The sequence below is a fragment of the Nicotiana attenuata genome, chromosome 11 (genome assembly GCF_001879085.1).
Source record: "Nicotiana attenuata strain UT chromosome 11, NIATTr2, whole genome shotgun sequence".
Taxonomy (NCBI): Eukaryota; Viridiplantae; Streptophyta; class Magnoliopsida; order Solanales; family Solanaceae; genus Nicotiana; species Nicotiana attenuata.
The window spans coordinates 9,514,297-9,578,874 of NC_031999.1; the positions used below are offsets into that span (position 1 = coordinate 9,514,297).

A 64,578-nucleotide genomic window follows, 5' to 3' on the forward strand; every position below is an offset into this window, starting at 1 on the left:
TCGGGGCGATCCCGACCTCATATCGGGTAAAAGCTATTGCGACCCTCTCTTCCTACTTATTGTAGCATGGAGTTGGCAGCGATCACCAGGCTCATTAGGTAATAAACATCACTATTCAGAATATAAAGCACAAAGCACAATTTCTTTTCCCCCTTTTGGCATCATCGAAAAGTTGCATAAACAATGTGTGATACCCAAATTTTAAAAATTACTCATGGCCACTGAGGCAACTGCAAATGCATGCATGGATTAATCATCAGTAATCAACTACCCATATTCAAACTATCAAGGAAAGATAAACAGTCAGCAAGAGCAAAAGCAGCAAACTTCATTGATAGAGAATATGATTTTGCCACAATCCACAAAAAGAAACAAAAACAGTTCAAACATGAGCAAAAAAGAAAAAAAATCCCTGATCTGGGTCACTAAAAGGTCTAGGCAAGGTTCAGGCTTAGAAAATCAAGGCTTGTAAGAACTAGGGTTTTGGGTTTTGGCTTGGAGAAGGTGCAGCATGTCTTGAAGAATTCCATAATTCTTCTCATTTTCCTTTGTGAGCTCAGTTCTGAGAGCATCTCTCTCAGATTCTACCTCTACCAAACGAGCCCTTAGCCTTGCTATCTCAGCATCATTTGCCCTACTCTCCTGCAATAGAGCTCTGACCTTGCTATTGACAGGTGTCTTTTTGGATGAACCAGGTTCATTGGGAGTGGAAGTAATCTCATAGTCACAAGCGAGCAAAGTATTGATTCCAAAGTGGTCTTTGCTTGTGGTCATCTCCCACTTCTTTAGAGGCACCTTACAATGAGCAAGAACGGTAGTGAGAATGAAACCATAAGGAGTGGCATGGGCCTTGGAGCCATTGATAACCCGATCAAGAAGCTTGATCATAAACCCAGGCCAGTTGATCTGCCGCCCACTATCCACACATTCCATCAAAACCAAGTCCATGTAGTTGGCAATGTGCCTTCTTTCCTGCCTAGGCAGCACACACTTGTTGACGAATTCAAATAGCACCTTGTGGGATGGCTTCATTTCACTTTTATACACAACCTTAGCCTCATCACTTCTTTGCTATCACAGAATATTCTAGTAATGGCTAGGGCAGTAGGAAGGGAGTCCAAACTTGGCCACTTTTGTCTTGTGTAATCATCATAACCTTCAGAAGGTATACCAAGGATTTCACCCAGCTCTTTTGCATCAAAAGACAATTGAACCCCTTTCACTAGGCTAGTGACTCTTCCATCCTTGACCTCTACATTTTCCATGAATTCAATTATCTCATTTCCGGCCAGCCTGCCATCTAACTGAAGGACCATGTCATTCCACCCCTGAACCTCTAGCCTTTCAAGCAGTAGAACCATCCCTTCTTCCTCCAAGTCCTTCAAGAGTCTACCCTTTAAGATGGTTCGTTTGCCAAACTTGGCCAGCTTGTCATGTTCATTATCTGATTCATCCTCTTCTTCACCACTCCAGTCTTCTTCTTCAGTAATTTTAACTTGTTTGGCTTTCACAGCAGACCTTGTCCGTTTAGCCAAAGTAGATGGTTCAGCAGACTTCGATACAGATGAAGACTTCTTTGAGGAAGTCTTGGCTTTCTTGGGCTTAGGGGTCTGAACCTCCATCTCCACAGTCATATGTTTACCTTGATGGACCCGGTCCATCTCATCCACATCAACAGCCTCAATAGGCTCTGCCACCCTGCTTTCCCTTTGTCCATTCTCTTCTTCTTACTTTCTTCCATAGCTTTCTATAACTCCTCCTCACTTTGCTTCAACTTACTCCTCGTGGCCCTTCCTTTTGGTAAAGGATTATCAGTAGTTGCAAGAGAAGCAGCCTTCCTTTTCTTGTTGGTTCTTGCAGTGCCAGGAGTCTTTGGTGTTGGAGTTCTCCTTTTCTTGGGTTTATAGCTGGCACCAACCTTCTTCAGAAGATCTGCTAGGGTCTCTTCAATAGATGAACCAGGTTCATCTATATGCTTGCTAAGATTTACTAGTCCTTCAGCAGCCTCCCCTGAACTACTTCCCCCTGTTCACTTGCTACTCTCTACCACCTTTTCTGACTCAGCCCCACAGATAGCCATTTTAACCGTTTTAGAGGTGGATGAAGAATCAACTACTTCTTTCCCTTTTTCCCTCTTATCACTACGCACACCCTCACTCTCTGTTTCTTTTTCTCTTTTATTTTTACCTCCTCTCCTTCTTGACCCGTTCATCTCCACATCCACAACATACCCAACCAAAACAAATCGATTTTCCAAATTTTCAGCTAGATCAGAAATTACCTCAGTAGAAGGATTTTGCACAGATATTGCCTGCTCAGAATCAGAAGACCCAGTTCCTTCCCCCTCACTCGCAGACTTGAAAGAATCATCAAATTTTTGGGAATCTTGGGCTTGACTAGCCTTTAACTGTGCGTTTAATCTCCTTGAAAGCGCACCTGTAGCTACAGTTTTGCGAGCAAGCATCATTACTCGCCTTCTCCTAGGTTGAGGGGTAGTGCTGGGCTAAGGAGTAAGTGGAGGAGGTGTGTCTGGGTTATTTTGAGGGTTTGTCATTCTCTCTAAATAAAAAAATGAAAGGTTTGAATTTTGGAAGAGAAGAGAAGAGAAGACAGAAAATTGTGACGGTTTTTGAAAATTATAGGAGAATGGCAGTGGTGCTGATGATGGATTTAAAGGGAGAGGGTAATTAATACACAACGGCAGCTTTTAGTAGTCAAATAGAAGTCTAATCACCCTGAAATTGCAGGTTGAATAGGCGGTTAAGCTTCCCTAGAATCTAGGCATTTTAATACGATGAGGAGTCTAGTTGAAACGGAACAGGTTCAAACTTAAAAGGATAAGCTTTTGAAGTTTTGGAACATAGGTAGGACTCTGCTCATGAATTAAATATTAATATTTCTAATTGTGCAGAGTGTAGAAAACATACCTCGTTATTCAGATGAACCAGTACTGATGAACCAGGTTCTTCACTGAGAATCCTCTTGATCATGCCTCAATTTGCCAAAATAGAGAAAAAAATTGTTAGAGATCAGTGATTCATATTAACACATGGCACAGGAGTATACTATTTACAGTATGAAACTGAGCAAAGATTAATCTAGGTATTTACACAAGTTCCAGATTTCCTAACCAATTTTTTTTCTCATTGTGCATTCTGAATTGGTTCCATTAGGTGATCTTAATCATCCCTAATTCTAACATGTTCCTTTCAAAGCTTTCTCTATTCAGTGCTTTTGTAAAGATGTCGGCAATCTGCTTATCAGTAGCACAAAATTCTATAGTGATCAATCTTTTCTCATAGTTGTCCCTTAAAAATGGTGTCTAACATCTATGTGCTTAGTTCTCTTATGATGAACCGAGTTCTTTGTCATACTAATAGCACTAGTGTTATCACAAAAAAAGGGATGCAACCAACATCAATACCAAAATCCATTAACTGCTGTTTGATCCATAGCAATTGAGCACAACAAGAAGCAGCAGCAACATACTCAGCTTCAACAGTAGATAAGGCCACTGAATTTTACTTTTTAGTAGCCCATGACACAAGACATGAACCAAGAAAGTGTTCCATACCTGGGGTGCTCTTCCTGTCAACAAGGAAACCTGCATAGTCAGCGTCAGCATATCCCACTAGGTTAAAGTTACTACCTTTTGGATACCAAAGGCAAAGGTCAGTAGTGCCTTTCAAGTATCTCAATATTCTCTTGACAGAGGTCAAGTGGGATTCCTTTGGATTTGCTTGAAATCGAGCACAAAGCCCTACACTGAAAACAATGTCAAGTTTGCTAGCAGTAAGATACAAAAGTGAACCAATTATACCCCTATACAACTTCTGATCAACAGATGAACTAGGTTCATCTATGTCCAATTTTGTGGTTGTTGCAATAGGAGTATCTATTTCCTTTGATTTGTCCATTTTAAACTTCTTGAGCAACTCTTTTACATATTTCTGTTGATGGATCATGGTTCCATTTGAGTTTTATTTAATTTGTAAGCCTAAAAAGAAATTAAGCTCACCCATCATACTCATTTTAAATTCACTCCCCATTAGTCTAGCAAATTCCTTACTTCGTTTTTTAGTGGTTGCTCCAAAAATTATGTCATCAACATATATTTGTACTACTAGAAGATCTTTACCTTTTTCCCTCAAGAATAGAGTGTTATCAATTTTACCTCTCTTGTAGCCATGTTCAAGCAGAAATTTTAATAGTCGTTCATACCATGCTCTAGGAGCCTGCTTGAGTCCATAGAGTGCCTTGTCAAGTCTGTATACATGATCAAGACACTCCTGCTTTCAAACCCTGGAGGTTGCTTGACAAACACTTCTTCCTTTAGGTAGCCATTGAGAAAGGTCTCTTGACGTCCATCTGGTGAAGAGTAAATTCCTTGTGTGCAGTAAAGGCTATGAGGAGTCTTATTGCTTCCAACCTTGCAACTGGAGCAAAGGACTCATCATAGTCTATGCCCTCTCTTGGCTATAACCTTGAACCACCAACCTTGCCTTGTTCCTTGTAACAGTTCCATCTTCATCAAGTTTGTTTCTGAAGACCCATTTAGTGCCAATTACTGATCTGTCCTTGGATCTTGGAACCAGATGTCAAACTTGACTCCTTTCAAACTGATTGAGTTCATCTTGCGTTGCATTTACCAGTCTGCATCCTACAAAGCCTCAGCAACATTTTTAGGTTCAATAAGAGATAGGAAAGCATCAAAAGCACAAAGATTCTTTAATGAAGATCTAGTTTTAATTCCAGAAGTTGGATCTACAATTATGTTCTCAATGGGATGAGAACTTTGATACGTGTAACGTTTCACAACCAACTGGTTTCTGCTTGATGTTTCTCCCATGTTTTGTTGTTGAGGAACAGGCTCATGGACAGGTTCCATTGAGTAATTAGATTCAGTTCCTCTTAGTTCAGTTCCCCCTGTCAGGTTGCCCTGGATGGAAGAACCTGTTACATCACCTGTTCCATCACCTGTTCTTTCTTCTGGTGCAGCTTCAGCTTGGGCTGAGATTTCATTTAAACTTTTTACCAGCCCAATAGTTTCATCTTCATGTTCCTGTCTCTCAAAAAGAACGTTAGTCTCATCAAAACCCACATGTGCACTTTCTTCTACACACATAGTTCTTTTGTTATACACTTTATAAGCTTTGCTATGTGAAGAATATCCCAAGAATACTCCCTCATCACTTCTGGGATCAAACTTACCTAGGGAGTCCTTTCTATTGTTGTGCACAAAGCACTTGCATCCAAATGCCCTAAGATGGGATATATTTGGTTTTCTCCCTTTAAGTAACTCATAGGGAGTCTTCTCTACAAAAGGTCTAGTCATGCACCTATTAATGATGTAACATGCAGTGTTTACAGCTTCCGCCTAGAAGCTATGGGGCAGTTTACTAGAAAGAAGCATAGTCCTAGTCATTTCTTCAAGTGTCCTATTCTTTCTTTCAACTACTCCATTTTGTTGTGGAGTCCTGGGGAAAAAAATTATGATCAATGCCATGCTCATCACAAAATTCAGCAAACTTAGCATTTTCAAATTCAGTTCCATGATCAGACCTAATTGATGCAAGTTGATTACCTAGTTGTTTCTGAGTTTTTCTAACAAAAGAAGTAAATATGTCAAATGCTTCATCTTTAGATGTTAAAAACAATGTCCAAGTAAATCTAGAGTAATCATCAACAAGCACCATCACATATTTTTTACCACCTCTGCTTAATGTTCTCATTGGACCACAGAGATCCATATAGACCAGTTCCATCGATCTGGTCGTGCTTACCATTTTCTTGCATTAAAGGAGGACCTTACCTGCTTCCTCCTTGTACAAGCCTCACAAACTTTGTCTTCCTTAGAGTTGATTTAGGCAGCCCTATCACCAGGTCCTTGGAGACTAATTTATTGAGTTGATTTAGACTTGCATGTCCAAGTCTCTTGTGCCAAATGAGGGGATCATTGTCCAACACACTTAAGCAAGTGAGTTCATTTTCTGAAAGAGTGGACAGATCTTCAATATGTGTATATATATATATATATATATATATATATATATATATGTTGTTTACTCTTTTTCCCTGCAAAATAATCTTGTCGGTGGTAAGATCTATCACAAAACATTTGGTAGAGGTGAATGCTACCAAGTTACCTCTGTCACACAGTTGTGATACACTGATTAGGCTATATTTTAAGCTATCTATCAAGTAGACATTCTCAATGGAGTGTGAGTCTGTCTTACCTACCTTTCCAACCCCAATGCTCTCACCTTTCTTACCATTTCCAAAGGAGACATTACCTCCTTTGAGGTCCTCAAGTGAAGGGAACTAGTTCTTGCTTCTACTCATGTGCTTTGAGCAGCCACTATCCATGTACCATATTTGGCTGCTCCCCTTCACTTGGACCTGCAAAAGGAAATCAGGGGTTAGTATTAGGAACCCAAACTAGTTTGGATCCCTTTCTATAGGCAAAAGGGTGTATTAAATTCTTTTTAGCCCATCCTGACAGCCTATTTTTTCCTTGAACAAATGTTTTGTTCTTTTGACTAGCCTTTTCTTTTGCAGTACATTCACTTTTGTAGTGACCAGTCTTACCACAGTGTGTGCAGATTTTATTCTCAGGAAGTGTGATGTACTTGCTTTTGGGATCCCACTTAGGTGCAGGGGTACCGTAGCCAAGTCCTCTCTTATTGCTACTATGGTGTTCTTGTAGCCATGAAAGTGCATCAGAAGACTTATTCCATTTACAAGTTCTGTCTAGCTCATGCTTAACCTTGCTTAGATCTTCTTTTAGGACTCTTATCTGCTCATCTCTTTTGTACAACTCATCTTTCATTTTTCCTAGGTTTTCTTCTAAGGTGAGATGTGAGTGATCAGCTTTCTTCTTACCTGTTCCTAATTTCAGTTTTAAATTTTCAGATCTAAGCTCTAGCACAGTGGTGTCAAGTTCAAGAACCTGGTTCTTCAACTCAGCATTTTTACTATCACTTTCACTAGTCCTGAGTTCCAGATTTTTGCACTTAGCTTTCAAGATTACACATTCCTTAGACAGATGTTCCTTTTCATTGTTTATGACCTCAGATTCATCAATAAAATCTAGAAGTAACTCAGATAGACTTTCTTTAGACAAAAACTTAATCTTGTCTTTGAGATAAATCACACTTACCTCTGATGCCTCATCAAATTCTCCAATGGCCATAAGTGCTTGTTCATCTCCATCTTCATCTTCTGAATCTTCATCTGAGCTTTCTCCCCAGGTAGCAACCATAGCCTTTGTTGATCCTTTGTTCTTCTTGGGATGAACCTGTTCCTTCTTCCTATTTCTTCGTTCAGCCCTTTTCCTTCTTCCATTCAATTTCCTACTGAGGATAGTTTTTGATGATGTGATTAGTCTTACCACATTTGTAGCAGCCTTTGTTGGTCTATTTTTCAGGAACCCTTGGTTTGTTGTAGGTTGCACCTCTTGAAGAACCCTTTCCTCTTATTAGATACTTCTTGAAATCCCTTGTGATCATAGCCATTTCATCCTCCTCTAGATCAGCACCTTCAGTGATTCTGAAAGCCAGGCTCCTTTCTTTCTTGGGAGCATCCATCTTCATGGTTTGCCTTCTAAGTTCATAGGCAGTGAGATTTCCAATTAGATCATCCAACTTGATAGTGGCAATATTCTTTGATTCCTGAATAGCAGTGATTTTGCTTTCCCAAGTGACTGGCAAGACCCTTGTCAAAATTTTCTCAACTTTGTCTTCTTCAAGGATAATCCTTCCAAGAGACTTAAGTTCATTTGTTAGTGTTGTGAATATTGTATACATCTCTTGGATGGTTTCTCCTTCCTTCATGGTGAAATTCTCATACTGAGAATACAGCAGTGTTCCTCTTGATCTCTTCACTTGAGGAGTTCCTTCGTGAGCCACTTGCAAAGTGTCCCAGATTTCCTTGGCAGTGGTACAGCTTTGAACTCTACTGTATTCGTCTGGACCAAGTCCACACACAAGCTATTTCTTGGACTTAGCATTCTTTTCCCACTTCCTCAAGTCCTCAACATTGTAGTTAGCTCTTGTTTTTGGCACATCTACTCCTTCAGCATTCTTCTTCAAGGTAGCTAGGGGACCGTCAGTGACAATATCCCATAGCTCATAATCCTCTCCAATGATGTGATCTCTCATCCTGTTTTTCCACCAGGAGTAGTACTGGCCATTAAAGAGTGGAGGCCTTACAGTGGATTGTCCTTCCCAGTTCCCAGGTGGTGCACTCATCTTAATCTGTTCCTAAGGTGTTAGCCTCTTCAAGGATAACATGCTCTGATACCAATTGATGTTTTATACTTCAATACCACACAAGAGGGGGGTAATTTGTGCGGTGACCAATTTTTCGCTTAAACTGATTATTGAATGACCTGGTTCTTTTAAGTGTTCTTTAACCTACTATTGCAGAAATAGTAAATGCAAAAAGTAAAGAACACAAGTATTTTACGTGAAAAACACCTGGCTCAAAAGGTGAAAAAACCATGACCTACTTTCCAGTAGGATTTTCCCAAACTCTCCACTAAAATCACTAAGCCAAAAAATGCATTTACAAAAACTCTTTTGTAAACTTAGGACTAACTCTAATCCCGTTGTAGCACTCACCCTCTAATTGTTGCGATAACTTCAAGTTAACTCTAACTTAAAAACTTTGAGTACCTAATACAATTGCTTCTAGATAAAGCTGAAAGGTACATTATGAAACCACCTACTACAATTGAACTAGAATAAAAGACAGACACTTGGAACTGGTTCAAGTAGCTTCAGGTTTGCACACTTGAATCACACACGAACTGCTTGCAAAATTGCCTTGCTATTTTGCTCTCGATTCACGTTTAACTTCTGCTTATGTGCATTACCTGTAAAAAAGAACAACACTGATATTTATAGAGTTAGTAAATAGAGATTGACTAAAGTTCGGATGCTACTCTTTCTTAGTGGAAGAGTTCTAGTTGATCTCAACCTCTAACTCCTTCCCTTTCTTAAACCGTGTTCTCTTTGATTAAGGAGTTCTTCTCCTTATCCAATATGCAACCTTTTAAATCACGATTAGGAGATATTCGCTACTGTCAAGTTAGGTTTATCTCCTTCACGTGCATCTCACATGCTTAAAGTCTATCCGTATCTGTGCTCCACTGGGATGGACCTGGTTCATGTCTGAGTTCCTTTGTCAGTCTTCAAAACTAAACTTTACTTGGGCCAACAAAATTGCAATTTTGTTCATGTTTGGAAAAAAAAGTATAGAAAGCTAAAATGGTAAGTATATATACTTACTAAGTTCCGGCAACTTTTTTCGTGTTAGCCTGTGTGCTTTTGCCTTCAACTATCCTCGCCAAGCCAAAATTTGATATTTTGGCATTCATCTCTTCATCTGATAGGATATTTCTTGTCTTTAGATCTCTGTGAATGATACGTAACCTTGAGTCATGGTGTAATAAAGAAGCCCCCGAGCAATACCCTAGATAAAATCGACTCGTGTCTTCCAATCCAATAACTGGCGAAGAGTATGATCTTGCAAGGTTTGTGTAGCATAATTTCAGAACGATGATCTTGTAATAATTTTTCAGAATGGAGGTTGTAAGACTCACCAAATATGAAGGTGTCTAAACTTTTGTTAGGCATATATTCATATAATAAAATCTTTTCGTTTGCCCCGATGCAGTAGCCCAAAGGCCTCACTAAATTTCTGTGTTGAAGCTTGTGTTTGGCTTAAAATGTTAACGAACAGTGTTTAAGAAAATCAATCAAATGTATGGAAAAGGGGTAAATCGTAATCGGAAATAATCGACTCTAGAGTATGTTTTGCCCCTTCTTTGCTTGGTGATTAGGAGGGTTCAAGAGCAAAATAATATGAAGATATTAGAGTGATGAAAGACACAAATTCCTCAGTCAGAGAGTGATTCGAATAAAGAGAGAGATTTAGATAGAGAGAGAGAAAGATTTTTCTTTTTTCCCCCAAAAGTCTCCCTTTTACACAACCGGAAACCCTCCTTATATAGCGTAGGAGTTTCCCTTTTACCGTATCTCAAATATAAAGAAAAATTACAAGATAAAGGTAAAGCACACGCTGCAGAGGGGCCGACATAGTTGTATGGTCGTCCCTCCAATTATCCTCAAGTCGCCCCTCGGGTCCGACTTTTGCCCATACGACAGGTCGTGGCCGTTTGAGGATGGGGTCGGCCAGATTCGACCATATACAGTTAGTCCCTCCGCTCGTCGAGGTCGCAGTGAGGTGTGTCCTTGATGGGCGGAATTAATTTCCTCGCTCTTTGGATAGTTTGACCCCGCCAGGGGATCGTGACGTGACATATAAGAGGCAGTCATCATGACTGTCAGGCCGTCAAGGCGTGGCGCCTCCCTGATGTGACGTCAACAACTGCAGATGTCATCATTACGCATATTCTCGAGGTAGGAACTCGGCAATTCCGGCGCTTGGTTTCCTGCGCTGGTTCAAATTCTGACTCTTCGATTCTTGCGCTTCCCAATCCTTATAAATAGGGGAGGGGTTTAACTTAACCAGAACTTTTGACTACTTACACTCCCTTCCTAGTATATATTTCCTTATCCCGGTGCGTTTTTCTTGAGCGAGAATCCCCTTCCCTATATCGTGCATAGATCTTCCTCCATTATTACCACCATGCCTAAACCTTGCCGCGGCGACGAGATGATTCCGGCAGCTGCACCATTGAATCCGCCCTCGCCTTCTGATGATGGTGCGGCGGAGGGAGAAGAGGATATGAGTCCTCTGACCGCGGAGGTGCTGCTGCCTCAACGCACCTCATCACGGAATGATTTTAGTAAGGATTCCGCCACTCTGGTCCCTGAGATTTCCAAGTTGTTGCAGAACCACCTAGATGATCTCCGCATTAAGTATAATGTACCGGCATATGTAGAGATGATTCCGGCCGGGGAGGATCATGTGACCGTTCACAGACAGGGATTTTGCGCCTTTTACAAATACCCGTTCATGATTGGCTATAACCTTCCCCTCTTTCTGTTGGCGGAGGAGTTTTGCCGGTTTTATAATGTCTGCCTGGCTCAGCTTACACTGTACACGCTGAAGATGCTCCGGCTGTTAACTACGTATGCGGAGTTGGCGGGGTGTAGCGTTACGGTCCATCACCTCTTGCAGCTGTTCAGTGCCTGTTATATGAGGGGGACCATGGTACATTTACGGGGTCGTGGTACGAAGGGGTTGGTGGTTAAGACTGACGATCGGTCCAGCCGCGGGTTTTGGCGTAGGTACTTTTTCATCAGGACCGAGCACCTGGTCTCCAATCCCGTCGGGTTCCCGGAGAGGTGGAATCTAAAACGTAAATGTCTCAGTCCGTTACGTATTTTTGTTTTCCACCGCTGCTGTTCTAACCCTTTATGTTGCAGCTATGGCTCATCCACCCCGACCCGTTGCCAACTTTAGGGGATGGGTCGCTGGTTTGCTACCCCACACGGAGGGGACCCATACTTGGCTAGCTTTCATGGAGCGCTACGGCCCAAAAGTCTCTTCAGGTAAACTTCCGATTTCTGTCGTGCATAGTTCGTGATTTCGCCCACTCGTCCCCTCTTTACGTATACTTTTCCTTTTGCAACAGGTCGTGGGGCTTCAAGGAAAAAGGCGGCGCCCCCTGTTTTAACGCGAGCTAATGCTGCCTCAGACGACCGAGACATACTGGTCGAGCCCTCTCGAGGGGATCCTTCCTCTACCCCTTTGCAAGGGGATACCTCTGCGACCATGGTGGTCTGAGAGCCGACGCCATTGGCACCGGCCCCTCACCCAGTGGACAAACCTTCTGGTGGCGAGGAGTTGCCAGAGAGGAAACGGAGGAGGCTCGAGAAGGGCAAGGCAGTGGCGACTGAAGATAGGAGTGAGGTGCGTCGGCCTAGGCCAACTCCTAGACATGCGCTTATGGCCGACGCCATTCTTTCGGGGAGGTCGGCTCAACGGGGGGTTACCGCTCCAAGCGTTAGCCCTGTACGGGTCGTCGGGGGAAGGCCATCGACCAATGTTGAGGGGCCCAGTGGTGCGGCAGAAGGGTCGGACTCTGACATCGCTCAGGAAGATGTCGACGAGTTTGTGGGCGGCCTGACCCATGTAGAGACGACGATGGAAGGTTCTGACCATCGCATTACAATTCCGGCAACTTTCAATCTTCTGTCGAATAGTGAGCAGGCCGCCTCGGCCTTTACTTTGCTGTGTGCTGCCCCTGAAAGCAGGACGCTCAGTACGGTAGGCGACGTGGAGCTGTCCCGCAGGGTGTCGGGCATGGCTTTACAGGTACCTTGTATTCCCTTCCTTTCGTGTTATTGTCGGGCGGGTTTGGGGTGTATTTGCTCACTTTTTCTCTTTTACAGACCCTTGTACTGGAGGTGGAGAGGGGACGTCGTGAGCGGAAGCGGACTGCCCTCTTTAAGAAGATGTTAAAGAAATATAGGAAGTACCGCTCTAAACATCGAGCGGAGGCTGGTAGGGGGCAGTCCCAGTCGGAGCGCAGGGGAGCCGAACTGGAGGATGCGGACAGCGAGCTGACGAGGGTTGTAGGCAACAGCGAGTTCGAGGAGCTCCTCAAATCCAAAGATGACGAGCTCGAATTGAGCCGGGGGGTGGCGGCGGAGAACGCCGAACTACAACGGAGAGTGGCGGAGCTGACTGTTGAGCTCGATGCCAAGGCGGCAGAGATTCACAAGCTTTCACGACCTTCTGCTTCCCGTCCTTCGCCTGTACAGATTGCGCGTCGTAATGCACATGAAATGTGGATCTTTGCAGAAGCCAAGGTCGATGTGTACAGAGAGCTTCATGCTGCGGGCCGGGCTACCGAGGAAGAAGTCCAGAGATGAAGGGACGAGGCTCGTGCCGCTCGTGAAGTGTGCGGTTACGATTCCGACTCTCCCGATGGGGGCGGGATTGACGATATCAACCATCTTGAATCCGGTTCGTGGTATAGTGATGTCTACCATTCGGGGGATGATGGGCAATCTTGACCGTATGTATATGTACGTTTTTTGTTTGCACATTATATTACGACCAGCCCGTGGGGGTGAATGGAAATGTGATTTTTGTTGTAATATAATTTTTTTCCTTTATTGTCTGTTTGTTTGTCATATTGTTTAGTTTTGGTAGAGCCTTTCGTTTGTCGAGTCTTCGTGCCGTGGTTCGACTGGGGTCGACCTGATATCGCTGGCCTTAGCCGTTAGGATGCTACTGACTTTTGTCGAAGTAATGTCCGTCGAAGTTCGAACGAGGTCGAAGCTCGAGCGGGGTCGAACTACACTATTTTGATGGCAAAGGCACTTAGCCTGAGTCCCAGTTCGAGCGAGGTCGAACTGCACTATTTTAATGCCGAAGGCACTTAGCCTGAGTCCCAGTTCGAGCGAGGTCGAACTGCACTATTTTAATGGCGAAGGCACTTAGCCTAAGTCCCAGTTCGAGCGAGGTCGAACTGCACTATTTTAATGGCGAAGGCACTTAGCCTGAGTCCCAGTTCGAGCGAGGTCGAACTGCACTATTTTAATGGCGAAGGCACTTAGCCTGAGTCCCAGTTCGAGCGAGGTCGAACTGCACTATTTTAATGGCGAAGGCACTTAGCTTGAGTCCCAGTTCGAGCGAGTTTGAACTGCACTATTTTGATGGCGAAGGCACTTAGCCTGAGTCCCAGTTCGAGCGAGGTCGAACTGCACTATTTTAATGGCGAAGGCATTTAGCCATTGGGATGTTGCTTCGACTGTCGTCGAAGTAGTACCCGTCGTGGTTCGAACGAGGTCGAACTGGTGTCGACTATTTTCTTGTTTGTGTAATGGAGATCTTGTTCATACAATGGAGATCTTTATTCATTCAATGGAGAATTCTATTCATACAGTGGAGAATTTTATTCATACAGTGGAGAATTCTATTCATACAATAGAGAACAACGGAGATACTAGGGTAGTCCCTTCACCATGTTGGCCTACGGGCCATGTTTGTGGGCCGACGTGGTGAACTCGTGCTTCTTGTTCCACCGGGCATCCCCTTCGTCGCCTCATTAAAAACCCCCCGGGAAAACCCAATTGGGACAAAACTCGGGCAAGGGAAAATGAGTACGACTCGGGAGATGCCTTTTAGAAGTGGAAGTGTTTGAGATGGGCGATGTTCCAATTGTTTTGGAGTAGTTTTCCCTCCATCGTTTCTAGTTGGAATGCTTCTTTGCCCGCTGCCGCTGTGATTTTGTACGGTCCGTCCTAGTTGGTTCCTTACTTCCCTTCGTTCGGATCTTTCGATGCCAGTGTCTTGGCTTTGAGGATATAGTCGCCGACTCTAAGCGGTCTCACATTGGCTTTCTTGTTGTAATATCTTTCCGCTTGTTGTTTTTGGGCGGCCATTCTAATGTGGGCCATGTCTCTTCACTCCTCGGCCTCGTCCAGGTCTTGTAACCTGCTGGCGTCGTTGTTTGCTCCACTGGTGTGTGAGTATCTCAAAGTATTCTCTGTGATTTCGACGGGTATAACGGCATCGGTTCCGTAAACCAGTGAATACGGTGTTTCTCCCGTGCTGGATCTGGGTGTAGTCCGGTATGCCCATAATACCTCGGGTAGTAACTCGGGCCATAGCCCTTTGGCCTCTTCGAGCTTCTTTTTCAGTATGTTCAGTATTATTTTGTTGGAGGACTCGGCTTGACCATTAGCAGCGGGATGATATGGGGTGGAGAGTATCCGCTTGATGTGCCATTTCTCGAAGAATTCGGTTGTCTTTTTGCCGATGAACTGGGGCCCGTTATCGCAACTGATTTCTTTGAGGATGCCGAAACGGCATATGATGTTTTTCCATATGAATGCGATTACCTCCTGCTCGCGTATTTGCGCTTACGCACCTGCTTCGACCCATTTAGAAAAATAATCAGTTAAAAATAACAGAAAGCGTACCTTTCCTCGTCCAGCTGGTAGAGGGCCGATTATGTCCATTCCCCATTTTATGAACGGCCATGGCAAAGTGACTGGGTGGAGGAGTTCTCCTGCCTGGTGTATCATAGGGGCGAACTTCTGGCATTGTTCGCATCTTCGGACGCAGTCCGCTGCCTCTTTCTTCATGGTGGGCCAGTAGTAACCGGCGCGTATGAGGTACCGGACAAGAGCGTGGTTCCCCGTATGGGCGCCACAATGGCCTTCATGCACTTCTTCAAAAATTTGCCTTGTTTGGTGTGGCCCGGGACATTTAGCAAGGGGACCACCGAACGTTCTCTTGTAGAGCTCGTGGTTTCACAGAAGGTGTCGGTTTAATTCCTAGTGGAATACTCGCCAAAAGGTTCTTTAACCACTCGGCCTCATTTCCAGCTAATTCCAATGCCACAAACTCAGATTCCATGGTAGATCTAGCTATTATAGTTTGTTTAGCTGATTTCCATGCCACGGCACCCCCACCAAGGGTGAACACATAACCACTAGTGGATTTTGTCTCATCCGAATCAGAGATCCAGTTAGCATCACTGTATNCGAGCGAGGTCGAACTGCACTATTTTAATGGCGAAGGCACTTGGCCTGAGTCCCAGTTCAAGCGAGGTCGAACTGCACTAATTTAATGGCGAAGGCACTTGGCCTGAGTCCCAGTTCGAGCGAGGTCGAACTGCACTATTTTAATGGCGAAGGCACTTAGCCATTGGGATGTTGCTTAGACTATCGTCGAAGTAGTACCCGTCGTGGTTCGAACGAGGTCAGACTGGTGTCGGCTGTTTTCCTGTTTGCGTAATGGAGATCTTGTTCATACAATGGAGATCTTTATTCATTCAATGGAGAATTCTATTCATACAGTGGAGAATTCTATTCATTCAATGGAGAACAACGGAGATACTAGGGTAGTCCCTTCACCATGTTGGCCTACGTGGTGAACTCGTGCTTCTTGTTCCACCGGGCGTCCCCTTCGTCGCCTTGTTAAAAACCTTCCCGAGAAAACCCAATTGGGACAAAACTCGGGTACGGGAAAAAGAGTACGACTCGGGAGACACCTTTCAGAAGTGGAAGTGCTTGAGATGGGCGATGTTCCAATTGTTTTGGAGTAACTTTCCCTCCATCGTTTCTAGTTGGAATGCTCCTTTGCTAGCTGCCGTCGTAATTTTGTATGGCCCGTCCCAGTTGGTCCCTAACTTTCCTTTGTTCGGATCTTTCGATGCCAGTGTTTTGGCTTTGAGAACATAGTCGCCGACTTTGAGCGGTCTGACCTTGGCTTTCCTGTTGTAATATCTTTCCGCTTGTTGTTTTTGGGCGGCCATTCTTATGTGGGCCATGTCTCTTCGTTCCTCGACCTCCTCCAGGTCTTGTAACCTGTTGGCATCGTTGTCTGCTCCACTGGTGTGTGAGTATCTCAGACTGGGTTCTCCGATCTCGACGGGTATGAAGGCATCAGTTCCATAGACCAATGAATAAGGTGTCTCCCCCGTGCTGGATTTGGGCGTAGTTCGGTATGCCCATAATACCTCGGGTAATAACTCGGGCTATAGCCCTTGGCCTCTTCGAGCTTCTTTTTTAGTATGTTTAGTATTGTTTTCTTGGAGGACTCGGCTTGACCATTAGCAGCGGGATGATATGGGGTGGAGAGTATCCGCTTGATGTGCCATTTCTCGAAGAATTCGGTTGTCTTTTTGCCGATGAACTGGGGCCCGTTAGCGCAACTGATTTCTTTGAGGATGCCGAAACGGCATATGATGTTTTTCCATATGAATGCGATTACCTCCTGCTCGCGTATTTGCGCTTACGCACCTGCTTCGACCCATTTAGAAAAATAATCAGTTAAAAATAACAGAAAGCGTACCTTTCCTCGTCCAGCTGGTAGAGGGCCGATTATGTCCATTCCCCATTTTATGAACGGCCATGGCAAAGTGACTGGGTGGAGGAGTTCTCCTGCCTGGTGTATCATAGGGGCGAACTTCTGGCATTGTTCCATCTTCGGACGTAATCCGCTGCCTCTTTCTTCATGGTGGGCCAGTAGTAACCGGCGCGTATGAGGCACCGGACAAGAGCGCGGTTCCCCGTATGGGCGCCACAATGGCCTTCATGCACTTCTTCAAAAATTTGCCTTGTTTGGTGTGGCCCGGGACATTTAGCAAGGGGACCACCGAACGTTCTCTTGTAGAGCTCGTGGTTTATGAGGCTGTAGCGGGCTGCTTGTACCCGAAGTTTCTTGGCTTCCTTTTTGTCGTGCGGGAGTGTCCCGTCCTGCAGGTAGGATACAAACTGTTTGCGCCAGTCCCAAGTTAAGCTTAATGAGAGTACCTCGACATGGTCGACGGCTGAATGGAGCAGAGTGACCACGTTCTCTTTGTTGATATTTTTGGTAGCTGCGGCTAGTTTTGCTAGGCTATCCTCCTCGATGTTCTGTCCCCAGGGGATCTGCTCGAAGCGACATTCGTCGAACTCCGTCATCAGCTTATGGATTTCTGACTGGTATTTTTGTAGCCTTTGTTCCTTAATTTGGTAGGTTTCGGTGACCTGGTTTACCACGAGTTGGGAGTCACAATGGAGGATAAGCCGACGGGCTCCGTATTTGATGGCCAGCTTCATACCTGCAATTACAGCCTCATACTCGGCTTCGTTGTTAGTCATTTCAGGGCATGGTATGTACTGGCGAATTACTTCTTCCATGGGGACTTCGAGGACGAGACCGAGTCCTGATCCCGAGGCGTTTGCGGTGCCATTGGTGTAGAGGATCCAGAGGTCGGTGTTTGCAGAGGCGCGGAGGGCCTCTTGTTCCACCTCTGGCAAGATTCCCGTGCTGAAGTCGGCGACGAAGTCGGCAAGTACCTGTGACTTGATGGCGGTTCTCAGGTGATAGGTTATGTCATGCTCGCTGAGCTCTATGGCCCATTTGGCGAGCCTTCCTGAGAGTTCAGGTTTGTGTAGGATGGCCTTAGGGGGAAGGTTGTTATCACCTTTATGGGGTGGCACTGAAAGTAGGGCCTAAGCTTTCGTGAAGCTACGACTAATGCCAAAGCCAACTTCTCGAGGTGCGGATACTCGTTTCGGCATCTATCAGAGTTTTGCTGATATAGTAAATCGGGGATTGCGTACCTTTGCTTTCGCGAACTAGGACGGCGCTGACGGCGACTTCTGACACCACCAGATAAACGATCAGGCATTCGCCGGGATCTGCTTTGACGAGCAAGGGTGGTGAAGATAGATATTCCTTCAGTTTCCTTAATGCTTCAATGTATTCTTCGTCCTATTGCAACCCTCGATCTTTCCTTAGTACATTAAAGAATTTGTGGCACCTGTCCGAGGATCGCAAGATGAATCTTGACAGAGCGGCTATTCGCCCGGTTAGTTTCTACACCTGCTTCTTGCTATTCAGGATTTCTGGTATCATTTCTATGGCCTTGATCTGGTATGGATTGACTTCGATACCTCGCTGGGATACGAGAAAACCCAGGAACTTTTCGGAAGACACGCCGAAAGCACACTTTTCTGGGTTTAGCTTCATCCCGTATTGTCTTAGTATCTCAAAGGCTTGTTTTAAATGGTCGATGTGATCCTCCTTTTTAGCCGACTTTATAGCATGTCGTCGATGTAGACCTCCATTGTCTTGCCGAGCTGTTCCTTGAACATCTTGGTGACCAGCCTTTGGTATGTTGCGCCGGCATTTTTGAGCCCGAAGGGCATCACCTTGTAGCAGTAAGTCCCTTGGTGGGTGATAAAAGTCGTTTTTTCCTGGTCCTCATCGGCCATCAGGATTTGGTTGTAACCAGAGTAGGCATCCAAGAAGCTTAGCAGCTCGTGTCCGGCTGTTGCGTCTATCAGCTGATCGATGTGAGCTAATGGGAAGGAATCCTTTGGGCATGCCTTGTTCAAGTCAGTGAAATCCACGCACATTCTCCACTTTTCGCTTTTCTTTTTCACCATGACCACGTTGGCAACCCACTGGGGGTACTTCAATTCTCTGATGGACCCGTTGGCTAGTAGCTTATCTACTTTTTCGCTGACTGCCGCATTGATTGCGGGGTTGAACTTTCTCCTTACCTGCCGCACGGGCGGATAGAATGGGTCGACGTTGAGTTTGTGAGTGGCGATGTCTTTTGATATCCCTGGCATGTCAGAATGGGAGAAGGCGAACAGACCTGCATGGTTAGTTAAGAATTCATGGTACTTACCTGGGTCGGAGAGGTTATGCCCGATGTAGGCTTTTTTCAAACTGTCGGTACTGTCCAACATGACAGGGTCGAGGTCCTCAACTGTTGCTTTGCAGGCTTCCACGATATCGGGGTCCCTGATGCCTTCCATTGTCGGGGTGAATTTGGTCCCCGACATGGCTGATTGTTATGCTTCCACACTTGCCCCTTTTAGTTGCTTGGTGTGAGTGCAATCTTGGGCGATTTGGTAACATTCTTGGGCGGCGCGTGGCTCGCCTCGGATACTGAATATTCCCCATGGGGTGGGAAACTTGATTACCTGATAGAGGCTCGATGGGACGGCTCGCATGGCGTGTATCCATGGACGTCCTATGATGACGTTGTAAGTTGTTTCCTGGTTCATGATGTGGAAGGTGGTGTCCAGCGTGACTCCTCCCGCCAGGACCGGTAGTGATATCTCTCCGAAGGTGCATTCTACTGCATTGTTAAAACCTGTTAGTGTTATGCAACGCGGTATTACTTTATCCTCAAGCCTCATTTGCGTGAGGACTCTCGGATGGATACTACACGCGCCGCTTCCGTCGTCTACCATAATTCTCTTTACATCAGTATCAAGAATGCGTAAGGTTATGACTAAAGCATCATAGTGAGGAAAAGACAAACCGTCGGCATCAGACTTATCGAAGGTGATACTATCTTCGAAGCCATCATACCGTTCGTGAGCGATTGTGCGCTTTAGTTTGTGCGTGGTGGTGAACTTGACGTGGTTGATTGTCGAATTATCACCGCCGCCGACAATCATCTGTATGGTTCGTGTCGGGGACGGTAGTTTTGGCGGCCTTCGAGATTGGTCGCGTCCCCTGGCGAAGTTGGCTCTCCCTTTGTCGCCGAGCAGCTCCTTCAGGTATCCCTGGTTCAGCATCCTGACTACTTCTTGTCGTAGGCCTATGCAGTCTTCGGTCTTGTGTCCCCGTTCCTGGTGGAACTCGCACAGGACGTTTGATTTTCTCGCACTAGGATCTGATTTCATTTTTGGCGGCCAGTGTACCTTCGGGCCTAGCTTCTCCAGTGCGTATACTATCTCTGAAGGTGAGACACAAAAGTTATGAGCGGATAATAACGGAGGCATACCTCTTTCATTCCGGAGCGTAGCAGTATGTCGTTGCAAGGCGTCCTGGTGTCTCGGAGGAGGCGGGTTAGGGGCTCTAACGTAGGGCTGATGCCTTTCTCTGTTAAACTATGGGAGTGGGTCCCGTCGCCCGTCGTTGCGTCGATCTCTCCTGATTTCAGTCTGTACTGACATCAGCCGCTGGGTCGGACTGTTAAGGTCGTCCTCGTCTGCCCTTACCTCTACACAGCAGGCGTTGTGGATCTCCTCCCATGTTGTGGGGGGATACTTCATGAGTCGGCTGAGTAGTTTCTTGGTTGCTTTCGACCCGTCCCTGCTCAAACCGTTTTGGAAGGCGGCAACTGCCATTTCCTCCGATACGTTAGGCAGGCTCATTCTTACTCTGTTGAATCGTGCCAGGAAGTCCCTGAGCCCTTCGCCTGTCGTTTGCCTGATCGCAAATATGTCGTTAACCCTTGCTTCGGCCTTCTTTGCTCCTGCATGGGCGATAGCGAAATTGTCCGCCATCTCCTCGAACGTTGATATCGACTTAGCCGGCAGTTGCGAATACCATGTTAGTGCCCCTCCGGTCAGGGTTTCTCCGAACTTTTTCAGCAGCACGGACAGCACCTGCTCCTTTGACAAGTCATTTCCTTTCACAGCGGTTACGTAGTGGATCAGATGATCTTCTGGGTCTGTGGTCCCATCATATATTCTCAAATATAGGGGCATCTTGAAGGTTTTTGGGATCGGATGAGGGGCGGCTTCCTCGCTGTACGGTTGCTCGACAAAACGTCCTACGTCACGTTTCGGCAGTAATTTTGGTGCACCGGATATTTTGTCTACCCTTTCCTGGTGCTCTTTTATTTGGTCACGGAGTGCCTTATTCTCATTCTCCATTTCTTCCATTTTTCTTAGGACGGTTGCGAGCGCATCGTCGCTTGTGATGATGTCTGTATGAGCGCTGCTCGTCCGCATAGCACCTTGTTTGCTGGCGTTTGTGGTAGTTGCTGCTGCTAGCGAATCGCTGGGGTTTCCCAGAGACGGTTTCTCGAGCAAGCCGCTCAGGGTGTTTGTCAGCCACTCCTCTAGTAATTCTTTGACTACTGGGGGTGTTTCCTTCACTACGGATGTCGAAGTCCCCTTCTCATGCAAGATCGTTAGATCTTCGAGTGAGGAGGGAAATATATTTTCCTCCGGAAGACTGCTCGGTGTTGCGTTTGAAACATCTTCTCTACTGGCCTCGTTGAGGGGACCCATCAGGTTGGTTGAGACATCGGCTATCATCTTTAGCTTAGATTCTCCGTCTGCCATTTCTGGTTCTACTGAGTTTGGGGGATAATGATTGTTGTTTTTGATACTCTAGATGTGAACTATGACTTTGATTATCGAATTCCCCACAGACGGCGCCAAATTTTTTGGCTTAAAATGTTAACGAACAGTGTTTAAGCAAATCAATCAAATGTATGGAAAATGGGTAAATCGTAATCGGAAATAATCAACTCTAGAGTATGTTTTGCCCCATCTTTGCTTGGTGATTAGAAAGGTTCAAGAGCAAAATAATATGAAGATATTAGAGAGATGAAAGACACAAATTCCTCAGTCAGAGAGTGATTCGGATAAAGAGAGAGATTTAGATAGAGAGAGAGAGAAAGATTTTTCTTTTTTCCCCCAAAAGTCCTCCTTTTACACAATCGGAAACCCTCCTTATATAGCGGAGGAGTTTCCCTTTTACCGTATCTCAAATATAAAGAAAAAATACAAGATAAAGGTAAAGCACACGCTGCAGAGGGGCCGACATAGTTGTATGGTCGTCCCTCCAATTATCCTCAAGTCACCCCTCGGGTCCGACTTTTGCCCATACGACGGGTCGTAGCCGTTTGAGGACGGGGTCGGCCAGATTCGACCCTATACAGCTTGGCAATTAACATTACTTCATTTTTAAATTCTTCAGCACCTTGACTAGAATGACTTGTAACCTTTTCACTGCCATTTCTTGTCCTTGAGGGAAAATACCCTGTACAATATTGCTTAGCATGCAGTGATTTTACAATGATAACACACGTGATTCCAAAATGGTACAGACAAACAAGTAAGAACCAACCTTATAAACAGGGCCAAATCCGCCTTGACCAAGCCTGTTTGCATCTGAGAATTTGTCTGTAGCGATTATTATGCTTTTCAAGCTGAAAAATGGAACATATATCCGTTTCTTATCATCTTCGGTTATCTCATATTTAGATGAACTTCCACTCGCGGGCAAGTATTCCACCCAATTCCCTAGAATTATTTCCTTAGCTTCTCATGACATAAAGTAAGTTTGAAATTAACAATAAATACATATCCATCATGTGGAATAATTGAGAAAGATGACTGAACTTGCTCCATTGTTACCTTTCCTTGTTGCCAACTTTTTTCTATGGTACATTAAATAGCCAATGGAACACATGGTTACAATTCCAGCAGTTAGACTGATGGAATAATGAGGGCTTTTAGATTCAGAGATGCTGTTTTTTTCTCACTCTATGCTCCTGAAGCTGCATGCATTCCAATGCCGGTGATTAAGATGAAGAATATATAAAAACCAAAGTGTTGCATGTAGTGAAAAGGGGTTGATCAAACAAGTGATCCACACCTGTGGTATAGTTTAATACGAACCATCCCATTTGTAGTATTGATTGCAGAGACACCTTCTCTTTCCTTGTCTGGTCATGTTGCAACTTGAATTTGAAGAATTTAACAATACGCAGCTAAGGAGGGAAATTGAGATTGAGAATTGAGAGAGAAAAACAGAGAAGAGAAATGCTCTATATATTGATATAACCGAATGAATAGAAAGAAGAAGAAGAAGCTAAAGTATTTAACTAACTAACTACTTAAGGACAGCTGTACATCACTAACTAATACCCTAACCACAGTTAAGTTAACTAACTATAGTTACAGTTAAGCTAACTAAGGTTAACCTATATTTTTACACCCCCCCCCCCCCTCTCCTCAAGCTAGGACTAGGAAAAATATTGAGTAGACCTAGCTTGGACATCAAATATGAATGCTGAAGTCGAACAAGTCCCTTTGTGAGTATATCAGCTTCCTGCTCAGCTGTAGGACAATAGATAGTGGAAACAAGACCATGTTGAATCTTCTCACGAATGAAATGACAATCAATATCAATGTGCTTTGTGGGTTCATGAAATACAGGATTGGCAGCAATAACAAGAGCTGATTTGCTATCACTGTAGATAGGCACAGGGGAATTATGGTCCACTCCTAGATGCTTGAGTAAACCAATAATCCATGTAATCTCTGCAACAGTGGATGCTAAAAGCTGCGATATTCAGCTTCAGCTGAGCTTCTAGAAATAGTGGACTGCTTCGTAGACTTCCAAGAAATCAAGGAAGAACCAAGCTTAATGAAATAACCTGTGACTGACTTTCGTGTGTTGGGGCATGCAGCCTAGTCTGCATCACAAAATGCTGAAAGCGATTCAGAGCACTTAGCAGCTAAGAAAACTCCCAACCCAGGACTATTTTTTATATATCTTACCAACTTGAGTGCAGCTTCCATATGAGAGACCTTAGGACTATGCATGAATTGGCTCAAACTTTGGACAACAAGAGAAATATCTGCCTTGTAACAGTCACATAAAGAAGCTTTCCCAAAAGCCTTTGATATGGTCCTGGATCAGTCAATAATGTGTCATTAGAAGCACCTGTATAAGCGTCAAATTCAGCAGTTGTAAGCTTCACATTTGGCTCCATAGGACAAGATACAGGTTTAGAGCCTGAGAGCCCCAACTTAGCTATGAGTTCTAGGGCATACTTGCGTTGATGCATTAATATACCATCACTGTTTCGTGCGAACTCTATTCCTAGGAAGTACTTAAGCTCTCCTAGGTCTTTGATCTTAAAAGAAGTTTGTAAATCATCCTTAGTCTGTTGGATCATGATAGGACTATCTCCAGTGATAAGAAGATCATCAACATAGACCATAACAACCACAATGTGATTTCCTGCCCTTTTGATGAATAGAGAATAATCTAAATGACTCTGTTGAAAACCAGCATCCACCAAGGCTGATGTGAGATTGAGATTTCATTGTCTAGATGCCTGCTTAAGTCTATAGAGGGACTTAAGTAGTTTGCAAACTCTGAGTTCGGCCTTTGGTCCATTGAAACCTTGAGGTACTTCCATATACACCTCCTCAGATAGATCTCCTTGCAAGAAAGCATTGTAAACATCTATTTGATGAATAGACCACTGCCTTGAAGCTGCAATAGACAACACACTTCTAACAGTAACCATTTTCATTACAGGTGAAAAGGTTTCTTGATAGTCTAAGCCTTCTCTTTGATGATACCTTTAGCCACCAATCGAGCTTTGAACCTTTCAACTTCTCCTGATGCCTTATATTTAAACTTATAAACTCACTTGCATCCTATTGCCTTCTGTCCTTGTGGCAAGGATACCAGTTCCCAAGTCTTATTATCCTCCAATGCCTTGATTTCTGCTTGCATGCCTCTACCCATCTCTTGTCCTTTACTGCCTCTGAATATGATGTAGGTTCCATCTCCACTGAAAAATTTGCCAAGTAGCTTTGATATTTTGAAGAAATAGCTTCATATCCAATCACCTCTGAAATGGGGTACTTGCAGCAACTTGCAGAGCTTTTCTTGTCATTTCTGACATAATCCTTAAGCCATATGGGAGGCTTAGATACTCTTGTGGATTTTCTAGTTTCCTCAACAGGAGGTAAAATAAAAGAATCACCAGGACTATCCAGACTGTTATGTTCAACAAGATGTGAAATGTCCTGCTCATTTGGGAGAATTGGAGTCAGAGTAGGAGAACATGGCACATTGGTTCCCTCAATATGAGTATCAGCAACAGAACTAACCACCACTGCATTTGGTTCTTCATCAAAATCTTGTCTTGGCACTGGAGTTATATCCAGGAATAATGATTCTGATGAGTCTTCTGCTGTATGAAAAGGAAATGTATCCTCATGGAACACTACATCTCTGCTTATAAAAAATACTCTATTCTCCAAATCCAAAATTCTGTAACCTTTCTGATGTGTAGCATATCCTAGGAAGACTGACCTCACAGCTGGAGGAGCAAATTTATCATGGCCTGTCAGATTAGTAGCAAAACATAGACATCCAACTACCTTTAAATGTGTCAATGAAGGTGGTTTACCCAGAAGTAACTCATATGGTGATTTATATCCCAGGACAGAGGAGGGAATTCTGTTGATTATATATACAACAGCATCAATACAATGTTCCCAATATCTAACAGGTAAGTGGCCTTGAAATCTGATTGCTCGAGCAGTCTCAAGTATATGCCTATGTCTCCTTTCCACAACTCCATTATGTTGGGGAGTATATGGACAGGAGCTTTGATGGACAATCCCATGCATTTGAAACAAGCCACTACATGCACTATTAAAAAACTCACTCCCGTTGTCTGACCTAAACACCTTAATTTGCTTCCCAGACAGTGTTTTGATCATACTAATAAAGTTCTTGAGTAAGAAAATAACATCAGATTTAAGTCTCATAAGAAACACCCAAGTCCATCTGGTAAAATCATCAACCAATGTAAGAAAGTATTTCATTCCATTGTGAGTATCAATCTTATAAGGTACCCACACATCCATATGGATCAAATCAAAACTATGCAAACTTCTACTAGTACTAGTTGGAAAAGGTACTCTAGTTTGTCTAGCTAGAGGACAAATTTCACATTTAGACAGTGAGTCATTATCTATTCTACCACTCTAATGTTGTATACTAGGAATCCTTCTGAGAACTTGAACTGGAACATGTCCTGTTCTTTTGTGCCATATCTCCATGCCTTCTTTACTAGTTGCTGCAAAAGCTCTATTTATTGTCTTCCCTAATGCTGCTGATAATATGTACAGACCTTCTTTTTTTCTACCAATCTCCTTCACCCTCCCAGATAAGAGGTCCTGGAATACACAACATTTAGGAAAGAAAGTAACACTGCATTTGAGATCTTCTGTCACTTAGAGACTGACATGAGATTGAACTTAAAAGCTGGTACACATAACACATCTTTCAGTACATCACCTCCAGTAAGTTGACACTCTCCCATATGTGAGATTGATGTTGAATCTCCAGTAGGTAATTGCACTTGCCCTGAATTTTCTGCTAAAGTTTCATTTTTCAGTAAACTCTTATCACCAGTCATGTGGTTAGTAGCACCAGTATCTACTATCCATTTGCAAAGTTCTAAGTTCTCACATAAGGCTACATTACCACAAAAACATTTACCTTCCATGTTTGCACTAGCTCCTGCAGTAGAACCTTTGCTCAGCAACTGCAATAACTGATTATACTGTTCTTTGGTGAAAAATTGAGCTGGTTCAACATTGTTGCTTGGCCGATATATGTTTATAGTTGGTGAAGCTGTCATTCCTTGCTGTCCAGTTGCATCTATCATGACTGCATTTGCTTTCTTCTTCTGCTTGAAATCAGATGGATATCCAATAATCTTGTAACAGTTCTCCTTCAAACGTCCTGTCTTGTTACAAAATTCACACTTCATCAATTTATAACATTCATTTCTAGTATGGCCTTTCAAATGACAAAAATCACATTCTAAATTATAGTTTCTCCTTGGTCTAGGTGTAGATTGGGCAGTAAACAAAGCAGTAGGATCATTATGCCTAGTTTGCCCTTAGGTACCACCAGTAAATGATTTCCTGCTTTCTTCCTGAACTACCATAGCATAAGCCTTATCTATAGATGGCAAACTTGGCATTAATAGAATCTGACTCCTTGCTTGCTCAAAATTATCATTCAATCCCATCAAAAATTGTAGCAGTCGTTGATACTCCAATTGTTCAATATACTCAGTGGATGATATAGGAGGTGGCAGTATTGAGTCATATTCTGCCCAAAGATCTTTTAGCTTGGTGAAATAAATCGATACTGACGAAATCCGCTGTGTTAGGGTAAATATTTCCTTATGCAAGTAATACAATCTCGATGCATTTACTTTGTCAAAACACTCCTTGAAAGCAGCCCATACTTTCTGTGCATTCGAAGAAAATAGCACTCCTGTTACCAAATCTCTGCTCACATTGCTCATGAGCCATGAAGTCACAATTGCATTGCAACGATCCCACTTACTTCCCGGATTTGGACCAAATCCTCCTTCGATGTTGATCCATCAGCCAAACACAATTTGTTCTTTCCTAACAATGCTACCTTCATTGCACGGCTCCAAAGAGAGTAATTTTCCATACCTGTCAAAATGAGTCCCACAGACATTGATCCCGGACCATCAGACGCATGCAAGTAAAGAGGATGATTGTGATCTAACACAATCGAGCTAGGTATCACTCTGATGCTCGCATTATTTTCATTGTTCTCATTATCAGTCGAATTCTCAGGAATCGCCATTGATAGACTGAAAATTAGGGTTCAAAGTTTCTGAGCTTGAGTAGATTCTCTCGAACTATCTTCAATTCCGCGAAGAAATTCCCTAGAATCACTCGATTAATGCTCTGATACCATGAAGAATTTAACAATACGCAGCTAAAGAGGGAAATTGAGATTGAGAATTGAGAGAGAAAAATAGAGAAGAGCAATGCTCTGTATATTGATATAACCGAATGAATGGAAAGAAGAAGAAGCTACAGTATTTAACTAACTAACTACTTAAGGACAGCTGTACATCACTAACTAACACCATAACCACAGTTAAGTTAACTAACTACAGTTACAGTTAAGCTAACTAAGGTTAACCTATATTCTTTACAGAATTTGGCCAATCCTCACAGTCCATAGAAGTAATGCATGTAGGTTATAACAGGGGTTCCCATTGTATTCCATATTTAGATTGACCAGATGTGAGATTTTGTAATTTTTCAGTATTGTAACACCGGTTTATCGGATGAAAGGGCCACGACTGATTGAGCCATACAACTTGGGTCACGCTTTTTTGTATTATCACATGAATTATCAACATTTTCCTCATGCACTTGTATAACAAATGTTCGTAAAATCAGTGTATTAAAATCAGTGTATTAATTTTACTAAGTGGATGTTTTGGCCTATATCGAATGTCTCATGAACGGAAGCAAAATTATTGGCTGTAAGGTCAATGAATATAAGGAAATATTAACCGCTTTCACATTGGCTTTCTCTTTCCCTAGGGACTGGTTTTGAAGCGTAGCTATTTTTTTCATCAAAATAAACATGCAAATCGCATTTAAAAATGCTGTATTAAGAGATAATTTCTTGTTTAATTATAAGCCTTTCTCCCTTATCATTTTAGATGGCGGTATTTGTTTAAGAAAGAAATAGACACTTATCATTTTACATGGCGGTATTTTAAACATGCAATGATATTTCTATAACTCTAAGAACAAGCAATTAAGGTAGCATGGCAAGATTTAAAATAAAAATATAGGGTTTTAGTATATTAAAAAAAACTAATGTATTCCCATAAGCAGTTAATTCTGTATCAATAATAATTAGCAGTCTGAAACTTGTAGTAGGTAAATAAAGAAGTAGAGGCAAATTGTGAAAGGGAATTAAGTACCAATATCAGACATTGCTACGCGGACAGAGAGGTTGAAGCCACCGCTATAGTTGTCCTGAAGATTATGGAGTTCATTCGTCCAAATTGAGCATCTAGCTGATACGCTAGAAGATCCTCGCTGTGCTTCATGATCTTCGTACCAATAAGCTACGCACTTGGGGGTCATTTGGTAGGGTGTATAAGAATAATGTTGAATAAGGTGTATTAGTAATGCATGGGTTAGTAATGCAAGCATTACTTATGCAGAGATTATTTTGTATACACTGTTTGGTGTGGTGTATTAAAAACTAAAATGCATGGCATAATTTTTTTTTAAAAATAGTTGTTTACAAAAATGCCCTCTATATTCTTTAGCTTTAAGAGACTTTAAGGACAACTTTGTCTTTAATCATGCTAATGCATGCATTAATTGCCTTGGTATTACTAATACCGTGGTTTGCTATGCATTAGCTATACATAGGATAATACCAAATAGGATGTATAACTAATGCTTGTATTAGTTATACATAGGTTGAAAAAGTGTATCAAACAAGGTGCTACTAATATACAAAGCGAATGCATGCATTATTTTCTCTAATGCACTCTACCAAACGACCTTTTACAGTTTCCTACACACTCCTTTCTGCAATCATCTTCACTTCTCGCCTCAGAATATGACAGGTCCGGCTCCTCAAATTTCATCGAAGACATAATCAAGAACGTGTCAGATTCTGATTTCTTGTTGCAAGTAGTAACTGATTTTCTTGAACAACCATCAATAAAAAATTCCCAGCTATCCAATCGTCTGGCGAAGTAGGATTGAATCCTGGCAAACACGTGCACATTGACAATATGTTCTCCCTGTCGCAAATGCCAAATTTCCCACAAGTATCATACACACCGCATGGACCTTGCGGTTCTGACCACGACACAAACCATCCTCTACTTTTGTCATCCCATCTATATAATTGTATTTCCCCTGAGGAATTCATCAATAGCCTTGTATAATTGAAGAGAAACTCCTTACTGGAGTTGGATAACATATATGCTACAGTAGAGGGCAATTCGTTGAAACTAAGGTGATTAGAATAACCAGCAGGAGCAGACCTTTTCCAGTGGATGACCGTCTTTTGGAGTATGGTGTACTCAGACTTGCCTGCTTGGTTTAGCCCGAACGTGTAATTTCCAGTGCTTGGGTCCTGAATCCAAGACTTTGCCATAGTGGCTTCTCTGACGAATCATCAATTAAAACCAAGTTTCCTGAATCCAAGAGCTTCGCTGTATGTGAAGAAGATGAACTTGTTGTGTTGAGAAATATGAGTTCCTTGTCGAGTCCAACACTTTGAGATTACCATCATAATCAATAGCGATAACGAAAAGTTCAGTTGATGAAAATGGAATTGGGTTGTCCCTGTTGGCAACCCAGACAACCGTTTCGGGACTACCATATGCCTACATAATAATTGTTAGTATAGATGCAGGGCTAAAGAATCCCAGTTCCAATATCCCACCAGCTGATACAAGAGTTTCCCCGTTGGATAAAAACAATAATTTGCCTGGGGTTAACACGTCCCTATAATCGCATTTGAAGTAACTCAAATACAGCAAAAATACAAACAAGAAGACACCTATATGGCTAGCCATTAAACAATGGCTATGATAACAGATTTGGACTGACGACTACAGAGAATAATCAATGGTTTGACTTGAGTCTTCTTTCTTTTCCATCCACATTTTGCTTTTTTCCCTTAATATTATGGTCTAATAGCATGAGTATGGTCAATTTTGTACGAATTGGCAAATGCTGAAATGTGATACTACTCCCCCTTTTTCATTTTTTCATTCTTCAATCTTTAATATCTAAACTAAGCATTGAATATACGAGAAAAATATGGACGGGGGGGGGGGGGGGGGTCAATAGCCAACTTTGATTATTGGTACGTACTAGCGGCACTACTGTTAGCAGAAATTTTTTTGTGACTTGCTATTTCTCCTCTAAAATTTGTTACTACATCTTTTAGTGGTTTCTCATTTGTTCTAGCTCATGGAAAATTAATAGAGCAATTCTTTTTCTTCTAAGCTATTTTTACAAGTCCTAAAATAACTTTGTCTAAAGAAAGTGGGAATCACGTAACCAATTAGTTTGCAGCAAGTGGAATGGAAAAAGAAATATTATTTTCGTACAAGAAGAATTTCTTCTTTTTTTGTAACTAAATATTTTATTTATCACTAAAGAAATTGTACAATCGTGGCTAATTAACACAGTTAGCTATCTAAGTGTCTATCCCACTACTACATGATCTAAGAGAGTTCTTCTAGAATCTAATCGTAAGTACTTCCTTTCAAATTCTAATTGGAGCTCTCACACTACAAATACAAGCAATATCTCTAGCTAATGACTCACTATTTCTATACACTTTCTCAAAGATTCTCATGTTTCTTTCAATCCAAGTGCTATGGACATATTCTGTGTATATCATCCTGAAAATCTGTGCAGCTTGGGATTTCCTCTTTGATCTGCTAATAATCTCTTGTTGATGTTGTTGTCATCCCACTGTATTCATTGGTCTCCCTTGTGCCCTTTGAAGCACTCTATGCCACACTCTTTTAGAAATTCACATTCCAAGAAGAGGTGCTCATTAGTTTCCTCAGAGCTTTGGCACATCACAAATTGAGTGTTTATCTCTAATCCTCATTTAGTTAATCTGTCAGCAGTTAGAAGTCTGCCCTGCAGCTGCAACCACTGAGTAAATCTAGTTTTTTGTCGAGCATCACTGGAGAACATCATGCATTTCCATGGAACTCTACCTTCATCTCCTATCAGCTATATGTATATTTGTCTTGTGATACTCTTTTCAGCTCTAAAATTGCATTGCACTTCCTCCAGAGTAGACCTTGCTTCCATAATCTTCCTGACCATCCAACATGCATGTTGAGGTATAGCCATAGAGTTTATTGATTGACCTTTGATATAATATGTGTGAATCCATTTGATCCATAGTTTATCTTGCTTGTGTGCTAGATCCCAATAAGTCTTTGATACAACCGCTTTATTCTAAAGGTATAAATTTGTCAAGTTAAGACCTCCAACACTCTTTGGGGCACATACTTTATCCCAGAAAACCAAGGCTTTCTTGGTGATGGTATTGCAGCCTGACCATATGTAACTTCTGGCATCAACAATCTTTAAGACTTTAGTAGGTAGTGCAAACAGTTGGGCCCAGTAGGCTTGCACACTAAACAGAACAATTTGGACAAGTTGAATTCTTCCTGCATAGGACCGTTTCTTTGATGTCCATGATGAGATCTTTGCCACTATCTTCTCTATAAGAGGTTGCCATTGTAGTAGGGAAAGTTTCTTGGTCGACAATGGAACCCCAAGGTATTTAAATGGTAGTTCACCATTAGCGAACTCCAGTTCATGTTGAATTCTTTCTGTCATCTCTGCTCACTCCACCAAAGTATACTAAACTTTTCCCTATGTTTGCTTTTAGACCTGAGGCTTCAGAAAATGATTGAAGCAATGGTGTAATGCAGTCACTGATGAGATGTCACCTCTGACAAAGAGCAAAAGATCATCTGCAAAACATAAGTGTGAGATTGCTAATTTTGAGTAGCTCGGATGGTAATGAAATTCTGCCACATCTGTCAATCCTCTCAGGCTCCCACTCAAGTATTCCATTGTAATGGCAAAGAGGAAATGAGACATAGGATCTCCTTGTCTGAGCCCTTTAGCAGCATTGAAAGGTTCACCATTAATCAAGATAGTATAATTGACTGTTTTCATACACTCTAGGACCCATGTGATGATCTGTGTAGGAAATCCTAGTTTCACCATGATCTGCTCCAAGTATATCCACTCTACTGAATCATAAGCTTTCTACAAATCTATCTTAATCATGCACCTTGGAGATACATATTTTCTTGTGTAAGCCTTCACCAGTTCATGTGATAAGATGATATTATCCCCAATTATCCTCCCATGTATAAAGCATGCTTGTGCTTCACTGATAATGGATGCAATGACCTTCTGCATTCTTGCTGCTATGACCTTAGAGATCAATTTATATAGGATTGTGCAACAGGCTATTGGCATGTATTCTTTAACTGTTGTAGGATTATCACTCTTTGGAAGCAGAGTTATAGTTGTACAGTTGATAGCTCTATTCATTTTCCTTGTAGTAAAGAATTCATGTACTGCTCCTATCACTTTCTCTTTGATGATGGCCCATGTTTTCTTGAAAAAGGTGGCATTATATCTATCAATTCCTGGAGCCTTATCCTTTGGCCGGTCTCACATCTTCCCATCCTCTACTTAGTTGTCTCAATTACATCGATCCTGAACTACATCCATCCAAGTATTCTTGCCCTTACCCTTTCGGTCGAGCACAACCTCCCGAGCGCTAGGTTCAAGCAACTTCATACCACTTCGTCCCTTTCACTCTTCAACCTGATCTCTACATTCATAGCTTGAAAAAGCAAAAGAGGGTCACCGTCATCGCCTATAGAGTCCGGCCCTTCTTGTATTTCCTTTTCAATTACTGCTGCAATTAGATCAAGTCTCTGTTGTTGAGAAAGAGTTGGCCCTCTTTTCATGTTGAGCTTGTTAATTGCTGGTAGTCTCTGGCTGATGACCCCATCAGTGATTTATAGAACTTTACAATCTCTTCTTGAATGTCTTTTGGTTCAGTAAGTTTCACACCATCTAAGGAGGTGATCGCTCTAATGTGTTTTTCTTATTTGTCTTCTTGACCACAACAGAGAAATATTTAGTGTTCGAGTCTCCCGTTTGAATCCATTTGACCCTTGATTTTTGTCTCAAGATACTTTCTTCAATCAAAGACCATTTCTCCAAATTGTATAAAGTGGCTCTTTCTTGTTCCATCAGATTATCAGACCAGTGATAATTTAGCTGCTTTTGGATTGCCACTAAGTCATTCCTTGCTTTATCTACTCTTTGTGAAATGGATTTGAACTCCTCATTATTCAGTTGTCTAGTAATGTTTTAAGGGCTTTCAGTTTCATCCATATGTTCCTCATCTTCCAGTTAGTGAATCTGTTGCCAGACTCTTTCAACTATGGGCAGGAAGTTGTCACGTTCAGCCCAGGTATTGAAAAATCTGGAAGGCACTTTGACTTTGTTTTGGTTTGCTTCTAGAAAAAATAGCATAGGGGCATGGTCTGAGATTAGAGGTACATCATACTCCATCACTACATGGCCCCGTTGCATCATCACCTTTTCAATTAACTTCATTTAGTAACAGGTCATATATGCATTTAGTATAGTCTTTTATTTTTGCATATTGGACAGGATTCCCAAAAAGTCTGTCATGTGGGTATAATACTGCATTAAAATCACCACAGATCAACCATGTCATATTTATACCTTGTGCCAGTTCCTTCAGTGTTTCCCATAAGTTTCTCCTTTGTTCACATGTGTTATAACCATAAATGACAGTTAGAACACGTGGCATACCAGTTGCTTTCATAGTAATTTGGCAATATAGGAGTTGTGCCTCCTCTCTCAGTTTATCAACAGCGTATATGCTATTATCCCAAAGTATCCAAATTCTGCAATTACTAGCACTATGATAGTTGTTTTGAGTCCCCAATTTGGAGCCACAACATTGGCAACAGTATGAGCTTTATCCAAATTCTGCCATTTCACTTTTTAATATTAAAAATAAATTAACTAAAATTTTTAGAAGATACTTTATAGTTTATATACATACAAATATCTATTTTTTTTAAACCAAAGTTTCAAAATAAATTTTTTTCCCTTTAATTTTGTGTCAGTAAAAAAAAACGCTCAAATTGGTGCTGTTTATTCTATTTAAAAAAAGTAAAAGTGGGAAGTAAGGGTGTTCATAAAAATTCGAAAATCGAATCAAACCGAAAACCAAAACAAACCGACCAAAAAAATCGATACTTTTTGGTTTGGTTTGGTTTTGGTTATGAATTTTAAAAACCGATCAAATTTGGTTTGGTTTTGGTTTTAATAAAAAAATAACCGAAAAAAACCGAACCAAACCGACTATAGGAGTAGCTATTTCAAATTTATTATTACACACACATATATATGTATTTTTATATAAAGTTTCTAAATTTTTATCGTACATATTAGTCGTTTGTATTTTTAGTCTAGTTCTTTGCTATTATAATAATCTAATTCTTTGCCTTTACATTCTAGTTTGATTGGTAGTTTTCTTTTGCTAAGTACAAGAATTTATTTTATGATAAAAATAATAAAATTTTAATTGAGTACTTAAATTATTCATCACTATTTACTTCAATTATCATCAATATATCTTGGTAAATGATAGATTTCTCAAAGAGCAATTGATTTGATAGTGTTACGTTGAAAATATAGTCATCGGAATATGTATTTGGTAGTGTATATCTCATATTTAAGAAAAAAACCGATAAATAACCGAAAAACCGACAAAAACCAACAAAAACCGAATCGATAAAAAACCGACTTAATTGGTTTGGTTTGNTTGAAAATGTGATCGCCGGAATATGTGTTTGGTAGCGTATGTCTTATATTTAAGAAAAAACCGATAAATAACCAAAAAAACCGAAAAATCGACAAAACCCGACATAAATCGAATCGAGAAAAAATCACCTAATTGATTTGGTTTGGTTCTAATATTTGAAAAACCGACTTACTTTATTTGGTTTCTTTTTTTTAGAAAAACTTGATCCAAACCGGCGAAAGCCGAAAGCAGGAAAGAAAAAGAGGAGGAATGAATTGAGGTCAATTTGCGAATACGCCGTCTTAAAGTTTGTGGGAATCCTTTTAGAACGCCGGCGGTTAACACACGTGCTCGTGACTCGTCGATCATTCACTACTGACTAGTGGGACTAGGGTTAGCTGCGGACAATTACTCGCATTCAATTCAACAACGTTGTCGTCTCTTAGGAAGAATACGAATTTTTTTGGTTAAACTTTCATATATGTTGTGAATTCAAATGGCATCGGGGCTATTATCCAGGACTCTCTTTGCCCACCGCTTTCTCAAGTCTTCCACTTTCTACAAGCCTCAATTCTTTCTTTCTGCCTTCAACGTAAGTTTGCCCTAGTTGCTGTATCATTATAATTGCCTTTTCGATTTGCTTAATGGTTTTTGTTTCGTATGCCTTCTCTTTACTTGTCGCATGTCATATGTCTGTCTGAGCAACTTTTTGCAATTTAATAACCCAATTGCATCATATGTTATGGTTCCAATAGCTCAATTTAAGGAAAATAGCAACTGCACTTCTATTCACCTTCCAAATTCGATATTACAATGAAACTGGAAAAAACACCACTCAATTGGTTCAACAATTACAATAGTAAAATTATTGTAACTGCAAAAAATTAACTGTAGTTCTCTCCTAACTTCAACTTAATCCAGCTCGGAAATTGCTCGAACAGTCTCAATCACCAACTTCACCAGCCATGGAAATACACCTGTTATTCAGCTTAATGAGAATAGAAATGGAGGGGCAATATCCATAATAGAAGTATACGAGGGAAGAAGGAGAAGAACGTGCGAGGGGAGTTCAGAGAGAGAAAGAAGAGGAAGAGAGAGAGCGCACGAGGAAAGAAGGAAAGTACCGGAATACACCTTTATCACACCGGACAATGGGTTTTATATATTGGAACGAGCAAATCTTGGCCATTGAGGGAAATTGATCGCAGCCCTCCAAAACTGTGTCGTCTCGTCCCGGCTGAAGATGGGCTTTGATGAGAGATGGGTCAGATGGATCAAGGCTTGCATAAGCTTTGTCAAATTCTCAGTTTTGATAAATGGATCACCTGTTGGATTTTTTTCTTCACAGAGAGGTTGAGGCAGGGGGACCCTATATCCCCCTTCTTATTTATTTTGGCTATGGAAGGTTTAAATAGTCTGTTTAAATCTGCCAAAGCCAACAGTTGGATTAAGGGCTTCAGGGTGAACCCAAGAATTCCAGATTCTATGGAAGTGTTCCATCTGCAATATGCAGGTGACACTCTAGTGTTCTGTGATGCTGATAGAGACCAGGTGCTATTTTTGAGAGTGATATTCATCCTTTTTGAAGCTGTTTCTGGATTACATATTAACTGGAACAAGAGCTTTATCTATTCAGTTAATGTAGTAATGGAGATTCATAGCTTGGTGGATATTTTGGGAGGGAAAGTAGGAGCTCTACCAACAGTTTACCTGGGAATGCCACTTGGGGCAAAAAGCAAGTCTAAAGGAATTTGGAATGGTGTAATTGAGAAGTGTGAAAAGAAGTTAGTCAGCTGGAAAAGCCAGTATTTATCACTGGGAGGGAGACTTACACTAGTCAACAGTGTTCTGGATGCTATGCCAACTTATATGATGTCCCTTTTCCCTATGCCTGTAAGTGTAGCAAAAAGACTTGATACATTGAGAAGAAACTTCCTATGGCAAGGAGCCAGTGAAAAGAGCAAGATTCACCTAGTCAGATGGGATACTCTCACAACAAGCAAAAAAGAAGGTGGTATGGGGATTAGGAATCTGAAGATCCAAAACTAGAGCCTGATGATGAAGTGGCTATGGAGGTTTGCCACAACAGAACAATCCTTGTGGAAAAATGTGATAGAAGTAAGGTATGGAAAGGAAGGCAGGTGGTCAACCAAAATTGTGAACAATCCCTATGGGGTTAGCCCGTGGAGATCTATCAGAAATCAATGGCCAGAATTCTGCAATAAGTCTAGGCTCAAAGTAGGCAATGGAATGAAGATTTCTTTCTGGAAAGACAAATGGTTAGGACAAAGAACCCTGAAGCAGCTATTCCCAGACATCTACAACCTCAATCAACAGCAAGCTTCACATGTGGGAGAGTTATGGACAGGCCAAGGGTGGAACCTCACTTTCAGAAGGCTCCTGAATGATTGAGAAATTCAAAGGATGACAGAATTTTATAACACTTTAGAACATTTCAAAGGGACATCTAACTCTGAGGATAGGGTAATCTGGCAAGGAGGAAAAGAGGGCAAGTACTTTGTTAAATCTGCCTACAAGATATTTAACCAGTCTAACAGCCAGAATGATTGGTGGCCATGGAAGATGATCTGGAAAGTAAGAATTCCCTACAAAGTTGCATGTTTTACTTGGTTATTAGCAAGAGAAGCAGTACTGACACAAGATAATCTCACTAAGAGAGGTTATCAGCTGGGGTCCAGATGCCACCTATGTGAAGCTCAGGAGGAGACAGTCAACCATCTTTTTTTGCACTGTAGTGTCACTGATCAACTGTGGAAGATTTTCATCAACCTGAGGGGGATCCGATGGGTGATGCCAAGGAGAATCAAGGAAGTCCTAACCAGTTGGAAAAGAGATAGGGAACAATCCAGTCAGAAGGAGAGATGGAAGATTGTCCCGGCTTGCATATGGTGGACAGTATGGAAAGAAAGGAATTAGAGATGCTTCGAGGACAATCATAGCTTAATTCAAAAACTAAAGATGAGCTGCCTAATGCTCTTTTATTTTTGGTGTAAACAGGAATGTCTAGAAGAGAATGAGTTAATTTTTGATGTTTTAGACCGTGAGTCTAATAGAATTTTAGGTCTCTCTTCTGGCTACCCCATTGTAACTATCAGAAGCTTACACTTTTAGTGTAACCATTTACTTATTCAATACAAATATATTACCATTTCAAAAAAAAAAAAAAATAGCTGATTACTTTTTTGAGATGCAAATAGCTGATAATAACATCATAGTTTAGGCAAAATTCATATGTCTATCAGTCTTTATATTTGTACTCTAACTGACTTCCAAATCTGTTGTCTTTTTCACGGCACATGAATGCACAGTTTTACATAATTCTCGATCAATTGCGATCTCCCTTTTTTATCTGAAAAAAGAATTACAATCTCATCAGTCCATCTGATTTTAATTGATGACTTTGCTTCCTTTCTCTGGTCTTTTACAATTTCAGAGTGTACTTTGTTAGTTAACCTTTTAATACGAGTATGAATAAGTTTTTGATCGAAGGGATTTATTTCCTTGAAGTCCATGACAAATTTGTGATTTCCTGTAAATCAAGGTAGCATTATCACCTGGCTTTGCCTGTAGATTGCCAATTTCCTGACCAGTATGTTTTTTATTTGCTTAATTTGTTAAAAGAAATGTTCCTCATTTGCTTAATCCTTGCAGAAGAAACCATTTTACTCCCAAGCTGCACCAACCTATTTCTCTTACAAGGTTGTGGGTTCTGTTACTTGTTGCGTGGCTTCATCAAGGGTAGGAACATGGCCAACATTCTCAACACTAGCTGTGTCCACCAATGAACCTGTTGTTTCAGTTGACTGGCTCCATGCAAACCTCAAAGAGCCTGATGTGAAGGTGTGTGATCGAACTCTTTATTTTTTGTTCCTTCCCGTGGGGATTCAAAGTCATTTAGGATGGTGATGCTGGTCATTCTAGACATATAAGGGCAAACCATTTCTCCTTTGGTTCTTTTCCAATGCTTAGAGAACCTAGAGATTATTCTTGTTCTTTTTTCTTAAAGGTGTTGGATGCATCTTGGTACATGCCAGATGAGCAGAGAAACCCACTTCAAGAGTATCAGGTGCTGCCCCCTGACTAGTACTTACCTGAATGGAACTACTTTATCTTGATTCAAATGCCCGCATGCCTTTTGTTGAAAGTACTCATAGACAGAATATTTCATCCTCTACTAGTCACCTGTGTGCTTTTTTTGTTCATCTCTGTGTGTGTGTGTGTGTGTGTGTTTGCGGTATTGATTTACTTACTTCTATTTGAACAGGTTGCACATATTCCAGGAGCACTCTTCTTTGATGTAGATGGTATATCTGATCGTACTTCAAATGTAAGATATTCTTCGTCCAAATTTTGTTTCTTCTTTACAAGAATATTTTGCTGCATAATGTAATCTTTTGCATTTTGGGACATCTTCTCTGGTGTCAGTATCTCTACTACTCTTCCGTCCTCTTTTCAATTTAAGTCATCTCTTCTATACCATAAGAGCTGTTTCTCCGAACCATCCAACATGCTTGTGAGATAGATCACGTCTTCTTTTTATTGTATACAAAGCTTCATTTCTCTTTTGATGTTATCAGTTGCCACATATGCTGCCATCCGAAGAAGCATTTGCAGCTGCTGTGTCTGCTCTTGGAATCGAGAACAAAGATGGGGTTATTGTCTATGATGGGAAGGGCATTTTCAGCGCAGCTCGTGTATGGTGGTGAGTTAACTGATTATTGCGAATGGCAGATAAGCTCCTTTTGTCCAAAATGACTCACAAATTACAACATGTATAATCAGGATGTTTCGAGTTTTTGGACATGACAGAGTTTGGGTTCTAGATGGTGGCTTGCCAAGATGGCGTGCTTCTGGATATGATGTTGAATCCAGTGCATCTAGTGACGCAATTTTGAAAGCTAGCGCTGCCAGTGAAGCAATAGAGAAAGTATATCAAGGACAGACGGTAAGTAAAAGCTTATTTTTTGTGCTGCATTTTGCTCGTGTATCTTAGAACAGAAAATTGGTACAAAAAAGAATCTTTCTTTAACCCTATAGCATGGCATCTTTGAAGCAATAGGATAGAATTTAGTGGTGCCAAGATCTCTCTGCAACCCGAGGACAGATCATGAGTTTTCTCCACAAAAAAAAGTAGTTTCAGCCTTTACAGGAGAACAAATAAAGCTGATAACTCGGAGGTAGTTATCCACTGTTTTAGTGGGATCACCTGATAAACTTTATGAAAGATATGTTACTGAATATAGATACGATTAGACAAAGATTCCACCCAGGATAGAAGGCAGCCACTGAGTCTCTTTTAGTCTATAGGTCTAAATCTAACATCAGAGGTATGTTTATGGGTCACAGTGCCAAAAGAAGTTTCAAGGAACTAAAGGTTTAATTATGAGGCGAAGCACCAAAGGAAATAAACAATTTGATATTTTTGACAGTTTCCTCTTTCTTGTATGCTTTATTCTTTTCTGAAGAGTAAACGATTTGATGATTGAGAATTTCCTGTATCTTGACTGCTTTATTTTTTCATGAAGAGGTGGGGTGGGAGAGTAAGGGATTGAAGTGGCTTAGTCTTGGTCATGCAGCACTAGATGCCTTTTCAAATGCTTTTTTCAAGGAGGAAATTAGAGCATCCTTTTATTAATTTTTATTTCCACATACAGTCCAGCTTATTGGAATTTTACTTCTATTGTACACTACTTAATACTAACCTAAGAAATTCTTAATGAAGACTATTACCATAACAACTTTTGTTTGCAGGTTGCACCTATTACCTTTCGGACCAAGTTTCAGCCAAACCTCGTCTGGACCCTTGATCAGGTTGGTGTGGTTGGTTGTGCTTTCTGCCTACAGCTCTTGTTGGGAGCTGTGTATAGCCATACACTATTGAACTGGTGGTAATTGCATTGGATATCAATATATAAGCTGTATTCTGTTCACTAGCATCCAGTCACATTTCTTCCCATCAATGTGCAATTTAAAACAGATAGATCATGCACAGAACTTACAAATCGTAATGTAGTGTGTTTCAAATTGCAAGCTAGCTGGTTCATCTTTGGATCTTCAATAGTTCTTTCGATACACTTCCCATAAAACAACACAAGTATGTCTCAGTTCTAAACAAGTTGGGGTCTGCTATATGAATCTTCACTTCTCCATTTAAGCTCAACTTATGTCATCGTCATATCAAATAAAAATAGAAGTGAAAAATAAGTTAAATATATATAAATAATAGTAATAATTATAATAATAATAATAGAAGTTATCTAATAAGACTAAAATCGTAGATATCATCTATATGGATCTTCTTCTTCTAGTGTATCCTATCTTTAACAACTGCATTAATTCCAAGTATTTGTGGGTCGTTGAATACGACTTCCTTCCTTGTGATTTTAGGTCTACTCCATCTCCTCTTAACACCTTCCGTGTAATGTCAGGTCATTTCGATACACTTTCCGTAGTAACTGCATATGTGGTTTCGTTGACCATAATTCTAATTTTTTGATGTGGAGATGTAATGTTTATATTTACAGGTTAGGAAGAACATTGAAGAGACAACATATCAGCATATAGATGCTCGATCCAAAGCTAGGTACTTTACTTTGTCGGAGAACTAATCTCTTAATATCTAATGCATTAAACAGCTAAGTTTTTTTTCAATTATGTTTGGATGAGATGAAACATGGGTCTTTTGTGTCATTTATGTTTTGGCTCTAAATCTTCCGCATACTCCCTCCCAATTTGAGGAACACTTTCAATTTTTTTTAGGAGGAACACTATAATAAGAAGGTGTGGAGGTCGAGTATTAGGGTTGGAGGTTAGTAGGTAGTCGTGTGTTTTTCTGTTCCATACCGAGTTTTTTTAGGGCTAGTCCGATAGTGTCTTGCCTTAGATTGCTAGTATTACATGTTGTGTTCTTACTATCGTCTGCTTCTATTTCGTAGTATCTTGTTGTTGTTGCATCTATTTTTCTAGCTCTCAGATTGCGGGTATTATCTTTCTGCCCTTTGTTGTTGTTATTGCTTGTTTCTATTGTTTCTTTTCATCTTCTTGCGTCGGAGGTCTATCCGGAAACAGCCTCCCTACCTCCCAATGGTAGTGGAAAAGTCCGCGTACACACTACCCTCCCCAGACCCCACCTATGGGACTCCACTGGGTTCGTTGTTGTTGTTGTTGTGTTAAAGGAGGAAGTCTATTAATTCTTGCTCTACAAACTTTATGAATAGAAGCTTAATTTACAACAGAACTTAAGACCTTAAGCTGATGCTTTCTTTCAACAGTTTGTTCAGTATGCAAGAAATAGTGATTCTGCACCTTGTCAAATAATGTTGAGTATAGAGGGTGTGATCACTATCTTTTGGCATGTCCAGTCATCTAAAAGTCCTTGGTGAGAGTAGGTTAAAAAGAGATTCATGGCATGTGCAGAGTAGGTTAAAAAGAGATTCATGGCATGTGCATAGTCAAATAGTGTCAAGTAAATAGAACATGTGAGTAATACCTATTGGCACTTCTCGTCATCTATAGGCCCTTGGAGTAGTTAGTAAGGTTGAAAGAAGTACGTAACGTGTACGTGAGTCTATGTTACCCGTGTCCTCTATTATAACATGAAACACAACATATTCTACTCGCGTGACTGCCGACACTACCAATCTGAACTTTTGGGGAAGGCCTATAATGGATGTGCCTTGATGAGTTAGACAAGTGAAATAATTGTTCTAGTCATGGAGTACCATAGAGAAAGGCACAAGTGATAAAGACACAATAATGTTGCAATTATATCCTATGTTACACGGACTCTCCAAGTTACCCCATTTGAACGGTGTTAAACTCTGGTGCTGATATGGGATTCATCCTGGCACCAATGGAGAAAATAAAGACGGAAGTGGCAAAGAGACAGATTGGTGGAGAAGATAAAGAAGACAGAGTGCCGTACAAGAACAGTGACCGTCTAGGATATGGGAGAAGAGACTGTCAAAATAGAGCGTACCAGCTAATTCATCTACTTTTTGAGCTCAAATGGTGTTAAGCCCGATGAGAAATAAGTTTAAATTGGCTCTCTTCTTAATTAGTTTGCTTGTCTGGAAAAATAACTTTAGACCGTACTATATAAGAGAAAGGAAAGCTTAAAAAATGATTTTTTTTTTCCTGCATACATTTTTGTGCTAAGTTGGATATGATGGATGTAAACTTCTTATGAAAGGATGAGATGCATACTTTCTGATTTTATTTCAAGATGCTGATATGTTTTATTAACATAGGTAACTTAAGTTTGTACGTGAACACTTGTGCTCTATTGTGAATGAACCATAGTGTTTGTTGGGTTTCTAAAATTTAATACATCTGCTGTTACAAAATGGATTCAAAATCCATTGTTATAGTCAAGTACTGTGAATTGTGGTTATTAAAACCGTTTAATGTCTCCTGATAAAGGATAACTGTTTTAGTGTCTGAATTGAACTTTCTAAAATTCAGTTTACAAAAAATCGAATTGAATCTGAAGTTCTGATTTGTGCTTGCCCCTTTCAGGTTTGATGGTGTTGCACCAGAGCCTCGGAAAGGAATAAGAAGTGGTCATGTACCTGGGAGCAAGTGCATTCCTTTTGCACAGGTGAAGGTCTATTAGTAAAAGAGAAGTGATTCTACTAAAAGCCACTGTCTGCAGCGGATGAATGGGAATAATAGGGTTTCGACTTTAACTGGTTATTTGTTAGAGGCATTTAAGGCCTTTTGAATTTACTAATTGTGGGAGTTGGCTTTAATCATTAGTAATCCAGATTATCTAGGGCATGATATTGCAGTTACTCACATAGATACTGATGAAAGTTATCGCCCTTTACAATAATACCAGAGTGACCAAGTGTGTAAAATCTTTAAGGGTTTGATAGATGTTCGCTTCATGTCTTCCAATGTTATTGTGGATACATTGAGGTAAGAGAATCCTACCCTCTGCTCATGCCTTGGTAAATAGTGCTTGAAAAATGAGCCATGCCTTTCTTCATCCCCCCTTAGGGTGCATCTATTGCATGTTGCACCTAGTGCCTAAGTGTGTACCGCCTTCTTACGTGGTGTTGTTAGAGATTGTTAGGTAGTATGCAGAGTTCCACTATCTAGAAGCCCTAAATACAATCAAGGGTATTGAGGTATTCATTCTAGCACAAATTTCTGTTTCTCAATGTTGATCCCTTTTGATTAATTTCTGGATTGAACTCTCTAATTATGCAAGTAGATTCTACTATCTGTTGCAATACAAACAAGGGTAATAGTTCTGCCGCGATTTCGTATTTTCCTGGATTAATCCTTGCTGACTCACTCCTAGATTAAGCTCTGTAATCATCTATGCCTATTTTATTATGGTGATTGCATGCAGATGCTGGATGGCTCTCATACACTATTATCTACTGAAGAGCTCAAGAAAAAGTTTGATCAGGAAGGTAAGAACAGCTTCCCTTTGATTGATAGATTTTCGTAGGGAGAATAAAATGTTAATGCATTTGCATATGGACGAAATTGGATTTTATACAGTCTCGAGTTTCAATGTAATGGTAAATCTGAAAAGCTTTCCCCTTTTGAAATAAGGTGTTAATCATATTTCATTCAATCACGTAATTTAGTCATCTTGCATCTGGTATACTTGAAGCATGCTGTGAATTATCTTGACTTTTCAGTTGCTTATATAAGATAATCTATTCTTCTCTAGGTATCTCTTTGGACAAGCCTGTAATAACTTCTTGTGGTACTGGGGTGACGGCTTGCATACTTGCCTTGGTTAGTCGAGCTCTCCATTTCTCCCTTTAAGACGATCTCCTTGTAAAATCTGTGCATGGTACCCCATTTTGATTTTTTGTTGGCACAAGGAGATCTTGAAAGTTTGTTCATCCTTGTAGGGGCTCCATCGACTTGGAAAGACTGTTGTTCCCGTGTATGATGGTTCGTGGACGGAATGGGGGGCACATCCAGATACACCAGTCTCCACATCTGAAACATAGATGCAAACATGCTATTAATGAGTGTATTTACATGTGACATTACAAGGTCTGCCTTGTCCGTTTCTTATTGGTGAATATGACAGCAGCAGTTGTATCTTCGAATAATGAAATATAGATCCCGGTCACTTTTTAGCTTTTTTGGAACCCTTCTCTCTTTCTGGGAGTTAAATTGAACACATAAATACGTCAGCGGTCTCTCATGGAGGGGAAGCCATAAGAAGAGAGGGTCTGGACACAAGTAGCAAATGTATTTTAATCCCGTTCCGTCATGACTTGCTTTTATTGCTTATATGCGACTCTATATGGATGTTAGCAGTGTGAATGTACTTGCTGGGGAGATCAGACATATTGTCGCAAAAAGAAAATAAAATAGTATTGCTTCTTTCCTTGTATTAAAATTCTAAAGCTCACCAAGTGTATTGATCCCATTCTGAAGGTGGAAGGGGTATCATTTCAACAACAAACCAGTAAAATTCCACAGGTTAGGGGTATACATTTCCAAACTATTAAAGGTTAAGGGGGTTAATTTGAACTTATTCTAACTATTTGATGACGATTTCAATTTTTCTATTCTATAATGAGCAACAAGCATAGCGCAATTTATGCACCAGTTTGAAAGCCTTAGCTTATTCGTTAACAAAGTCGACGAAGATGGATTTGAGTAATTTTCACATTACACCTGAGTTGTCTTTCTTTCGAAAATTTGTGTATCCCACTACTCATTTGTAAGACATATGCAAAGTAGTCTTCTTCGAATTAAGGTATTAAGCACATTGACGTTGATAAAATAAAGAATGTTGAGATTTTGAAGCGAGGCGTTTGCATGATTGTGTGTTGGACTCAAAATGTATTTGTCCTATAGTTGCTGCACGTGGAATGCAATAGTAACAAAAGTAGGTACGTTTATAAAAGTGCGAAATGGTATATTTCGATAACTATATTCAAAAGAGTTTTAGTTGGGAAAATCCATGGGTTGCGACTAGTGAGCGTTTGTCATAACGTTTCATGCAGAGAGATGCTTTCTTTCAAAACCAATAGTTGCCACCGATTCGTTAACTGCTGCCAACCCTTGGATATGTCTATATATATAATACTCCTCTGTGACGTCTAGTGTCATATATACATAGCACTTGAGATTGTAGACTAACTACTACCGAATCAACCGTCACCCTCAACAAAAGAATATATACATACTAGCTAGGAGAGAAAACAGAATGGCTGCCGCTGATGGAAATGATCTATCCGAACCTGATCATATAGTAAAGGATGTCATAGACGACATTACTAATGTGGATGATTCAAAGGCCAATATTCACGAAGAAATAAGTGGAGAATCTGATCAGGCACAAAGTAATGAACCATCAGAAGTTCGGAATGAGGAGGACATGAATACGCCATGTGATGATATGCGCCATGGAAAAGGAGATAAAGTTATGGCTGATGACGATCACGTGAAGGAGATGAATGAGAAGGAAGAAGTGGAAGAGCTTATATCAAAACTTGAAAGAGGGGGTCATATTCATGAAGAATTACCTTCTACTGACAACACTACTACTACTACTACTACTACTTCCAGAACAGAAAAAGAAGACAAGAATGGTGGAAGGCCGCCACTACTCAACTTCGGAGAGAAATGCGGCAAAAGGGGTCGCTCTACCTTATTATTGTTTTATCGTCTCTGGAGAACTCACCTTGTTAAGAATCTTACTCCTCCTAGTTAGAATTTTCTTCGCTTTTTTTTTGTAATCCCTTATGTAAAACTATATATCCTAACCCCATATGCTAAGACTACATGGTTATTCCCCACCCCTATAATTCCCGCTCCCCTGTGTTTAAAGTACATTTGTGATAATTAATGAAATTACTGTCTAGTGTTTTGTTTTGTTTTGTTCTGTTTTTGAGTAATAATGTTAAAGAGCAGAAGCACCTCAAATGATCGCGTGGCCTAATGGATAAGGCGCTCGCCTCCGGAGCGGGAGATTGTGGGTTCGAGTCCCATTGCGATCGCTGCCTCCTTGCTATATTTTGCATTTTTGCTGTAGAAATATTTATTCTTACTGCTTTGACAAATGATTGGCTTTGAAATGTCAGAGAAAACACAAGCGTAAGTAGACTGTGAATATTACATACTACTTAAAAAAAAAATGGAGCGGTGGTCCGGATTATTAGACTAATAAAAAGATGACGCTATTATGCACCCATATACTGCTTTTCACGGTCTCAAAGTGATTTTTCAGCAACACTTCAAAAGAGTAAAGCCAGAAGAGGAGAAAAAAAAACTTCTACATTTAACTAGTTTACACATCCTCCTCTTTGCACGACTGGCAGGCAAACGGACCCAGTCTTCTGGTCACATCCAGTAGTGATAACCTGCCATTTCCCAGGGCTTATCTTATCTGCACCCTCTTTATTTCAATCTGACTGCTACAAATAAAACTGAAGCAGTTCTAGTTGGAGCGCTTGCTTTTCTCTTACCGTATATTCTCTCATATAACAAGTACCTGCTCCGTTGCATAATAAGTGGCCAATTTGCTTTTTTATTTTGGTCCAAAATAAGTGTCCATTTATATGTTCAAGAAAAAATTCAATTTATTTTTCTAAAATTACCCTTATGTGCGTATCCCTAAAAAGTCATTTACTCCTCACATTTGAAAAGAGAATAAGTACTACTATAACTATGGTGCAACATTTAATGAAGGGTAGTTTAGTCACACTAACTATTTTTGTCTAGAATATAGTATTTCTTTAATGGGTAAGACCAAAGCAAATTGGTCACTTATTGTGGACCGAAGTACACTGGGAGAGAGGGCATACCAATATATGTATGTGGATTAACCCCCCCTCCCCAACCGAGAACAACCACTTATAGCGTACGTATTTTGCGACAGTTCCAAGTACCCACTGGTAATCTGCAAGCAAACCCTTCAATCTTCTCAAACTCCTGAACCTTATGTGAAGCCTTATATTATATATGATAAACAAGGGATAAGTATACTACAAGGAAGTAATAGGCAGATATGTGAAGGGTTGATGGGGGCTCACCATAGAATGAATCAAAAGATCTCTAGGTGCTAGATTCTGCAACACCCTAAAGCAAGTACACTTGGGATAGTAATGATCCTTTTGTCACCTCCAGGTTGGTATCCCAAGTTGAAAGCAACTAACATGAAACAGCCTAGGGCCAAGAGAAGGGACAGTAGATCCCATTGTAAAATGTGTTAGTAGGGTCACGGTCACACGGTTTTCCATTTGCAAATTTAGATCAACAGGTGCAGTATTTTCCCTTGTAAGCCTGAAACAAACCCAGGTCTGCTTTCGCTGTATCAACCTGGAAATCTGAAACGAATCCAATAGTGAAGTGCTATGAAGTGTTGGCCAACAGACTACTCAGGAGAGCTCCACTCTTTTGCTTGGGCAACTAATCAACATGCAAATTTTGGTAAAGATAAAGGAAAAGGCAAAAACTAAAAAGAAACAACTCAGGTGCAAATAGTAACTCCAATCCTGTAAAAGGATTTTGATAACTTATACATAATTCATTAGTAATTTCAAGTTATCAACCATGGAAGATTCTCTTGTCACAAGAGGAAGTACCTCAGTACCCTGCTAGCTGCAGCAGTTCACATAATGGAGGCCCAGAAAATTCTTATTACAGTTCGATCCACCAACATACAAGACTCTACAGATCCAAATCCTCTCTGGACTAAAATCCAGACATAAGAGCTAACAAAATGTGCACGAAAAAAGGGAGCAAAGCATGAGCATTATATTGCTCAGGCATCATCTAGGGCAAGCACTCCAGGGAGTGGTTTCCCCTCGAGAAGCTCCAAGCTAGCACCCCCTCCGGTTGATATGTGGCTCATCTTCTCTGCAAGTCCTACCTTCTCAACTGCAGCTACAGAATCACCACCCCCTATGATGGTTGTCACTCCCTTTCCACTAAGCTCTGCCAGTTTCTTTGCAATAGCCTGGCAAACAAAAAGGGCATTAGATGCAATCAACCCCATTGCCAAAGGGAAACATATACAATATCTCAAAGCATCTCTAGAAACATTCACAGGTAGAATAACAAGTCCTAAATCCTAATGGCTTAGAGCTACGGCACAGATTTGAGAAAACCTCCAAGTTATACCTCTGTTCCAGCAGCAAACTTGTCAAACTCAAACACACCCATTGGTCCATTCCAAATGACAGTCTTGGTGGTATCCAAGGCACTGCCAAATGACTTGATTGCATCAGGTCCAATATCTAATCCCATCCAGCCATCAGGAATTTCAGATGCTGGAACAACCTGATAGGCCAAAAAAATAAATTCAGCGAAGACCATGGCCAGCAAGTAATACAAGGTACTGCTGCAAAAAGCATTTCTCTCCCAAAAAGCAGCAAACATATATGCACAGCACTTAGTCTTTTTCTTTTATGAAATGAACAGCAGTTAGTTCTTACTACAATGTAAAATTGACCTAATAAAGCAGTTTAAAATTTATACAGTCGAGGGATCTAACCTTGCTGTTCGCATCAGCAGCAAACTTGTCGGCAATCACTACATCAGTGGGAAGCAATAGAGATACCCCTTTTGCCTTTGCCTTCTCCATGAGAGATGTTGCCAAATCAAGCTTGTCCTCCTCCACTAGTGATGATCCAACAGCGTACCCTTGCGCCTTGTAGAAAGTAAAGATCATTCCTCCGCCAAGCAATAACACGTCAACCTTCTCCAAGAGAGACTCTATAACACCAATCTTAGATGACACTTTTGAACCACCAACAATGGCAGCAAATGGCTTCTGGGGATTTGCCACAGCTCCAACTAAATAGTCAAGTTCCTACAAGCATTGATGATGCAGAGTAAGCCACTGCAACAAATATATTAAGACAACCACAATACAATAAAAGAGTTTATGTGAATATAGTAATTGCTGAATGATAATTAACCCATCCAATCATGTGCAGCACAATTGAGCTACTCTCAAATTCTTTAGTCTTCCTAGAAATATGCACAATAAACATCCTTTCCTCTATTTGACAGCCTGAAATCTTAGATTAGTACCTTTTGCATAAGGAATCCCGCAACAGCTGGTTTCAAGTACTTAGCAACCCCTTCTGTGGAAGCATGGGCTCTATGAGCAGTCCCAAATGCATCATTGACGTACAAATCTGCAAGAGATGCCAATTTCTTGGCAAATTCGGGCTCATTCTTCTCCTCTTCTTTATAGAATCTGACATTCTCCAGCAACAGAACTCCTCCTTCTGGTATTTCAGCGACCAATTTCTCAACTTCTGGACCAATTGAATCATTTGCTATCTTGACCTGAGTAAAATTAGCACATAATAACCTTTTAAATAGGACTAGAAGAAAAAATTAGTCAACAGAAAATAAAAAGAGAACAGCATACAGACCTCAACTCCCAATAGTTCTGAAAGTCTAGGCACAAGCGGCTTTAAGCTGTACTTTGGAGTAACACCTTTAGGGCGACCCTAAAACCAACAATAGACAATCAGAAAACACATAGAGAGAACAAGAGAAAACACAGGAAAAAGATTGTACAGAATGGTTCATCAGCTATGCAAAGATTATGAGTAACAAGGCCTAATAGAACTTTCAACCAGTGAAAATTCCAGCATTAACAAATAATAGTTAGTTTCTCAAACCAAAGATCTCGGCACAAAGAGAAGTAAAGCTAGTTTCTAGAAACTCTGAAGCTATCAAATCTCCTTATCGCAAGACGACAGATCTCCACAGAATCATTTACACCCGGTATTGTGCTGTGCAGCATCTCTCCTCTATATGGATGTTTACAGTTCCAATTTGGATACTCGAGAGAACTCTCCCCCTCCTTCCTACTTGTGCTCCATTTCAACTTCAAACGTTCTTGAACTTACACGTCTAACTGCCAAAATACGGATATACAGTACTCACCAAAGATTGACAAACAAGAAGAAAGCGGGAAAACCAGGGTGTGCTCTAGCAGTCAATGAAGTTGGAATGCACCATAGGAGATGGGGGTTCAAACCTCAGCAAACGCAAAAATGCTAGATAATTCCTTCTCATCCAGGTATATCCAGGTATCTAGTGGACTAATCCAGGTGCATGCAAACTTGGGAGGACACGACCATCTTTTCTACCACCAAAAAAAGGAACAAAACTTGACTGGACGCAAACGCTATAGCGGTGAGTTAGTGTTGCTGGCAGGAAAGCTGGAGAAAATAAAAAGCAGAAACTTTCCATTTGGGTTTCTTATTCACATTATCGGTAACTAATATCATGGCTTGGCAAGAAAGTCAAAAAAAATTGATAACTGATCACCAATGTCCTTGTAACACCAGTCCTTGAACAAATTTATCCATGCAATAGAATGTATCTGAAGCCACAAAATTAAAGCTCCAGATGCTGATTTAGCCAGAGTTTTAGCGTCTTACCCCTACCTCACATATGCTCTTCCTTTTTCCACACACCTAGTAGCTACTACATTTGCAAAAAGAGTCTAAGTTCTACGCACTAATGGTGCATAGAACCAAGTCCTTGAAAGATAATTGCATGTAATTCTATTCAATAGTGTTGATTGGTAATCCAGAACAAATGGTAAGTGAACCTGTTAAAGCATGTTAATTACACTGACGGTGTAAAAAACACAGAAAAATCATTACACTACACAACTTAAATCCTTGAAAAAGGTAGAAAACCACAACAGAACCGGCAGTTGTAAGCACACGATGAAAATCCACAGGCGCAGAACAAATACATGTATACTCTATTTAAACTTAAGGTCACAAACAAAATCAGTGCTGCAATGATCTAGGACTTGACAAAGAACAGAAATCGATATAAGAAAGACAGCAAAAACCTTCAGATCATAGCAGGTAAGCGTAAATAGGCAAGATTCAAGGAAAAGTAAAGCTTACAAGATGAGAGGCAAGAATGACATGAGAACCGTGTTGCATCAAGTACTTAATGGTAGGTACAGCAGCTCTGATTCTGGTGTCATCAGTGATGTTAAAGTTGTCATCCAATGGAACGTTCAGATCAACTCTCACGAATACTCTCTTCCCCTTCAGATCTGCTTCTTTCAGTGATCCCACACTCTTCTTCACCGCCATTTCTCTATCTGAAACCCAAAAATTAAAAACATCAGACAAGCTTTCAATACTCCATTAAGTAGAGTTGAGGACTCACAGTTTTTGTCGTCGGGAAAATCGATACGATGAACGGAACGATGTCTGTGACTAATTTGGAAGGATCGAGGATCTTATGAATAAGGAAAGTCCTGGGATTGGGGCGCGTTCTACGCACTCGCTTTTGTTTTCGTGGCGCACATTGTTTAGGCATTATTATGGGCTTGGGTCACGCCACCACTAATTTGGGTTCCTAAACACCCACGCATCCACCAAATAAATGAAAAATAAACTCTAAGTAGGTCTTTGGACATGAATTCCAATTTTTTTTTTTTTTTAATTTGGAATTTCACTAAAATTTAATTTGAAGATGAAATTTTCTTCAAATTAAATATCAAAATCACCCCAATTAAACATTTTGAATTCCAAACCATGAAACATGATTTATACCCAAAACTTGTAAAAAATATCAAAATCACCTCAATTTGATTATCCTACTTGAAATAAACAATCAAAATCTTATTGTTTAACTGTTATCATATTTTGCTTTACTGCAATACACAGAAGATGCAAAACCAATATTACATTTTCTAATTCTTCTAACACACAGCGAAGGTGCAAAAGCAGTCATAGCCACATATTTCTCATAACCATATAATCAAACTTCTAGTAGGCAGAGTTCAAGTATCAACTAGGACTGATGTTCCACCATCAGTCGCCAAAGATGTATCTGACAAAGATGAAAAACTGATGGGGTCATTTTATAAATTTTAAAAATATAGGATAAATTTGTAAAACTAAAAACTAACAAATTCCCATTTTCAATTGAAAAAGTGGTGAGAACCAGTTTTTCAAATTTGAAAATGGATTTTCAAGTGAAAAGGGAAAAATTGGTAAGAATGGGATAACCAAACATTATTTTTAAAAAAAATTATATGTCCAAACGAGCTCTAAATTAAGGAGTTTTGACTTCGAATCTTCTCTTTTTCTATTGATTTATGCAATATATTTTATATGTACTCCATTTGTTTTGGTTGTGTTATCGAGAATGAAGCGTGAAGCGCCAACGGCATATTTATTAGAATATTCTTTGAAAGCTTGATCCCTTTCAAAAAAATGTAGTAACTCCTCATTTCCAATTTAGATGTCGACACTTTATTTTCCAGTAATACGAGAGCCAACTGTTTTGTATTTGCATTGACTTTGCGTTCCATTGTTTAATCAACTCCAAAGTCATGTTATTAGTGAACTGAAGAACTCACCTCTCTCAAAAATCAAAGTGAATCTTAAATTCTTACTCAAAGAATCTAATTGAAAATGTGATCACGCCATCTATGCCTTATAAGACGGACTAAACGAATATAATCTAATTGAAAAGTTCGGAATCGAATCCCACAGAAAATTAAGATTTAGCTACAACTGTTTACTATCACTAAGGAGACGAGTTCGAATAATTTTCTTAGTTATAAAGATTAAGGTTTTCATTTCTGACTAATTAACTAACAAAGATTAAACTAGTAAAATTATCAATTAAAGAAACTACAGGGTGGAGACAAGATTGAAAAACCTTAGAGTTACGATTTTCCTAATTGTTGGAATCCTTCCTACTACGTCTCCTATAATTTCGCCTAAGTATTATCTACTGACCGTAAGCACTCAACTTATCGTAATTCTCTTTCGAGCAACTACAATAATACACTAATCACATGCTCTCGAATTACGCTAGCTCGCACTTTCTCACGCTCATTATGATCACGCCAAAGCTTCCTTATCTCTAATCTCATTTTAAACCTGCCGTATTGATCTCTCATATACATTGGGAGTGACGTTCAAAAATAACCTAAATATGCACTCTTTCTCAAGCAATACATAATAAATATGCACAATTAATTGAGAGATCTTCAATTACCGAAAATAAGCATGTAGTTGAACACGTAGAGAAATTCAAAGGCAAAATTATATTAGAACGTAACAAGAATCCATCCTTTAAAAGGTTCAATCAAACTCTAGATAATAAAATTAGTTATTCATAAAAGCATGTGAAAACACAATACTAAGAATCATAACCACAATGGAAATTAGGAAGAAAGGGTGTTTACCTTGAAAATGGTAATAACAATTAGATTTGATTTTGTGGTTCTAAAAATACGTGATCTATTTTTATGCTAGTTGTTAGGCAATAGATGCTAAGTGAAGGATTAGAAATTAAGATGATAGCTTGCAGATGATGTAATAATCAAACCGAATGGCTGGAAATCGGGGCCTCGAGCTGGCGATACGGGGCCTCGAGGTCGAGCCGGACGTCCGGCTAAGGGCGGTCGATGAAGGATTAACAGTTATGAGAGCTGCGATGGCGGCTCTTTATGATCAATAATGAGTAATAAATGATGAACAATTAATAGAACATAATAAATATAAGCAATAAATGTAAATAATGAGACTAAGAGAATATATTTAAGTTAGAGAGCAGAGAATGTTCTTATATTGAATGTAGTGTGTTGTATATTGTTCCTCTTTATAAAATGACAAGGGTCCCCTTTATAGATGAGCGGAATCTTAACATGGTACAAAATGCATTTATAAAAGGACATGAGGTTGGCATAGCCATTTAATGCCACTGTACGGGCCTGAAATAGCCCAATAGGCTAGGTCAGCTTTAATCATGTGCCTTGGGAACTTCCCAATAGTGCGTCGTAGCCGCTGGTTTGTACTGCCTCAAGGTCGATCATTATGAACCCTTGGGGGCGAACTCCGAGCTAGACTTCAAGCCTTCCGGGGGTGGTCTCTTTGAGGCGCCCTAATGATCATAAAATCGAGCCCTCTGATTTTTACCGTGTACAAAGGGGAAACACTCGTGGTTAAATCTTTTTCCTTGCTCCTAGCGTGTTCTTGCCTCCCAAAATAATGTCCACCCCCTTCAAAAATGATTTTGTCACGACCCCGAAATCCCACATGAGGTACTCGTGATGGCACCTAGTCTCTAGGACTAGGTAATTCTAACACACAAAGAGAATTTAACAGAAATAACGACTAAGGATATTAAATTAAGTTGATAAATCTATAATAACATCAATACAGAATAACATTTATAAATTCCCAAAACTGGTGAAACTGAGTCATAAATTCTAAGAAATACGCTAAGAATCTCTATTACAATACTGTTTATAAGAAGATAAACAGTAGTAAAAGCAATAGCAAAAGGTGACTCCGAGGCCTGCGAGCGTCAAGCAGGTATACCTTGAAGTCTCCGATATATCTTGATCAACCCACTGACGTCCGGCACGAGCTGAAGTACCTGGATCTGCAAAAAAATATGCAGAAACGTAGCATGAGTATATCAGAACGGTATCCAATAAGTATCAAGACTAACCTCAGTAGAGTAGTGATCTAATAACAGAAAGCAAGGAAATAAATGACAATAAAATAGTACAATATAAGGCTAACAACGGGAATTAAGGCAATTAAGAACAACAAAGAGTGAATACATGATAAGAACAACAAGTGATCAAGTACCATAAAAATACAAGTAAAACAAATGAAGGAAAGATAATAACCGTTTAAATCAACAAGCCTTTTCAATATTGAAAGTACAACAAGAACCACAATCGAGGTACCACACCTCATATTCACATTTCACAAATCACAATCACAATCTTCCTTATATCACCACGTGAGCCTTGCATTTATATTTTTAAAAATATTTTTCCTGAAATAGCTACACGCGCTTTAGCCCCTTTATCTCACCGCGCAACTTCAAGTAATTCCCTTACTAGCAACACGCATATTAATCACACCTTATCTTGCCGCATGCGCACCAACCCTACCCTTATGTCACACCCCAACCTCGGGGTCCTCCTTCGCAAACGCGAAGAAGGTTGGGAGTGGGATGGGTTGAAAGGCAGAAGGCCTTCGCGAACGAGACTGGTGGAATGCGAACACGAAGGGCAGGGTCAGTTGGGCATCGCGAACGCGAACGCGAACGCGACCATAAGGTTGCGAACGCGAAGGGTACCGGGCAGCTGGGAGAAATTGGCCTTCGCGATCGCGAGGCATTTTCCACGATCGCGAAGAAGAGCGGGCATAGGCAAATTTGATTTTAATACGGGATTTGGCTTATTTTCTCTCATTTTCACTTGGGTTGGCTGGTTTTGAGAGCTCTTTTGAGAGGATTTTCATCAAACATCACAAAGTAAGTGAATTCTATCCATTTTTTAGATAAATACATGGATTATGGGAAAATTTTTGACATGAAAATTAGTGAAAATTGTGGCTTTTGGTTGGAAACCTAGGGTTTGATAAAAATGAGATTTGACCACGAAATTTATTATGGAATTAGGAATAAATTATATATCTGAGTTTGTGAGGTCATTGGTAACATTTATCTTTAAAAAATTTCGGAATCTAGGCACGTAGGCCCGGGGTTGATTTTTATGGACTTTCTGAATTTGGTTGAAAAATTATTTTAATAGTTAAATCATGAATTTTTGTGCCTATATTGCTTAGTTTATACGAAATTTGATTAGTTCGTATTGCTTGACGTCATTTGGGCATTTCTAGTGAGGTTAAGAGACGGATAGTGAACTTGGAAGCGAAGTAAGTCTCTTGCCTGGTCTTGTAGGAGGGAATTCTCCCCTTAGGTGAATTAATTATTACGTGTTACTTGTTGTGGGAGTTACGTACGCACGAGGTGACGAGAGTCCGTATGTAGCTATATTCATGTTATGTTCGGGTAGACTTAGCTTCACACCATGCCTTAAACGTGTTATTTGTATTCACTTTGTATATTGATTTTTCTTAATTTATGACTGGATTTGAGGTTAGAACAAAATATTGAGTGAGTCTCTTACTTTGGAAAATTATGGGATAATTGTTGTACAATAAATCCGTGTTCTCTCAACTCGCATGTATCTTTGCGAGTGAAATTGTTCTCCATTCTCATGGGATCGGGCCGTTCGCCTCGGCAGTATGGTAACGCTACTCTTATAGGACCAGATTGTTTGCCTCGGCAGTATTGTGTATCACTATTTCTATGGGATCGAGCCGTACGTCTCGGCAAAGTCGTGCTTAATACTTGAGATTGGATTTGGTTTTATTATCAGCTGAGTTCGCGCCTTCGAGGTCGGTTATGACATTTTAGTGACTTTATATAGATTCATGTTGGAAATTTACTATTAATGTTTCATCTGTTTCGTTGCTACTTGTTGTACATCCTCCATGTCTACATTTCGTTGCTACTAGTGGTCAACATTATTGTTGACCACTAGTAAGTGTCAAGTCGACCCCTCGTTACTACTTCTCCGAGGTTAGACTAGATACTTATTAGGTACGCGTTGTTTTACGTACTCACGCTACACTTCTGCACTGATTGTGCAGGTACTGAGACAGGTACTTCCAGTGGTCACACGGGCGCGTAAACGCACTTCCATGGAGACTTAGTGGTGAGCTGCTTGCCTTGCTTTGATCTGCAGCACCGGAGTCTCCCTCTACCTTATTTACTGTTTTTACTTCAGACAATAGTTGTAGTAGTTTTGTATATTCCCTAGATTGCTCATGCACTGTGACACCGAGTTTTGGGGGCTACTAGCGTTTATGCACCATTGCACTTATTATTACTATCATCGTGGTTTATGTATTATTCACACTTGATATTTTTGGGAAAGAAGTATGTACGACTCCATGAGATTTTACTTTTATTCGATGTATTTAAGAAAATTTCTGTTTTAAAAGTTAAAAAAAATAATTAAATTGGAGATTCACATATGGGCTTGCCTAACGAAGACGCTAAGCACCACCGCGACCTATTATAGGATTTAGGTAATGACAATTACAAACAAAACGTAGAGTAAATAATGACATAAAGTATAGCATGTTAGCTTCGCATCAAAATGCGATTAAGACATGCTACGGATGAAGGTAAAATCTCAGTGATACATTGAAGAGTGAAGACCAATTACTTTATCAATTAGTTCTCCATTTGATTGTCATAAACTATGATAGCCACTGAGCTCCCTATCAATGTAAATATAATGTTACCACTAATTTGGAACCTGCTCAAGTAGAAAAAACTATAGTCTTAAATTGGAGAAGGGAACTTGATCCCGCATTAGTAGTCTCATTCTTTTTCACACTGTTCTTTTTTTCCTGGAAAAAAAAAACTTATCTTGAAATCATCAATTTAACTGCATTAAGCCCATCGTTAACGTCCTAATCTGAATTCACTTTCTTAATTTCCAATTCAGTAACACGTTAATCATTGTAGTAAAATAGTAGAACTTTCTTCTCGACGATAATCACTCAAGTTTTTCACTCTAATGTAAGTCCAAATTCCATAGATTTGATTTCTTTTCTTTCTACAACTAATCAATTTGATTTCTGTTTGACTCAAAAGTTATCACATATCTTATGAATGCAAAACAATACGAATAAATTACGGGAAAATCATAGCAAATCGTAATAATCCATTGGACCACAAGAAGGAAGCGAAAAGCAGTACTCAGGATTAGGGGGAGAGGTATTAAAAGCCTTTATTGATAATATTGGTTTGGTCTGCCTCTCGATGAAGAGGTTCAGAGCCTTACAATGGTGTTTTCACTTCCCATAAGAAGGGTGTGTTTTTCTCTTTTCTCTCTCTCCTCCATAGTGATGAAGAAGCAGCCCCCTTTCTAGGGCTTCCACTCTTAGTATTTATAGCTGTGGGCTTCGTGAGCTGGCAATAAATGGCCGTGACCACGTTGGGATCTCGCCTTTATGGTGGCGGATAGGCCATGGCCTTGTCGATCGAGCCGGATGCGGGTTGAACATCGTCAATTCTGAGTGGTCGTACCACTAATTAATCATGAATTAGATTGAAACGGGATTAGCCCCGTTAATTATCGTGGGGTCGAATTCTGACCCATACAGTTAGTCCCTCCGCTTATTGAGGTCGGGCCTTGGCCGAGCTCGATGAGTGGATTCCATTGGCTGTATTTCGAGAAACACGGATGGGGATGGCGACTGTTGCTTCGGTCGAGGCCGAATTCTTTTTGGCGATGGCCCTTAGCCTTGTAGAGTATTAGTATCCTGTTATTGGGCTGTCAAGTCATTGTTCGATCGAGGTCGAACTCTCCTTTTGGGCGAAGGCACTTGACCTTTTAGCTTACTTCGAGTGAGGTCAAGCTGCATTGTGCTCTGATCCTTACGTTTGCTTTGGAAACATACCCGTCGGCCATGACGGACGGGTCGTATGTTGCGCGGCCGAGGAGAATGAGGGCACGCTTGATACGTGCTCGGCGGTGTCAAAAAAAAAGAAATTTTTAGGGCGCAAGGAGCACTTCCTCGGCATTCATAGGTCGTTATGACCATTTCGAGGGCGGGACGCCGACGGGTGATTTGCAAGGCCGCTTTACGGAGCCTGTCATAATGACGCACATTCCTATGGAATTGAACCGGCGTGCGGTTGGTCACGTAGTTAATGGTGGCAGTTGGGATGCATGAGGGCCACTTGTATTGCCTATAAATAAAGGCTGAGGAATTCGTTTTCCATATTCTTATTGCTTGTCTGAGAGAAATTCTGAAGAAGATTTTCTTGTTGCTGTTTCACCTTCGTCTTTGTCCCCCGAACTTCGTTTCTTTCTCGTTATTGTATCAACAATGGCAGGCATTTCTTCCCAAAACGTTCTTCCGACGGACCTTCCGGTTAATTCACTGGTGACCGAGGGGCCAATTCCGGCGATGGGGGGTGCAGAACTGGTGGAGACCGGCGAGGCTCCGTCGGTGACGAGATAGTATCTCTGCCCGGAGCTCCGATGACTGATTTCACCGCCGACGGTGGGGAGGATCAGGTGGATGAAGCCCCATTAATGGGGGAGATTGGGATGTCTCGACTGCGGGGACAGGGGGTCATCCCCGGCTATGCTGACGTCATTCTCGCTAGAAGCGAGGAGAGGGTCCACACTGACCGTAGGGGATACTGCGTCTTTTACGCCTACCCCTTCAAGTTAGGGTTTAAGCTCCCGCTCCCAATGTTGGTGGTTGATTTCTGCCGTTATTACGGGGTATGCCCGGGTCAGCTTACTCCTTCTCTTTACAAGTTGTTAGCGATGCTCATCAAATACGCAGAATTGGCTGGTAGGGAGATTACGCTGCGGCATGTGCTTAGCCTCTACGCCCCACAGAGGGTTCGGGGTACCATGATTCGAGCGTGCCCTCGCGGGACGAGGGGCCTGACTGCGAAGCTGGATGATGAGGTTGAGCCTCGCCCTTTCGAGCACTTCTTCTACATCAGGACTGAACACTTAGTGGCGTGCTCTACTGGATTCCCAGAGGCTTGGAATCACGCACGTAAGTTTCTTAGCCATTGAATCCTCTTTTTTTTTTTACCTCTCCTTATGTCTTGTGCTCGTAAGCGTTAACTCGTGTCGATTTTGTAGTCGAAAAATCGCCGCCGGCCCCGTTAGCTGGGATTCGCGGATGGGTGGAGGCCGTGCTCCCCCACACAGTGGGGATACGCACATGGGCGTCTTTCTGGGAGAGGCATGGCCGTAGTCCTGTGGCAGGTAAGAAAAAATGACTTCTTTTGTTCTGCTTTGTTTCGACACTTCCTTAATTTTGTTTTTCTGTGATCAGGGAGGGCACGCCGCGTCAGGGCCCCTCAGTTGGCCTTCCGTCGGCTGGTGCAATTGCTCGGCTTACTGCAGCGCCGGTGTCGCGCTCAATACCGAGGCGGCCTCAGTTGAATCTTCAGCGGTTTCTTCTCCATCAAGGACCCGTCTTCGGGACGAGGGGCCATCGGGGGTTGTGCGCCCTAGAGCGGAATCGTCATCAGATGGGGAGGAGGAGAGACCGTTGATAAGGCGTAGGGTCGCATTCGCGTCGGCTCCTCCTGTGGTAATTAATTTGGACTCCCCCTCGGCGGACGCGGAGAGGAGTGCGGCTGCGGCACCTACCCTCGAGGGTGGACAAACAATGGGGGTTTCCCCGGTTGGCTTAGGCCGTGATGATACCGTCGCTTTGGCGACTCAATTGGTGGTTCCAGTCGCTGAAACGGGAGGTAGTTCCTCAGCGGCTGCTAGTGTGGGTGAGGCCAGCGCCCCATCGGTGGCTGCGGCGGGAGGAGATGCTGTAGGGGGTGAGGATGAGTCTGAATCCGACTTGGATCCCGACGACGTCCGTATGTTCCAGGAAGGCTCCACCAATTCAGCGGTGCATGCAGGGGGACGATCTCGCTTTATCGAGGTTCCCACGGAATTGAACTTATTGATCCAAGGGGAAAGCTTGGTGCCGCTGTTCAAGCTGCTATGCTCGGAGGCCGAGAATGCATCGTTGAGGGGCGTTACGGATGTCGGGCTGATGAATGAAGTAGCCGTGATGAGCTTGAGGGTATGTACTGTTACGTCAGTTCGCTTCTTCTTTGCCTTAAGTTTATTCTTTTATTCTAATCGTTGTCTTTGCTTTGCAGTCTTAACTGTTGGAGGTGGAGAGCATCCGTCGAGCCAAGGTCCGCTCGGGGATATTTTTGCGGGCGCTGGAGAAGTATTGCCGCTACCGAGATCAGTGCCGAGAGTTGTGCGTGCGCTTGAGGAATGATCCTCGTAGCCGGGCCTTGGTCGAAGAGCTGGCGAGGCGGGAGCTTCAGATGCAGCAAACACTTGGCAGGACGAGAGCTCTCGAGGAGCAGCTCCGCCGAAAAGATGAGGAGCTCGAAGCGGTGAAGAGGGTCGCATCTGAGTGCGAGCGCCGGGCGAGGCCAAGGCGGCGGAGGCCGCTGCGGCATGGAGCAGGAAAGTGACCGCGTTGGAGGGTGAGGTCGCGGCATTGAAGCTTCAAGTGAGGGATGCTTCATCGAGGGCCGGGGCGTTGGAGGAGGCTATCCGCGTGCACGAATCCCAACGGGCATTGGAAAGGGATGCTGCGGCCTTTAGAGAGGCGAGTCTCGAGGAGTGGATTGGTGTCTTTGAGCAGGACGCCCAGGTCATGGCGGACCAGATCACAGCCTTAGAAGAAGAGAATCGGCGGCTACGGGATCAGGCCGCTTCTTCCAGCCAGGCTCGAGAACTTTGGGTCTTTGTTGTGGCCCAACGTGATGTATATAAGAGTTTGTGGGAGGCTGGCGTCGTGACCAAAGCTGCTTTCGAGGGGGCGCGTCAGAAGGCTCGTGAGGCACGTGCCGATTGTGGTTTTGACGCGGCGACGCTAGAGGTTGACGCTGGTGCAGATGATGGCGCAGACGGCACCGAGTAGAAAGATGTCTGTGCATTTTTTCTTGTCTTGTTCGCCGCTTGGCGTTTTAGGCGTTTCTTGTATTATTATTTTTTTTACTTCTTATATTGATCGGCTTTGGCCGGGTGTAAGCGGGGATGACCCGTCATTGACTTTGTAAATATATAAATTTTCTTTTCCATTGCCTCCCTTATGCTTATTTTGTTGACCGTCGGCGTTGGCGGCCCTAGTCGAATTTAGATCGACGGCTTTAGCCGTGATGGAATCGGCGGCCTTAGCCATAAAGGCAACTTCGACTGTCGTCAAACTGTTTACCCACCGCAGTCGAATCTAGGTCGACCGTTGGCGGCGATGGCCTTAGCCAAGATATAGTTGATGGCCTTGCTTTTTCAACTCGGTGTGGGCGAGTCTTAGCCGTTATTTGGCGATAGCGGCGCTTAGCCTTAGTCCCAGTTCGGGCGCGGTCGAACTACCGGTCGTGATAGTAAAAAATGCGGCCTTGTAGTTTGACCGGGGCCGAACTTTACGTGGCCCGAATTTTAATTCGAGTTGGGGGAACTTACTTGAATGGCGAGGGTGACTATCCTGCGCTTTGATTTGTTGGAGGTCGGGCTTTGCTTTCACAGATGAAGGCGTTTGGCCTGAGTCTCGGTTCAACTGTGGTTGAACTTGCTAAAGTTGAGGACGAAGGCGTCCATCCTTGTAGTTCGAGCGAGGTCGAGCTCGTTGGATTCAATAGCGAAGGCGCATAGCCTGAGTCTAGGTTCGACCGTGGCTGGACTTATTGGCGAAGGCACGCAGCCGGAGTCCCGGTTCAACTGTTGTTGAACTTTCTGGTGAAGGCGCATAGCCTGTCTTGGTTCAACCGTAGTTGAACTTTTTGGCGAAGGCGCATAGCCTTGATATAATGGCGAAGGCGCATAGCCTGAGTCCCGGTTCAACTGTTGTTGAACTTAGTCGATTTTGACGGCGAAGGCTCGTGGCCTGAGTCCCGGTTCAACCGTAGTTGAACTTTCTGGTGAAGGCGCATAGCCTGTCTTGGTTCAACCGTAGTTGAACTTTTTGGCGAAGGCGCATAGCCTTGATATAATGACGAAGGCGCGTAGCCTGAGTCCCGGTTCAACTGCTGTTGAACTCAGTCGATTTTGACGGTGAAGGCTCATGGCCTGAGTCCCGGTTCAACTGTTGTTGAACTTTCTGGTGAAGGCGCATAGCCTGTCTTGGTTCAACCGTAGTTGAACTTTTTTGGCGAAGGCGCATAGCCTGGATTTAATGGCGAAGGCGCATAGCCTGAGTTCCGGTTCAACTGTTGTTGAACTTAGTCGATTTTGACGGCGAAGGCTCGTGGCCTGAGTCCCGGTTCAACTGTAGTTGAACTTTCTGGTGAAGGCGCATAGCCTGTCTTGGTTCAACCGTAGTTGAACTTTTTGGCGAAGACGCATAGCCTGGGTTCCGGTTCAACTGTTGTTGAACTTAGTCGATTTTGACGGCGAAGGCTCGTGGCCTGTCCCGGTTCAACTGTAGTTGAACTTTTTGGTGAAGGCGCATAGCCTGTCTTGGTTCAACCGTAGTTGAATTTTTTGGTGAAGGCGCTTAGCCTGTCTTGGTTCAACCGTGGTTGAACTTTTTGGCGAAGGCGCATAGCCTGTCTTGGTTCAACCGTGGTTGAACTTTTTGGTGAAGGCGCATAGCCTGTCTTGGTTCAACCGTAGTTAAACTTTTTGGTGAAGGCGCATAGCCTGTCTTGGTTCAACCGTAGTTGAACTTTTTGGTGAAGGCGCATAGCCTGTCTTGGTTCAACCGTAGTTGAACTTTTTGGTGAAGGCGCATAGCCTGTCTTGGCTCAACCATAATTGAACTTTTTTGGTGAAGGCGCATAGCCCGAATCTTAGTTCAACTGTTGTTGAACTTTGTCGATCTTGATGGCGAAGGCTCATGGCCTGAGTCCCAGTTCAACTATAGTTGAACTTGTTGATCTTTGATGACGAAGGCTCACGGCCTGAGTCCCAGTTCAACTGCTGTTGAACTTTGTCGATCTTTG

At 41.6% G+C, this 64,578-nt stretch overlaps 2 protein-coding genes and 1 non-coding gene across 3 annotated transcripts; 2 read left to right on the plus strand and 1 right to left on the minus strand.

The window, feature by feature from the left end:
- LOC109234106 (thiosulfate/3-mercaptopyruvate sulfurtransferase 1, mitochondrial-like) lies at positions 35,451–45,622 on the plus strand. Its single transcript, XM_019399952.1, has 12 exons — positions 35,451–35,824; positions 38,905–39,093; positions 39,260–39,319; positions 39,518–39,580; positions 39,831–39,955; positions 40,036–40,198; positions 41,005–41,064; positions 41,778–41,836; positions 43,771–43,852; positions 44,612–44,675; positions 44,942–45,009; positions 45,129–45,622. Exons 1-12 carry the CDS (start codon positions 35,729–35,731, stop codon positions 45,228–45,230), a joined length of 1,131 nt encoding a protein of 376 aa, XP_019255497.1. The 5' UTR covers positions 35,451–35,728; the 3' UTR covers positions 45,231–45,622.
- On the plus strand, positions 47,165–47,237 carry TRNAR-CCG. Its single transcript has one exon. It is a non-coding gene; the product is annotated as a tRNA-Arg (tRNA).
- On the minus strand, positions 48,710–52,536 carry LOC109234107 (phosphoglycerate kinase, cytosolic). Its single transcript, XM_019399953.1, has 7 exons — positions 52,402–52,536; positions 52,131–52,333; positions 50,628–50,705; positions 50,278–50,538; positions 49,736–50,053; positions 49,363–49,521; positions 48,710–49,198 (listed from the first exon to the last, which is right to left on the minus strand). The coding sequence occupies exons 2-7, from the start codon at positions 52,323–52,325 to the stop codon at positions 49,004–49,006; spliced, it is 1,206 nt and encodes a 401-aa protein (XP_019255498.1). The 5' UTR covers positions 52,326–52,333; positions 52,402–52,536; the 3' UTR covers positions 48,710–49,003.

Excerpts from the sequence above, each read along its gene's own strand:
- LOC109234106 (XM_019399952.1), top strand. The coding sequence starts at position 35,729 with ATGGCATCGGGGCTATTATCCAGGACTCTCTTTGCCCACCGCTTTCTC. Across the intron at positions 39,320-39,517 it reads ACCCACTTCAAGAGTATCAG|GTTGCACATATTCCAGGAGC; the intron begins GTGCTGCCCCCT and ends CTATTTGAACAG. Across the intron at positions 40,199-41,004 it reads AAGTATATCAAGGACAGACG|GTTGCACCTATTACCTTTCG; the intron begins GTAAGTAAAAGC and ends TTTTGTTTGCAG.
- LOC109234107 (XM_019399953.1), bottom strand. The coding sequence starts at position 52,325 with ATGGCGGTGAAGAAGAGTGTGGGATCACTGAAAGAAGCAGATCTGAAG. Across the intron at positions 50,054-50,277 it reads CGGGATTCCTTATGCAAAAG|GAACTTGACTATTTAGTTGG; the intron begins GTACTAATCTAA and ends CAATGCTTGTAG. Across the intron at positions 49,199-49,362 it reads AGTTTGCTGCTGGAACAGAG|GCTATTGCAAAGAAACTGGC; the intron begins GTATAACTTGGA and ends TTTGTTTGCCAG.